The 72,089-nt window shown below is 37.5% G+C and overlaps 3 protein-coding genes and 2 long non-coding RNA genes across 5 annotated transcripts; all 5 read left to right on the forward strand.

Annotated features, from left to right (window-relative positions):
* The first annotated feature begins 31,405 nt into the window (after positions 1-31,405).
* On the forward strand, positions 31,406-32,130 carry LOC142625042 (serine/threonine-protein phosphatase 7 long form homolog). Its single transcript, XM_075798751.1, has 3 exons — positions 31,406-31,459; positions 31,577-31,972; positions 32,065-32,130. The coding sequence occupies exons 1-3, from the start codon at positions 31,406-31,408 to the stop codon at positions 32,128-32,130; spliced, it is 516 nt and encodes a 171-aa protein (XP_075654866.1).
* Positions 32,131-33,747: 1,617 nt separating this feature from the next.
* Positions 33,748-35,771, forward strand: LOC142625043 (transcription factor bHLH49-like). Its single transcript, XM_075798752.1, has 6 exons — positions 33,748-33,804; positions 34,097-34,165; positions 34,259-34,330; positions 34,543-34,749; positions 34,838-34,940; positions 35,572-35,771. Exons 1-6 carry the CDS (start codon positions 33,748-33,750, stop codon positions 35,607-35,609), a joined length of 546 nt encoding a protein of 181 aa, XP_075654867.1. The 3' UTR covers positions 35,610-35,771.
* Positions 35,772-45,425: 9,654 nt separating this feature from the next.
* On the forward strand, positions 45,426-46,653 carry LOC142623799 (uncharacterized). Its single transcript, XR_012842233.1, has 3 exons — positions 45,426-45,723; positions 46,348-46,417; positions 46,526-46,653. It is a non-coding gene; the product is annotated as an uncharacterized LOC142623799 (long non-coding RNA).
* Positions 46,654-48,411: 1,758 nt separating this feature from the next.
* On the forward strand, positions 48,412-49,028 carry LOC142623275 (uncharacterized). Its single transcript, XR_012842091.1, has 2 exons — positions 48,412-48,476; positions 48,596-49,028. It is a non-coding gene; the product is annotated as an uncharacterized LOC142623275 (long non-coding RNA).
* A 12,952-nt stretch (positions 49,029-61,980) lies between these two features.
* On the forward strand, positions 61,981-62,565 carry LOC142625044 (uncharacterized). Its single transcript, XM_075798753.1, has one exon. The coding sequence runs from the start codon at positions 61,981-61,983 to the stop codon at positions 62,563-62,565; it is 585 nt and encodes a 194-aa protein (XP_075654868.1).
* The last annotated feature ends 9,524 nt before the right edge of the window (positions 62,566-72,089 follow it).

The raw sequence follows: 72,089 nt of genomic DNA on the forward strand, positions 1-72,089 counted from the left end.
GTGAATGAAGTGGAGAAGTGCATCAAGAGTGTTAAGACTTGATAGCCGCTATGATATTGAATATTAGGTTGTTAAGAAGTAACATATTTGTAAAATGAGTGTATTTGAAATGGGAATGATAATTTGGATAAGTGAAAATACAATGAAAGATAAAATTTGAAGTGAGAAAATTCATTTAAATATAGGAGTAGCTCCTATTGATAAAAGATTAGGAGTTGCTTGAGATAGTTTGGTCATGTTTAGAAGAGAAAGATTAATGCAATCAATAAGAAGGAATGAGTGGATTCAAGTTGAAGGACCAAAAGAAGATAGATGAAGACCAAAAATAACATTAATAGTAGTAAAAAAAATCTCAATTGAGGAAGTAACAAATAGTATGAATTTGGATATAATAGAATGATGAGAACGAATACATCTGACCAACTTTGACTAATTTGTTGTGGATTTATAATTGATCCCAAAAATTTGGGTATAATATATAGATATGCTTACACTACTGGTACTATAAATATATTTTAAAAAAATTGAGCACCAAGTGCTATTTTCCTAAAGATTATTATATGTAGATATAATTTGATTAGTATACGGTGCAAAAAAATTTCAATAAGTACGTGGGCGTCTGCATGTGGCTTATTGGGCAATTTGGAGTCTAAAAGCCTTGATCTTGGGACGGGATAAGATCATATCTTTGGGATCGGAGGTTTCTAAGGACAATCTAGGATTAGAAATTTAATAAATGACCTTATATATTATCCTCTTAATTAATAATATGGTCATGTTAATAGATGTCCTTAAGTCAATTGTTAATAAACAATAACAATAATACCCCAAAAAAAAAAATAGAACTTCTTTGTTTACCCTAATTTTCACAGGTAGTAATTACCACCTTCAACTCAATTAAATTAACAATAAATTAATACACACTCTATCTATGATTATGTGTGAAATTGTTGTTGTCAAGACTTTTGAGTGTTAAGTTTCTAGTTTCCACCAAAGGAAGAGAGATCAATATGGATTTATGTAAGAATGAGAGGGCCTTTCTAGGTATCTTTGCGTGTTAGTATTAGTATAAGTTAACGTAAGTGAAAATCAGTGATGATGCATTCCCCACTAAAGCTTTCATAATTCATCCCCGTTGTTTATGTGGTCTTAATTCTCATTAAACAAAGGTAAGGCCATATTTTTCCTTCTTACCCCCATTAACTTTTTGGATTTATCTTAATCCATGTAGTTGAGTATTAGTTTCGGAAACAATTAGTGTCCCTTTAATGCATGTTGTGTAATCCATTATCTCTCAATCTCTGTCTCTATCTTTCTATGGCTGACAACAAAAACCCACGAGGGCATTGCAGGATTCGTTCTTGAACTTAGGGGTCAAGTGGGTTAGCTAGATTTTCAATTTTTTTTCGTTCTTAAGATGCAGAATTTAATACGTATCGTCGTCTCCAAAAGAGTCACCGAATTGCATACATGCATCTACATTCCACTTCACCGGACAATATGTTTTATATTATACTAATGAATTTGATAAAGGGCATTATCACTTGGGGACTCATAAAACTAATGTAAGACCCTTAATGGCAGACAACCAGCCATTGTGAAGATGTTTACTTTGAGCTTGCTTAAGCCTTTCTTCATACTACCGTACAAACCCATGCTATAGGCCAACTTTAATTTCTATAGGCCAACCTTGGCTCGATTGATTTGGATATGCACTATATTAAGAAAACGATCCCCTATATTGGTATTGAAATTGTTTGAAATTTACCTCAAATTTGTAATTTGATTTGGATTTAGTTTTTTTTTTTTTTTGGACATAAAATGAAATATTTTTCTTTGGTGTGGAAGACAAAGATTCCCTTTGATATGAAAGGAAAAATGTTTGCTTGTTGAAGAAGTAATTGAGTATTTACTGTCTATCAAAGAATGTAATTGAAATCTTATAAATATATATTGTTACAAATGGTTTGGTGGCTTTTGAAAAGTTGTTTAGTAGGTTTTTGAGATTGAAAAATATTTGTGGTTATCTGTTGAAAGTTTAATTGTTTGTTTTGTGAGGATTGGGTATATTAGCGCCATAGGATTATGAGTTTTTGTATGTAATGTTTGTGAGAGATTTTTTTTATACTTGTAAGGTTTTGCAAGTGTGAGAGAGTGTTTTTTGGTGAGTTGTGAGTGTTGGTTAAGTGTGATTGTAATCCATATTGTTGATAGTAAATTTTGGTTAGCATTGCCTATAAATTATCTTAGTGTAGAATTAGCCAAACCATATTCAATATTGTTGTCTCATGTGAATATTTTATTTATTATTATTATTATTATTGTTTGTTTGAAAGCGCATCAATTAACCTCAAATCACAACAATTTATACTAGTGCTTACGCTATTGCACAATAGAAAGATTTTGGCTATATACAAAAGCTGACACTATAAAGGGAGGCTTTTACTAAGGATTATGGCTCTGTTTGAAAATCATTCACCTTATAAAATTGAGGGGCTGCAAGTGCTCAAATTTCTCTCATAAACAAGTTAAGGCAATACTTGTGTTGATAGCCATCTAATTTAATCTATGTTTATCTAAATATGAATCTTTTCTAGAGAATTGACCTAAAAGATTCGACAAACTGCAAAATCATTCTTCATCTGTTTATTAGGTAACTATCCATTTTGCTCCACGTCCCCATCCTTTTGAGATTTAATTAGTCACTTCAATCGGTATATATATAATATAATACTACTAAACCATCATTGAATTGTGTCGTGTCTGGATCTCCTTGCACCAATTAAAATTTAGTAATTATGTGACAATTTAGTCATCTCTCTCTCTCTCTCTCTCTCTCTCTCTCTCTCTCTCTCTCTCTCTCTATATATATATATATATATATATATATATATATATATTGATGTTAGGGTGCATGTAGGATTCTGGAAACCAAGAGTATTTAAGACCAATGCATCCTTTTTTCCCTTTGTGTAGAAATGCCGGTAATTGTTACACGTGTGAGGTAACCATTGCATAGTTTGTTTATGCTTTTAGGATGTAATTCAATTATGAATGAACCATTAACAAGACTAAGTGAATAGGTGACCTTGCAATACAATTTTTTACTTTTTTCCGTTTCCGTAGTATAATAGTAATGTAAAGTTTCTCTTAAAGTAACTATAGGTAGGTTATGCTTTTCGCATGAAAATCAATTATGATGAAGCTTTATAAGTTATTAAATTAACCACCATCATTGTTTTATTTCCAATGTTATACAAAGATAAGTTTCTTTATATCGAGAAAGACAATGTGTTGCATAGTTACTAATGGAAAATCTTTGGCCATAAATTAAGGCTTTAAAGCTTAAACAAGAAGCCACTAGAACAAAAATATTATGTCATAGGAACAAAAATATTATGTCATATATATATATATAACAAACAAGAGTGTCCAGACTTCTTCGAGTGTATAACTATTCCTTCGAGTGCATATAATCCCCCGTCTCACACACACTAAGTTATTACAATAAAAAATCTCATGATAGTGACCCCAAGATATTGACTAAAGATTTTGAACCCAGAGTGTTCTAAAGAAAACATATTAAAAATTGGTTTGATTAACAGATGTCTTTGGAGAATTTGTTAATAGACTATTTTAAGAAATTTTTTTATACTACTTTCAGGAGAAATATATAAAGTTGTAAAACAAAATCAGTTTTTTCTTTTCTTTTCCTAAAAAAATTTCTAAAAATATTTTCAAAATTAAAACTTTTTGAGTATCCATTAACTTTTCCTTTAAAAAAGATGTAAGAAAGCTTTTATTAAAAATAAGAATAATTAAAAAGAGGTTAAACAAGGAGCATATAAAAGAAAGAAGAAAAACCTAGCTAGGAGAAATAAGGAGAAAATAGTAAAATAGCCATAAATGCTGAAGAATATAGTTAGTAGTTAAGGTTTTCAAACTATATTTTTTACTAGCATCTCGAGTCTTAGAGAGTCGATTTTGGGCTATAAATCGAGTCTTTAATGCTCGATTTTAATGGTCTGATTCTGTCCAATGTGGCATTTTTTCCACGTGGCGACTACTTGGAAATCGAGAAAAATTTTCCCTAAGTCCATCAATCCCAGAGAAAAACCCACCGCCAAAAAAAAAAAAAAAAACCCCACCTGGGTCGCGTTGCACCCAGGGCGCGCGACCTGGTCGCGCTGCCTGGGTGAAGCGCGACCTGGGTGAAGCGCGACCTGGGTGCAGCGCGACCCAGGTCGCGCGCCCTGGCAGCGCGACCCAGGTCGCGCGCCCAGGCAGCGTGACCTGGGTCTCGCTGCCAGGTCGCGACCTAGGTGGGTTTTTTTTTTTTTTTTTTTGTGGTTGGTTTTTCTCTGGGAATGGATGGAGGTAGAAGAAAAGTTTTTTTGGCTGGTAAATCGAGTCTCTAAGACTCGATTTTCAAGTAGTCGCCACGTGGAAAAAATGCCACATCGGACAGAATCAGACTATAAAAATCGAGCATTAAAAACTCGATTTATACCCCAAAATCGACTCTCTAAGAGTCGAGATGTTACTATTATATATACTTTCGAACCGATGCCTACTAACTATATTCTTTAGCATCTATGGCTAATTGCCCATTTTGGCCGAGAAATAATAAAGTAAAGGCTTTGTATTTAGGGCTGCAGTGTGCTTTAGATAATTTATTGTGGTATATATTGGAAGGACTAAAGAACATGGGAAACATGAAACTCATGGCGGATGCTTACTCATTTTCTGTGCGACCAATCCCTACGCGGACATGCACACACATGAATGTGGTTAGTGATTTTGGAAAGTGAACATATACTGTAGGTAAGAGAGAGAGAGAGAGAGAGAGTCATGATGCTCCTTAATGCATAAAATACATGTGTTAAACAACGTAACATCTCCGACCAGGAATAAACATATGCATCGATTCTAATTCTGACTTTTATCATGTCAGCGAGATATGGCGTTGATGCACTCCTTGAATTCATTCAAGCTATAGAAAAAGGAAACTATCAAAGTTCAGTGAGAAATCCAAATTAACAAAATTAATGAATTAACTGTTTTGAGTTTTGACTACTAAATCAGCTTTCTACCCAATTTTATTCAAATGAACAATTAGTTCCAATTCTTTAATTAGTCAATTACATATTGCATTGATAATCGCAATTGACAGCAATCCCACACACAAGAAGAAAACTCACTATAAATAAATAAATAAATAATTCTTTGAAACCTAGCCCAGCAAATGAATCCACTAAAAAAAGATAGTTGCTATATAATAAACTTACAAATCCTCCTAGTCTATAGATGTATTCTTCACCAAAAAAAAAAAAAGAAAGAAAAAAAAAAGAAGAAGTCTAAATGTAATTTTATCTAAGCTCTCCTACCAGCAATAAGCTTTACCAACCATTTCTCTTCCTAGTATGATCTCGCAAGTTGAGACACCAATTGCAAATCCAAGCTAATGGATGATCTAAGATTATAACTTGAAGGTTTTGGGATTGTTAAATATTAGTTAGGATATATTCCATGTTAAATATGCTTGTATAGATGCAGAAGAGGGAAACATAAAATAGGAACATAAGAACACAATAGTTACATGATTCAGTCTAACGGCTTACATCGACAGAAGAAACCCTAAATGACTACATCTTTAATATATTAGAGTGTAGTATAAATCATGTGTTATAGTGAACTATAACATGAGTATATATAGTAGACTAAACTCTAGACTATTAGACTTCTAGTACAAATAAGAGACTTGACTTACACACAAAGTAGTATTAGGCTTGGACCTATATTAATGGGCTAATATATTTCTAACATGAATAAACTCTATAATTTCTAGCACTAATTACTTAATCCATAGCACACAACGGTAATTAAGAGTGTTGAGGGAATGATTAGTTCTCTCTCTACTTTATTACAATTTGGGTGTGATTTCGTGGGTTTTATGAGATACAAAAAGGAATAATTGGATGGGAACAACAAAGAACAAAAGTAACAAATTCCTCTTAGGTGCAAACTCACTCGAGCTATTTTCAAAGAAGTCAATACCATACCGGAGGTTGTACCGGTTTGGCCACCGGTACAATATATTTCGGATACCGGTCAATACCGGTGTACCATTTTGGGTTTACACACATCAAAATCTCTAAAACCATGTTTATAAGCATATAATAATTCACTTATATTATAATAAATATAAAAGTTTATTATAAAACATTACCTCAATTCAAAACAAATTATTCATAGTTTTAGACTTTAGTATCAATCAAAAGGAAAAAAAAAAAAAAACACAATATAAAAAATAGAAAGCTTAGTTGTTCATTGCATACTAAAAAAACAAATAATACTAATAAGTTAATGTAAATAAGTTACCATTATGCCCTTACAAAAATTCAAAAATTACAAAACTAAAATAAATAAATAAATAAATAAAAAGCTTTTTTTTGTACCGGCCGGTACGCCCAGTACTGACTGGTATTGCCCGAAATTGGCCGGTACGTGGCCGGTACAGCTGGTATTTTTTCGGGTACAAAATAAAAATGTACCGGTACCGATGCACTAGTCGGTACCAGTACGGTGTCGACCACCCTAGCTGTTTTAAGATTCCAGACTCGCTTTGTGAGGAGATGACGAGCCTAATGCGGAATTTTTGGTGGGGTCAGAAAAAAGATGAGCGAAAGATGGCTTGAATTAGTTGGGATAAACTTTGTACCCCTAAATCTCAAGGGGGTATGGGTTTCAAGCAACTAAAACAATTCAATTTAGCTCTTTTGGCCAAACAAGGATAAAGACTTCAAGTGGGTAAGAACTCCTTGATGTTTAGGGTCTTCAAAGCTCGTTACTTTCTCAACTGTGATTTCATTCATGCCAGGGTGGGTTGCAATCTGTCTTTCTCTTGGCGAAGTATCATGGCAGCCCAAAGCATAGGGAGTGGTAGGACTCGTTGGCAGGTGGGTAATGGGAAGAGCATTCGAATTTGGCAAGATAGATCAGTTTGACGTATCCTAGGCTTAGGGAAACCCACACAACTAAGCATGAACATTGGCCGTGAGAAGGGTTTTTGCTTGGGTATACGAGGAAAACTAGTTCTTGCCCACACTGATAGATGTAGTTTTCTAGAGCAACAGGTTATGCAGTGCAAAATACTAAGGGCATGTTTGATGTACTAAATATAAATTAGGTTATGTATGACTATTTTTATTCATAAACCTGGTTGTTACATATAGAAAATTTATAAAAAGCTGGTGCTCTTGTGCAGTAAACTCAAATCAATTCCGTATGTAAAAGACAATGCATATAGTCAATTTGTATTTTTTTGGAAATATATTAATTTTTAAATTTGCTACATGTATTAAGGAACAACATTACATAGAGCCATTTTAGAGAGTAATAACTATTCCTCACTACTAAAATTTTACTTTGAACTCACCACTAAAATTACGTTTTGGCCTACCAATAACAAGGTATCATTTAGGATTTGTTATAAAAACATTGTGGACATAATATTTCTCATTTTATAACACCGATATTTATGAAGAGGAAGAACAAGGTAGTTTGTTGTGTTTATGATTTAAAATTCATACTGTAAAGACCCGATTTGCTACCCAAACCTAAAGAGAAAATGATCTAAGCCCAAAGAGCCCAATACAATAAATTTGTAGAGAGTGGCTGGAAAACTAGACTCTAATGAATCAGATAATAATTGTAATGAGCCCAAATGAAAAGAAAACAAGAATAAAATGATTTTGCTCAAAGTAAATTATGCTTGGCATAGTCTGAGAAGACTAGATCTTATATATGTTTCTTTTGAATTTGGGTACAAGTCCAGATCTTGGTGCTACAGTGCTTTTCCCCCTATTTTCAGATATCCCCCTTATAAGGGGATTTCCTCTCCCTTATATATCCCTCTTTTCTTCATCTCCGCCATCCACGTGTAGGTTAAGCTGTTGGCTTTGATCATTGTCCCATCAACACATTTCTAAAGTTTCTAGGAGTAGCTGTAAGGTTGTTTACCACTGTTTAGGTATCACCTCTACATTAATGCGACCAGAGGGTTAACTGCAAAACATTCAATGCAGTGATAGCAGCTTTCCCTTAGATATTTCTTAGCTTCCTTCTATCCTTTGTTTCCCTAATGTTTATCCTTACCTGTAGAACCTTTCAAAGAGTTGCCCTTAAGGGCAGACCAATCCTTCTTACCTCTGCCTTGCTTAGTCGAAGAGGCACTCCTCCTCGGACTACCTTCCCAAGTCTTTCCATCAAAAGATTGTCTGTGGCGCTTTGATTTGCACTTCTTCACTATTATCTTCTAGTCCTCAAACTAATAAATGTCCTCGAATAGGGCCCACGACCCAATATACACTTATGGACCCTTTATCCCTACACATACTTAAGTTTAATATTATCAATATTTATGTTTAAAATTTTGTCAACTTTTAAAAAAATATAAGGATATCAATTGGAAGAATATGAAAAATTTTCATTCTCAATTGTTCTATTTTACTAAATGAAGAAGAAGAATAAGCTTTTCAGACAATGTTTCGCTCCAAACTAGTTTGGAAAGAAACCTTTCAAACTCTTTATATATATTTTTAGTAGATGTAAAATTTAAAAATTTAACTATTGGATTGCATGTTCTTTATGTTCTTAAGATGCATGTAAAATTTTGTTCAAATCGGATGTTATTTACTATTCAATCAATATACGTATTTTTTATGCATAATTTTTAACTTCAAAAACTTAAAATTTAAACATGTCATTGTGACATAGCTATTGATTTATGATCTTCTTAAAATTTTGTAAACATAAAGGGTATAATAAAAATATGCAATTCAATGGTTAGATTTTCAAATTTACATCCAATAAAAAAATATGAGAGAAGTTTGAAGGGTTTCTTTCCAAACTAGTTTGGATAGAAACATTTTCCCTTTTTTTGAGCATGGTAAATATATATATATATATATATATATATATATATATATATTGAATAGTTTATACTTGAATTGATAATAGGTTTGGATAAGAAAACACATTTTACTTGTTTTTGAGTCTTAAATTCTAATGTGTTCAAGAAAATCATTCAATGTCCAACATGTGGTACTATTGAAGACATAAGATCGCTTGAAAAATTGCTTAAGAAAAGTTGAAACTGCAGGTCCCAATACCTTATTGATAGTTGTTGATCTATCAAGACTTAATGAAGATCGGCACCTCTCGATCTATCGAGTTACGTGATTTCAAATATATCCTGCAACATTTTATTTTAAGTTGCTATTGTTTATGGGTTTATGTAACCTAATAGTATAGCTTATTGAAAGGCCCGTTAAGCTCCTATTAAAATAAGGTGGTAGGGACAAACCATAAGGCTTCTCAAACTTCAATATTGAAACCCTAGTCTCCACCTATTGAACTTGTGAGTTCATAGAACAGAAGAATGAGATATTGCTCATTGGGTTCTATACCAAGCAAAGTCTTTGGTATTAACAGTTGAAGATCTTATTGATATTCTACATGAAGCTACTACAAATCAACTACAACAATCAAAAGGGTTTTTGTGGATTTAGTCATGTAGTGGTATTCGTGTAAAGGAGTTAGTCACATATTATGATCTATGCAAATGAGAAGTCTTATACAATATTAAGTCCAATTAGTTGTTGGAGCTGATATTGTTGGTATTTTGGGATAGGCCAGTGGGTTAAGATTTTTATTCTTGTAATCACTTGATTCTTGATTAGTGAATTCTTCAGAAGTGGTGACCTGAAAATCATCCAGTGAGGTTTTTGTCTATGAATCAACTACACAATCAAAAGGGTTTTTTTGGATTTAGTCATGTAGTGGGCTGGATTCGTGTAAAGGAGTTAGTCACAATCTAAGATTCATGCAAAAGAGCTAGTCACATACTAAGATCTGTGCAAATGAGAAGTCTTCTATAAGATCAAGTCAAATTGGGTATTGGAGTTTGGGATAGGCCAGTGGGATAAGATTTTTGATTAGTGGATTTTTTGAAAATGGTGGCCTGAAATTCATTCAGTGAGGTTTTTGTCTACGAAGATTTTCCTTTGTATGATTAAATCGTCATGTCAAATTTATTTTCCACAGCACTCTATTTAGTTTGGAGAGTTGATTGTGCCTCCACTTGATTTGGATGTAATTTGACTAATTAATCAACTTTTTTAATTGAATTAATAAACTTGGGTCAATTTATAACCTAACACTAAGCGATGATCTTGTTAGGTTCTAAAAGTTTAGAACAATTGGCAAACTGTAAATACAAACTTATCTAGATATAGATCCTAGAGTCCATAGGTATTATTAGACAATGCTCAAGGTGATACAAGTCACTATTCAAGAACATACAGGCTGCAAAAAGAAGAATTCGAAATCTGTATCTATCTAGTTCGGCCGATCGAAAAACAAGCTCAACTAATCAAAACGCGTATTTGCAAATTTATTAAATCGTCATGTCAAATTTATTTTCCACTGCACTCTATTTAGTTTGGAGAGTTGATTGTGCCTCCACTTGATTTGGATGTAATTTGACTAATTAATCAATTTTTTTAATTGAATTAATAAACTTGGGTCAATCTATAACCCAACACTAAGGGATGATCTTGTTAGGTTAGAACAATTGGCAAACCGTAAACACAAACTTGTCTAGATATAGATCTTAGAGTCTATAGGTATTATTAGAAAATACTCAAGGTGATATAAGTCAAGATTCAAGAACATACAAGTTGTAGAAAGAAGAATTCGAAATCTGTATCTGTCTGGTTCGACCGATCGAAAAATAAGCTCGATCGATCGAAACACGTATCTGCAAAATTTTAAGTTTGGCCCAATAGAAGTTCAAGCCCAAAAAGAATTAGGGCTTCAGATCTACTTCTTCTAGTATATAAAGGAAACCTTAAGCACGTTTTTAGAAGGCTTTTCAGATAGAGAAGAGTGTGCCTCTTTTGTAGATCTAGGGTTTTGTACCCAAAAGCTCTCTAAAATCTTTGATGAGTTGTGTGATGAATCTTTTGTGAGATTTGAGAGGTGTTTACTTTCATACACACACATAGAACTATCAAGATCAATATTCACATCAAGAACTTGATAGTTGTTTCAGTTGCTGCATAAAGAACTTTAAAGAAGATTTTAAACCTTTGAGTGGAGTCTCAAAGTCATAAGTACGTAAACTTGTGGTTGCTGCAGATCAAGGAAAGAAGTAATCCATGGACTTGGAGTTGTCACGTGGTCGTGGTAGTAAGTTTTCTACACGAAATAGCAATAGAATGTTAGTGGTCTAAGTCTTATTGTATAAACTTCAATTTTTTCATAATGAATTTGTTTTTACCTTGAGGATAGTTAGGTTAAATCTTCTGCATGTTTTTTACCAGTTAAGTTTTCCTAAATTATCAGATCTTTTTGTTTTTTATTTTGCACTGCTTTACTGTTTGTGTTTATTTGTGTTTAACCTAATCCTGAGTAACAATCTTATTAATCAACTTAGTATAATATTAGGTTAAACATATTTTGGTAAGAGGTCTAAACTTAACAGATCTTATGTACACACTCAGTTTACAGGTAGATGACTTCGGTCAACAATCTCAGTGCGGGATTCTCTAGGCTTTGTTTAATGTAGGTCACCTTAGATCAAGGGCATGATTGATCTACAATTTAGCTTAAACCTGCTCGGTCGCTCTGATAGAGGATCTAAATCTGGGGCCTCGACTGGTCAAGCGGCCATGAATTTGGCAAGATACTTGACGGTCAATTGAGGGTTGCAATTCTAGGCCTGACGTGCTTGGCCAGGCCAACATAGCTAGGCTTACTCAAGTTAAACTCTCTTAACTAGCTCTTGGACCTATCCTTCTTGCGATTGCACGATTTCTCTAGTCGAGACTATACCACAAGTTTAGACAAAGGGTTGATCTAATAGTTCTTTTTGAGAGACAATTTTCACTATTGGACAACAATTGGCATCGGGATCACTAGCGGATATCCTAGAAAAATTAATGTTTTCAAAAATGACACGAACTCAATACGATTATCAGATAATATTGTCTACAAACTTGGGAGGGAAGGGACTAATAGAAACTGCTGGTGGGTAGGGAAAAGAACTAAATGAAATTTAAGAAGAAAAAAAGAAAAAAAATGGCTGTTCCTTATCTGAAAGGTTGGTGGCCAAATGCATTGGGCAAGGGGTGTTGCTACTTTATTGGATAGTTTGACTATTAGTTTTATAACTATCAGTGCTATTAAAGGTAAACCAGAAACTTATCTTCCCTTTTTGCTGCATAAACATGTTGCCATTGAGGGCCATATCTTCTCTTTCAATTGATTATGACCTCTGATATTCCGCCACCTCAATCCGTATAAGCATCTGAAGAATGTATTCTTGAGGACCTCGTTTCATTCTTTGGTCAACTTGTCCAAGCGTCATGGAGACATGTAAAATCAAACAACAATGCATGACAAGGAAATGTGACGGAAAATTTTTCTTCCATTACTTTTGAAATTTTTCCCCTTGTCGGTAGTGCATTCATGACATACGAGTACAAGTTCGTCAAAATTTTGATTAAGACAGCCTGAAAGCTTGAGATTAACCGGTTTCCCTGAGTTTCAGTTTATTTTTTTCCCAATAAATCAGCTAAATTTCATTCATCAACAGCCTAAGTAAAAGGTTACAGCTTTAACTTGAGTGGTATGGGATGGGATAGGTTTTAAGACCAAAAGTTAAAATAATTCTCAAATAAGCAAAAGCTTAATTTATAGTTCATACATAATATATGCTCAAATTAACAAGCTTATGTAGGAAACTGCTAATATGATTGAGGGGCAAGTAAAAAAAAAAGGAATGGACAGGATGATGTGAAGTGGACACCACTTCATCTACTGATGATCTATTATCAAACATTGAGAAATTCTGGTGTTTACAAGCTGGAGCCAATATGGATGCAGAAAAAAGCAAGTGAACTAATAGAGGTCTCATCTTTAGTGGGAAACCTTGAATTGCATTAATTTGCTATGATTGATTATGGAAAAGAGCCCATACCACTGAAGTGTAATTTAGTGGAGAATACATAAAACATTAATTGATAAAGACAATACCACTCAATCAAGAAAGACGAAGATGAAAGAAAAGTAATGGGTGTGTAACAGAGTTCTTTGGCCCCATTAAGACCGAATCCCAACTTCACTAAGCAATCCTGCTCTGTTCAGGTTCTGAAAAAAAATGTAATAAAAGATGCAAAAGCTTTACATCAACTCAACATTTGGAAAGTTCAACCAATAATTTGGTGGGAAATCAAGCTGATGTCACTAGGAAATTATCTACTTCCAAATCATTCCCAAGTTACATTATGATTGCAATGCGTAATACACTGAAAACCCATTAAGGAGTAAAACAGTCTAAGCACCAATAAATATGATCATATAAAAATAAGATCATTATAAAATTAATCTCCAACAAAAAATATCACAATAGTGTCAAAAGGTCAATTAGATGACGTATTGGCAAAGATATGAAATGCTCAGTTTTTATGTAATACACACTGCATCCATTACATATGGTATCAAAAAATTGGGCTTCTTCTGGGATAATGAATTTTTCCTTTTTTTCCTTCTAGCGTAATAATAGGTTTGCCTGGTAATATGCTAAATATAAATAAGATAAGTGGCAAGCAATGTAGTTTCGTGTTTCTTAATGGACGCAACAATTATAAGATGATGACATGGTTAATACATGATTATGACGTAATTGTCAACATTAACACCTGATAAATTAAGATAACAAGGGTATATTTCAGAACAAACATGATTAAGTTCTATAATGCCTCTCTGAATTAGAAGCTCCAATTCCACAAAAAAAAAATCTTCATTACTTTGTTGGTAGAGTGCTGATAGAGTAATAGGTTTATGCAACTGTCATATCCTTGCATGTGAAATTAGGAATGAGCACTTGCGCATCCAGAACCAGCATTTCCATTGAGGGATATATATGGAAGTATTCAGGCAAGCAGCTGTCAGGGTCAGCCAAACAAATGTATTTATTTAGCTCTACAACCTGGTGTCATATATTGTGCAGGAAGATAACATTTTGGGAAGACTCTTAGACCTTTATATAACTTATAAGAAATTTATCTTGTAAAAATAAAAAATAAATAAAAACTTAAATCTATGGATTTGGTTTTCATTTTATATATATATATATATTGTAAGCGCACAATTGCACCTGGCCCCAAGAACAGTTACGGGCTCAGGCCCAATAAGCCTTAAACAATATGAATTTGTAGAGTGTGGGTTTGAAACCCAGGTTAGAAGTGACTAAGGATCAAATGACAAGTCAAAGATTGCTAACACTTGAAAACAACAAGGAATATTGTAAATCGACCTCCTCGGACGTAAGCCGAGAGTTGTTCTTTATATTATCTCCTTCCCTTTTTATTCTTTTATTACAAAAAAGTCCGTCCCTTTTTTGTTCTAGGTTGCTCCTTAAATACTCTTCTTTTTGATACTTTGTACACGTGTTGCCCTAACTCCCCCTTAGGCTAGATATTTCTTTTCTCAGTGCCTTTGAATAGTAACCAGAAGTTTCCCTTCCACTGTTCAGGTGTCACTTCCCCATTAATGCGGCCAGGGTGGTAGGTGCAGGGTCTTTAATGTGGAGGTAGCAGCCTTTATCTTTGACATTTCTCCAACATCGGTGCTTCTAGGGCATTCAAGGGTTCACCCCTTTTAACCATTGGCCTTAACCGTGTCATCCCCTAATCTCTACTATGAAATCCCGAGTTCTTCGGTGTCCATCCGAGGGTAAGTTCACCCTTGGCTGGATCCTCGGATCCTCGGCGTATGGACCGACCCATAGTACTAACAAATTCTAAACCCAGGAGCAGGTCGGCCTTCCTTAGCACGGCCCAAAAGGCCCACATTCCCATCAGGATCTTTTTACCCTCCACAATAGCCCCTCAAAACTCTAATTTTCAACGTCTGAGGAGAAAAATAGGGTTTTGATCCGGCGAGAACCTAGTTCACACATTTGTGAGTGATGGCACGTGTGGAAATCGTTTCGCGTCCCAGAAGACGCCACTTGGCGGTTTTGTTTTCAACAACGCGCGCATTTATTACTGCCAGGTACACTTTGTCCCCCACGTTCAACGGCGAGATGGGCATCCAACGGCCCTCATTGCTCCACGAAAATTTGGGCGGGATAAATATAATTTCGAGGCCGCTTTTCCGCACGCCGTGACGCTTCGGGAACCTGCGCCTTCATTTAATTCCCCAGGGGTTAATCCCATCAAAACATCAGCCATCATACTTTACCTGCAGAAAACCGTGGAAACTTGCACATCTTCAACTTTGTAAGTTTTTGTTCTTTCTATTCTTAACCTTTTTCTCCTCGGCTCTTGTCCTCGGCTGTCACTATAAGCATTCTCCTTCTTAGAGTTTAATCTTTCGTTTCTTTCCAATGGGTAGGTTTAAGTGTCTAGTTGATACCGCCGCCGGAATGGAAGGCTTCAGAGCCAAGTATCACATTCCCGGCGATGTGGGTTTAAAGTATTGCCCGGCAGAAGCCGTGGCCGGTTCTAGGAAAGAGGGAGAAGTGATCATCCCAATGATAGCCTTTATAGAGGGTGGGATGACCCTCCCAATGAGACCTGTCACTAGGGAGTACCTTCGCAACCACCGGTTGTGTCCCGATCAGTGCCTCCCAAACGTTTTTAGAGTTTTGGGTAGTATCGATGCTCTTAACGAGCAGATGGGTTTAAACCTCACCTGGCACGACGTCGTCTTTCTGTACGAGTCACATAAACTTTCCAATGTAGGTTATTACATTAAGTCTCGCTCCAGTGTCGTTAGGCTAATCTCCTGTCTGCCCAAATCCAACAAAAGCATGAAGGACGACTACCTGATCGTCTCTGGGAACTGGCACGACGGCCTCCACTGCCCAGTTGAGTGGGGAGATCCAGGTGCGACACCTTAGGATTAACCTCCCCACCTAACAACTTCCTTTAACACACACAAGAATGCGTATTCATATTTACTCAAGCTTATTACATATCTGTGTGAATCTGACCAGGCTTGTTTGTTTTGACGTCTCTTTTGCAGATAAACAACACGTGCGCCCTCGTTTGAGTCATTGTAACGTCACAGACCTAAACCGAGTACTGCGCTCCGAGGTGTTCATTAGTGAAGACCTACAACTTAGGGCCGCCCATCTGATCTTAGGGTACGAGCCTATCTCCTCGGACTTCCAGGAGATAGAAAACGCCATAATCGCAGGTGACCGAAGACGGAGGAGAATAAACGTAGCCCGGCCCAACTTTTTGGACGACCGCGATCTCCCCGACGCCCCTCACACCGTGTTGCACAACCAGCCCATAGCGGCAGTTCCTCTCGCCATACATTCTCAGGGCATTGCCATCCCGGAGGAGCGAGTGTCCTCTTCCAACACTTTGGACGAGGAGATAGAACAATTCCAGTTCGAGGGATCTCCACGTCCCCGCGGAAACCCATTTGTTATCCTCTCCGACGAGGAGGAAGAAGAAGAAGCCGAGGCCTCAGGGATTGAAGGTCTAGTGATAACGCGTCCAGACGATAGTTCAATCGAAGAAGAAATGGACACGCTTAAGGATCTCATGTCCGACAGAGGTGCCCGGGTGGCAAAGAAGAGCGCAAGGGGGTCCCAAGCTCCTCCTGCCTTGCCACCACCTCCTCCTCCTCCAGCCGACACTAAGCCTCCCACCGACGATCCTAAGAAGAAGAGAAAGGTGGACGCCGAGGTGGCTGGTGGGGAGAAGGCAAAGAAAATAAAGCAGCAACCATCGCTGGCCCAGCAGCAAAAGCCAAACAAAGGCAAAGGGCGCGCCCGCTCGGTTGAGAGTGGGGAGATTAGAGATGTGGCTGAGGTGCGACGAGCGCCAAACGTCTGGTCTCCTGACTTGAGACTGGACGGCGCGCCCATTCCCTGCCACTCCAGCATCAGAGCGGTGCAACAAGGCCATGCCCACCACGTAGCCGAGGTGCTGGAGCGGTCTCTTCTGCTGCCCAAGGACATGGAGTCTTTGGAGAAGATGGGCCATCCGCAGCTATTCCTCTCGTTAAAAAGGGGTTTAGCTCTGGTAAGCTCCAATTATACCCTTTTACTTTCTTCATTTATTTATAAGCATTTCATTGCATTTAACCTTCTTAACCCTTTTTCAGTCCATCCAAGAAGTTTTTGCGGCCGAGAAGTTCGTGGAGGACTCTTGAAAGCGTGCCGGGATGGAGCAGGAGTTGAGGCAAGAAGCAGAGAAGTCTCTGGGCCAGGCTCTGGCAGAGAAAGGAAGGCTCACTTCACAGCTGGCCGATCTGAAGAGAGAGAGAGACGGCGACAAGGCCAGCCTGAAGACAATGGAGAGTCAGGTGGAGGCGCAGCGTAAGCTCCTCCGTCAAAAGGAGGATGAGGTTGCCCAAATCCAACAAGCACGCTCCGACCTTGAAAAGGAGCTTGCGCTGGCTAAAGAGGAAGCTCAAGCCCACAAGCGCGCCATGGATGCCGCGAAGAAGGCCAGCTACCAGGAGGGGGTCATCAAAACCCAAGAAGAGCTGACAGAAGCTTTCGCGGCTTTGTGCCGTATACTGCCAGCAAGTCTGGGGGGAGGCCATGAATATGGCAGGGGTTCCTCAAGTTTCCGAACTGAGGAAGCCCGAAAATATTTGGCTTCCCTTAGACATTCAAGAAATTGAAGACCATCCTGTCCCTGCCTCCCCTGCTCTTGCTCCAGTGGTACAAGAGCTTGTTCCTACTCCTACAGAACCTGAAGGTTCCCATAAAGAGGAGGACAAGCGTGATGCTGCCGAGAAGGAGGAATCCCCAAGCATGGAGCCCCTCATGCCTTCAACGGACAAAGGAAAACAAGCCTCATCAACCTTTGAAATGGAGTTGAAGAGTACTGAGGCTGGCAGCAGCTCCCATCAAGCTCCCCTTCCCTAGCTTAGGGCCTAGTCTAGGAACTTTTGTATTCCCCTTCTTTGTATACGTTTAATGAAAAACATTTTATTCAGCCTCCATTATTGTTGCCTTTACTTTACTTTATTTTCTTTATGTTTGCCATGAAAGTTTGTAACTACACGCAATTACAGGGAATGTCACTCTATCATGCAAACCATCATGACTTCAAAAATTATCATATAACTTTAGATATTAAAAAGTGTCACCGTGCAAATAGCTCACATAAAGGTCAAACTTTTATAATCTGAGCAGATTTGACACCCAAAAATAAAGAACCAAAGATCCGATTTTAACAAATGTAGAAATAATAATTTCCTTAACATGTGCGATAAGGGCAAGGATACCAACAAGATTTGTGATCCGAAGACTATACTTGGACAAGTTCTTGTTTGGTTATTGATAGTCATAACTTCAAACGTTAAATTTCCCAAAGTAGGAGGTCCGAGGACCCGGCATAACTTAGGTTCTGTTTAACAAATGATAAGATATCAATTTCCACAAGGTTTGTGGTCCGAGGACTGCACTTAACCAAGTTTCTGTTTGATTCTTAAAGATAGTAACTTCAAATGTTAATTTTCCCAAAGTAGGAGGTCCGAGGACCCGGCATAACTGAGGTTCTGTTTAACAAATGATAAGATATCAATTCCACAAGGTTTGTGGTCCGAGGACTGCACTTAACCAAGTTTCTGTTTGATTCTTAAAGATAGTAACTTCAAATGTTAATTTTCCCAAAGTAGGAGGTCCGAGGACCCGGCATAACTGAGGTTCTGTTTAACAAATGATAAGATATCAATTTCCACAAGGTTTGTGGTCCGAAGACTGCACTTAACCAAGTTTCTGTTTGATTCTTAAAGATAGTAACTTCAAATGTTAATTTTCCCAAAGTAGGAGGTCCGAGGACCCGGCATAACTGAGGTTGTTTAACAAATGATAAGATATCAATTTCCACAAGTTTTGTGGTCTGAGGACTGCACTTAACCAAGATTCGTTTTGATAATTAAAGATAGTAACTTCAAATGTTAATTTTCCCAAAGTAGGAGGTCCGAGGACCCGGCATAACTGAGGTTCTGTTTAACAAATGATAAGATATCAATTTCCACAAGGTTTGTGGTCCGAGAACTGCACTTAACCAAGTTTCTGTTTGATTCTTAAAGATAGTAACTTCAAATGTTAATTTTCCCAAAGTAGGAGGTCCGAGGACCCGGCATAACTGAGGTTCTGTTTAACAAATGATAAGATATCAATTTCCACAAGGTTTGTGGTCCGAGGACTGCACTTAACCAAGTTTCTGTTTGATTCTTAAAGATAGTAACTTCAAATGTTAATTTTCCCAAAGTAGGAGGTCCGAGGACTCGGCATAACTGAGGTTCTGTTTAACAAATGATAAGATATCAATTTCCACAAGGTTTGTGGTCCGAGGACTGCACTTAACCAAGTTTCTGTTTGATTCTTAAAGATAGTAACTTCAAAGAACAGAGCTATTCATAACTTTGAAATATTAACTGACCAAAGCACATTTCATTAATAATAATACCTTCTAAGATTATTTACATTCCATGGACGTGGTACAATTCTTTCGTCTAGGTCAGCTAGCCTATACGACCCTATGCCTGCTATTGAAACAATGCGATAGGGGCCTTCCCAGTTGGGTCCCAACTTACCCCAAGCTGGATTCTTAGAAGTGCCTACAACTTTCCTTAGTACAAGATCACCTGGCGCGAGCGATCTCAGCTTCACGTGGGCATCATACCCCTGTTTTAGCTTCTGTTGATAATAAGCCATTTGGACCATAGCTTCCTCACGCCGTTCCTCAAGTAAATCAAGATCTTTTTCTAGGAGTCCCTTATTATTCTCTGGGCTAAAAGAACTCGTCTTTAGAGTAGGAAAACCAGATTCCAGTGGTATCACCGCCTCAGCTCCATAAGTCATTGAGAATGGCGTTTCTCCAGTGGACCTGCGCGGTGTGGTCCGATACGTCCACAGAACATGAGGGAGCTCTTCTACCCATCTACCTTTCGCATCGTCCAACCTCTTCTTGAGCCCGTTGACTATGACCTTGTTAACGGCCTCAGCTTGTCCATTTCCTTGAGGATAAACTGGGGTGGAATATCTATTTATGATACCCATGTCACCACAATACTTCCTAAAAGCCTTACTATCGAACTAGACACCATTGTCTGAGATGAGTGTGTGTGGTATTCCGAATCTAGTGACGATGTTTTTCTAGACGAACTTCTTGGAGTCAATATCTCTAATATTTGCCAAGGGCTCGGCCTCAACCCACTTGGTGAAATAGTCTGTTCCCACGAGAAGCCATCTTTTGTTACCTATTGCCCTTGGGAATGGCCCAACTATGTCTAGTCCCCACTGTGCGAAGGGCCAAGGACTGGAAAGGGGGTTAAGAACTCCTCCAGGTTGGTGAATATTAGGGGCGAACCTCTGACACTGATCGCATTTCCTGGCATAGTCTTGAGCCTCCCTTTGCATATTGGGCCACCAATAACCCTGAGTTAGAGCTCTGTGGGCTAAGGATCTTCCCCCGGTGTGGCTGCCACAAATCCCTTCATGCAGTTCTTCCAAAAGCCCTTCCGTTGAGTCAGGGTGTACACACAACAAGTACGGTCCTGAAAAGGATCGTTTGTACAGTTTATGGTCCTCGGACAACCAGAAACGCGGCGCCTTTCGGCGTATCCTATCTGCCTCAGATTTGTCTTCAGGAAGGACATCATTCCTAAGAAAAGATATGACCGGGTCAATCCAACTAGGTCCAGGCCTTATTAGATGGATGCGAGGTGCGCCGGCAATGACAACAGAGGGTTTTAGTAAATCTTCAACGAGGATAACCCTAGGTAAACCTTGAGCCGAGGTAGTTGCCAGCGTGGCTAAGGAATCTGCATGGGTGTTTCCGCTCCGAGAGGTATGGGTTAAGGCGAAGGAATCAAACTCAGTTTGCTGGCATTTGATCTGGGCCACATATTCCTGCATTCTGGGGTCTCTAGCCTCCATGGTCCCCATGACCTGGCCGACCACCAGTTGAGAGTCCGAGAAGACATGGACTTCCTTACCACCCATCTTACATACCATCTGCATGCCTGCCAAGACTGCTTCATACTCGGCCTCATTGTTAGTAGCCGAGAAGGCCAATCTTAAAGATTTTTCAAAGACAATTCCTTCAGGGGACATTAGAACGAGTCCAATACCAGACCCTCTCTGATTAGCAGCCCCATCCACATACACTTCCCAAATCGGAGACACCGCAGCTGTGATTGCCCCAACTGATTTTTCACCCATGTGGGCCTCTTTCAGAGTTTCTTCCAGCAATGGCTCGGCAAATTCCGCCACCAGGTCAGCGAGGACCTGGCCTTTCACCGAGGTGCGAGGCTTATATTTAACATCAAAAGCCCCCAGGATGGTCCCCCACTTTGCTATCCTTCCTGAGTAGTCGGCGCTACGCAGCACTGCCTTGAGGGGCAATTGAGTCAGAACAACCACCGTGTGAGACTGAAAATAATGGGGAAGCTTTCGCGTGGCATGAACCACGGCCAGGAGCGCTTTCTCTAAAGGTTGATAACGCACTTCGACATCACCTAAAGACTTACTAACATAATATACCGGTCTTTGCACCCCGTCATCATCTCTTATCAGGACCAGGCTGACCGCATGGATGGCCACTGCCAGATAAGCAAACAAAATCTCATGTGCCTCCGGACGAGACAGAATGGGTGACCGAGAAAGATATTGCTTGAGCCGTTGAAAAGCTAACTCACAGTCCTCGGTCCATTGAAACCCTTTCCACTTATTCAACAGTTGGAAGAAAGGGCGACACCGGTCAGCGGACCGAGATATGAATCTATTCAAGGCAGCAATCATTCCCGTTAACTTCTGGATTTCTTTTGGGTTCCGAGGAGACTGCAAATCCTGAATAGCCTTGACCTGCACCGGATTTACCTCTATGCCTCTATGAGTAATCATATATCCCAAGAACTTTCCAGACCCCACGCCGAAAGAGCACTTTGAGGCGTTGAGGCGCAACTTGTACTTTCTCAGTATTTGAAAAGTGTCGGCCAAATCTTTCACGTGCGAGGGTATTGTTTTGCTTTTCACCACCATATCGTCAACATATACCTCAATGGTTTTCCCCATCTGCTGTTCGAACATTCTGGTCATCATTCTTTGATAGGTAGCCCCAGCATTCTTTAAGCCAAATGGCATGACCTTATAATGATAATTCCCCGTCGGTGTAATGAAGGCAGTTTTCTCCTGGTCCTCTAATGCTAAGGGAATCTGATGGTAACCCTGGAAGGCGTCCAAAAAACTCATTCGAGGATGTCCGACAGTGGCATCCACCAGTTGATCAATACGTGGCATTGGGAACGAATCTTTAGGACAGGCCTTGTTCAGATCAGTGAAGTCCACGCATACCCTCCACGTTCCATTCTTCTTTTTGACGACAACCGTATGGGCCAACCACTCGGGGTAGAAAACCTCTTTGATAGCACCGGCCCTTTTAAGTTTGAGAACCTCTTCCTTCACAGCCTCGGAATGTTCCCTAGAAGATCGCCGAGGCGGCTGCCTTCTAGGAATGATAGCTGGATTGACATTTAAGTGATGAAAAATGAAGCTCGGATCAACGCCTGGAGCTTCATAAGGATCCCACGCAAAAACATCAACATTGTCCTTCAAGAATCCTAACAATTCCATCTTCTCATGGTGTGGCAAAAGTACACCGACTTGGAAGAACCTCTCTGGGTCATCGGCTACTGGAAACTTCTCCAACTCCTCACAATATGTCTCCTCCCCTGTCGCCATCCCAGATGAACCGGGAGCAGTTAATTGCTATAAACCTTTAGTGATCAGGGCCGAAGATTCGGCCTCCGTCTGATGCAGAACAGCAGCCGATATGCACTGCCTGGCCACCGATTGGCTGCCGAGGACCTCTTCAACACATTCTCCTGAGAGAAATTTAACTTTAACATGCAAGGTAGAGGAGACAGCTCCAAGAGCGTGCAGCCATGGCCTGGCAAGGATGGCTGTATACGGAGAGTACGCGTCAACCACAATAAAGTCCACCTCAACCATTTCTGAGCCGGATTGAACGGGCAAAAGAATCTGTCCCTTCGGCACAACGGCTCTCCCTTCAAAACTTATGAGCGGCGAATCATAAGGAGTAAGATCTTCCAACCTTAACCTTAACCCCTTGAATAGATTAGGGTACATGATATCTGCACCGCTGCCCTGGTCTATCATCACCCTTCTCACATCATAGTTCCCTATCCTGAGGGTGACCACAAGAGCATCATCATGGGGCTGAATAGTCCCTACCTTATCCTCCTCGGAGAAACCTAGGATGGGCAAGGTGCCCTTCAACCTCTTCGGCCTGCTACCCACATCCTCGGCTTGAGGATGGGAAACCGCCATCACTCTAGTGGGACCTGAGCCGGTTCTACCAGGTGCGGCGAAGATAACATTAATTGTTCCTAATGCAGGCCGAGATGAATTGTTCCTCTGGTTGTTTGAAACAGGTTGACTACCCTGCCCGCTAGGGTGGCACAGGTGCTGCTTCAGCTTTCCCTCACTGACAAGCTGCTCCAAGTGGTTCCAGAGGGTCCGGCAATTCTCAGTAGTGTGGCCCACATCCTGATGGTACTGACAAAAGGAATTTTGATTTCTTTTCGCAGGGTCCCCTGCCATCTTGCTGGGCCATCTGAAGAAGGGCTCTTTACGAACTTTCTCTAGTAACTGATGCACCGATTCTCGGAACACAGTATTTACAGCCTGAGGTGCTGCCGAGCCGGATTTCCCGAAATAATCCCTCCTCGGCTTGTTGTTGTGATATCTATCCGACCTGAAATCCCTTCTCTCTTGCGGGATAACCTTCTCCTTTCCCTTGCCCTGCTGCTGGTCTTCCTCTACCCTTTTGTAATCATCAATACGATCCATAAGGCGACGTACGCTGCGGACGGGCCTTTTCGTCAAAGACTTTCTTAGGTCGTGGTCAGTAGGAAGACCTACCTTAAAGATATTAAGCGCCACCTCATCAAAATCACCATCTATTTCGTTAAACATTTCCCAGTATCGGTCGGAGTATGCTTTCAGCGTCTCCCCTTCCTTCATGGCCATGGATAGCAGCGAGTCCAATGGCCGAGGGACTCTGCTACACGTAATAAACCGCGAAGCGAATGCCCTAGTTAACTCCCCGAATAAGCCTACAGACCCCGATTTGAGACCGTTAAACCATCTCATAGCCACAGGTCCCAAGCTGAAGGGGAAAACGTTGCACATCAGAGTCTCGTTATGAGAGTGCATTGCCATCCTTTGGTTGAAGTGACTCACGTGCTCCACCGGATCAGTCCGGCCATTGTAGATGGTAAAGGTGGGCTGGGTGAACCTCCTGGGGAGCCTCCCCCTCTCAATCCTCCGTGAGAACGGAGATTTAGAGAGTTGGTGCAACGCCCTACTCATAGTATCGTTGCCTAAGCCCCTAGAACGAAGCTTCTTACGTCTATGGGTTGGCTGGTCGTCCACCTCACCGGAGGACGTTGCACTGGTAGGGGAGTGCGACCTCGAGCTGTAGCCACCTCCCCTATCCTTCTCCAAGGAAGAATTAGACGAGGATGGTGAAAACTTACGTTTAGCACGGCGCAACTTTCTCTTCAAACGATTGATTTCCTCCTGCATGGATTTAGAACCCTCCTCGTGGGTGGTGATACCCCCGCCATGAGTATGGCTAGCACCGGGGTATTCTGTATGGACACTCCCTTCACGATCCCTTCGACGTTCAAGACGTTCGAAATGATCTTCCGGTTGTGATCCCTGTGACTCTGCATGGTGAGAGCCTAAGCCTGCCATAATGTTCCTACCTCTTCTAGACTAGATTTCCCACAGACGGCACCAATTGTAAGCGCACAATTGCACCTGGCCCCAAGAACAGTTACGGGCTCAGGCCCAATGAGCCTTAAACAATATGAATTTGTAGAGTGTGGGCTTGAAACCCAGGTTAGAAGTGACTAAGGATCAAATGACAAGTCAAAGATTGCTAACACTTGAAAACAACAAGGAATATTGTAAATCGACCTCCTCGGACGTAAGCCGAGAGTTGTTCTTATATTATCTCCTTCCCTTTTTATTCTTTTATTACAAAAAAGTCCGTCCCTTTTTTGTTCTAGGTTGCTCCTTAAATACTCTTCTTTTTGATACTTTGTACACGTGTTGCCCTAACTCCCCCTTAGGCTAGATATTTCTTTTCTCAGTGCCTTTGAATAGTAACCAGAAGTTTCCCTTCCACTGTTCAGGTGTCACTTCCCCATTAATGCGGCCAGGGTGGTAGGTGCAGGGTCTTTAATGTGGAGGTAGCAGCCTTTATCTTTGACATTTCTCCAACATCGGTACTTCTAGGGCATTCAAGGGTTCACCCCTTTTAACCATTGGCCTTAACCGTGTCATCCCCTAATCTCTACTATGAAATCCCGAGTTCTTCGGTGTCCATCCGAGGGTAAGTTCGCCCTCGGCTGGATCCTCGGATCCTCGGCGTATGGACCGACCCATAGTACTAACAAATTCTAAACCCAGGAGCAGGTCGGCCTTCCTTAACACGGCCCAAAAGGCCCACATTCTCATCAGGATCTTTTTGCCCCCCATAATATATATATATATATATATATATTTATATATATATATATATATATATATATATATATATATATATTTTTTTTTTTTCTTTCTTTCTCAACTTCCTTACTTTTCCTTCTTATGGGATTTTCACTCACACTTATAGGTGGGGGCAGGAGGAGTGAAGAGGGGGGCCAATTGCTCTCTTGGCCCACCAAAAATATAAATTTTATACTTAGAGTTTCAAATTTGCCCCCCACCCTCCTAACTCAACCAAAATGCAATTTGATTTTTTTAGTTCTTTTTTTTAATGAATTTTTTAGTTATATTAAGTGATATACTTCTTTTATATTATAGTTATAAGCAATACATATTATCCTTTGTATATGTCAAAATTCATTTGAAAAATTGAAAGATGTCTTTTCCAATTTTATCAATTTCTTTTAAGATTCCAAATCTATAAAAGAAAATGAAGGTAGAGTTAAAAGATAAAAATGGGAAGAAGTTGGGGAGAAGAAACAAAATATTATTGTTACCTTTCAAGAGTGAAATTAAAATATATATGTATGTATATATATACACACACATATATATAAGACTACAAATTCTTTATGTAATAATTAATCTCATTCATTAAAATTGTGTATAAGCAATAAAATTTGGGGATATACTACCTAATAATAAAAATTTACTTTAATTTGTATTGAGGGACAATTTTTTCCACATGCCACATGCCAACCTTATTAGACTTCGCTTGCCCAATCAGCAAAAAATACATTAATGGGTCGCTACAAATTAATTCCTACACCATAAAAGATTTTGGACCTACTTCACTAAAAATTGGGCCGAAAACCCACTATTTCCTCACTAAGCCGAAAGCCCAAAATCCCTTCACTTCACTTCACAAATGGCGAAGTCCAAAATTGGGCAAGCCCATTTTCTCTACTTCACTTCACAAATGGGCAATAAAATTCCCACACTTTTCTTTACTACACTGGACGGCCAAATCGGCCCAATACCACCATTTCTAAAAAAATTTAGGCAGAAACCACTGTTTCGGAACTAATTGGGGATGTACCACTTTTTCCAGTACTCGAGTTTGGCGAACTCGAGTACTGGATTTTACAATTCCCCCGTGGCATGCCAGCGTGGAATATCAATGTTAAAAAAATGTCCCCAAGTACTCGAGTTTTTTAAACTCGAGTACTGGCAAATATAGTACCCGAGATTTTCAAACGCGAGTACTAATCTGGATTCCCACCCTTCTTCCCGGACAATCCAGACTGGTACAAAATTGAATATCCAGATTCGTACTCGAGTTGTAGGAACTCGAGTACCACGATTGGTACCCGAGCTTTTCAAACGCGAGTACTAATCTGGATTCCCACCCTTCTTCCCGGACAATCCAGACTGGTACAAAATTGAATATCCAGATTGGTACTCGAGTTTTAGGAACTCGAGTACCACGATTGGTACCCGAGTTTTTCAAACGCGAGTACTAATCTGGATTCCCATCCATTCTTGCCGGACAATCCAGACTGGTACAAAATTGAATATCCAATTCGTACTCGAGTTGTAGGAACTCGGGTACTAATCGTGGTACTCGAGGCTCTCAGACTCGAGTATAAATCTGGATTGCAATTTTGTGTATTTGACCATTATACTCGAGTTTTGTGGGCTCGGGTATTCTTTAAAGTACTCGATTATTTCATACTCGAGTATGGCGAACTAAAACCAGTTGCACACTCAGTTGCACTCTCACTTCTCACTCAGTTGCACACACTCTCACTCTCCAAACCGAAAACCCATTTCATCGCCGGTGAAACTCGGACTCCCAAACCCGTTTCATCACCGGCGCCGCCGTAGAAACCCCAAACCCAAACCCCTTTCATCACCGGCGCCGCCGTAGAAACCCCAAACCCAAACCGCTTTCATCGCCGGCTACGTTGGTATGTAGGAATTTTTTGATTCATTCTGTTGTTGATATGTAGGAATTTTTTTTATTGCAATGAGCTGTGTTGTGTTTTGGATACTGGTACTGTTTTGTTGCATTTTGATTATTTGGTGGTCATCTGTCAGTATAATGTGTTGTTCTAATAGGAGCAATTTCCGAATCAAAAGTTAGTCATGTATCTCCAATTTGTTTTACTGGTAGATGCTAACATATTGGGGAAATAGTTTTGTTAAGACTATGTTAGCACACACAATAATATTATTCCTGCTGTTTCTGAATTATAGATGTTATACATTTAATTGGCCTAAATTACAATTTCAAATGTGAGTTGGTTTTCTTCCTTTTTGCAAATTATGTCATTTTGCAGTGTATAATTGGTGTCCTGCCCATGCATTAATATGAACTCTTGCCATCTTTCATGATACTTGATTTCCAATGTATGATGCTTATCATATAATTATTGCCAAGTTGAGCAAAATTCTCCTCCAGTGTGCTTGTTGATTTCTAGAAATTTATGCTATTAAATCGAGGGCGGATTTAGTAGTGATTGATTAGCAACCAATAGCAGCCTTCTTAGTCTGCATGGAACATGCTTTTTAGCAAGTAGATATTAAATCTTTAGGATAGGTCGAAATGAATTCCCCAACAAGCATTCCAGCTCCATTTTAGTGGTGCCTCTTTGGTCATATTCTATAATAGAATTCATACCACCAGCATTAGATTAATATGGATAAATTAGGGAATAGCATCACATTTACTCTAAATTGTTATATTCTTGTTTGAGCTTGTAGAAGGTATAATGCCCCCCTGGCTAGTTATGATTAGGCACATCCTGGGGTTATTTGATCATTTGTTTTAATGCTCTGCATTTGTGTTTACGCTTCCCTTTCTATACATATTAGTTGTTAATTTAAATATTAGCCATTATATTTCCTTCTATTATATCTAGGTGTTTGGACTTGGCTGTCCATGCGCACATTTTCACCTTGTTTTAAATATATATATAATAGCCTATTTTAATTCCTTCCGTTATATCTAGCCAATTTCCAACCAACTGTACTATACTCCCCCATCATCCAAACTAGCCATTAAGGAGACGAGGGGGGGGGGGGGGAGGAAGGGGTTTCGTACGGGTTGTGCATAAACACACATGAGAGAGCTGTGATTGGTTGCAGTTTCAAATAGAAAATTCACATTTACCATACTACCTTTACATGGAACAAGTGAAATGCAAGGTCTCTGCTGGACGGAATAGTGATTGTAGAGGTCTATGCCTTCAATTTCAAGGTGAGATGGTTAGCAATATTTTAGCTGGTTGTATAAAGATATACCTTCCTAGTGGTAGGTTGACTTTTAATTGATTTTTTTGGAGAAAAATTCTGTTGACTTCTAGGCATCCCAGCTTAAGAGTTAAGTCTCCCTAGGTTTTAATAGATGTGGGTAAAGTGATATGATGGATATGATAATGCTGTTTATAGGAAGCTTGAGAAAGAAGAAATGGTAGTGTGAATTAATTATCAAAAAAGAAATGGAAATTGTAGTGGGAATTTCCAGGAGAAATGAGTCGTGACACAATGTTCTAGGGGTGGCAAAATCTGTCCTAATAACCTTTTTTTTTTTTCCTTTCTTTCCTTTGTTGATAAAGAAGTAAAAATATTTACCTCTATACAATTATGGAGTTCTAATTTGCAATATAAGATTTTTAGATTGTTAACATTAATGAAAAAGGAGAGCATAATTAATGGTGAGCATATGATTATGCCAGTAGTTTTATGGGTTTTTCCATGGATTTGAAGTAGACACCAGCAATGTAATTTTTAGAACCACATTATTTGAGGGAGAGAGGTAACAGTGGACCATATGACCTGAACTTGGAACTAACATTATGTCTGTTTGGACTTTGGGATAACTTATTATTTTCAGATTTTTGAAATTGGGTTGTTTGAAAGAGGTGTACTTAGAAAAAAGTGAGGTTTAAAAAGAAAAGGCTATACTATGAAAAAATGTTGTTTCAAACCTTTTTGATAAGTCAACATGGGATACCACAAAGGATGGGCGTTACCACTGAACTATTACTTAAACCCCCAAATGGGCACTATTTATTGTGGAATTTTTACATCATCAATCTTATGAAGTTGACTGACTGCCTTTTTTAGACTGAATGCAATTTTGGGAGGAAGTGTTAGAACATTCACATATAGAAATGCCAAAAAAATTGCATCTTATATCATCCAAAACTACTTTATTTATTTTACATTACCACTTAACAATACACCCTAGACTTCATGCTTTATTCTCTTACCACTATATTTAAATGTTATTTTAACAATCTTGTATTTGTTGGGTCATGAACGGATTTGACATTCTTTTCCTCTTTTTGATTTGGTAGTTGTGGAAATATTCCCTATAGAATTATATTAGTTTGTGATTGTGCTATGTTGAATCTTGGATATTGTGAATTTGAAAAACATGAATTGAAAGAACTCACTTATTAGAAAGAACTTATTAGTTTTAAAAATAGAAAGAACACATGAATTGAAAGGCTTAGATTAGAGCCCTTTAAAGAAAATCAATCAAGTGCTTAGGAGAGTTTTTGAGGGAAAAAAAAAAAAGGGAACTTCCCCTTTTAAAGTTCTATAGTTTTTTGTTATCATTTTGATTTAGCTTATGGGTATTTGACTTGTGAGGATGCTAATGGGCCATTAATCACCTTTAATTTATGCCAGGTATGGACCCACATCGAGTAGGACCCTCTATAGGGACTGTCTTGACGAGGCAACCTATGCATCGTTCAAGTTTGCTTTGGGATGCTCCTTTGGCAGGCGAGGTATGCACTTGTGTCATTGTAATCAATATATGTAGTAGAAAGATTTTGGGCATTATGTTTGAAGTGTAATTATTACGTGGTTAGTGAATGTTATTATTAATACTAAGCTGCTTTGTTTGCAGGAAGTGCCAGGTGTTCTGACTTGTCGTCACCGAGATAAAGGTCTGTTTGATGGTGGGTTAGATCCACGGATTGCCACTTACATCACAGATGCGGGGTTAGATGGGCTACTTCGAGTCCCACATATGGACCTTGACCATGCACTGATCACGGCCTTAGTGGAGAGATGGCGGCCAGAGACGCACTCATTCCACTTGCCACACGGTGAGATGACCATCACGCTACAAGACATAGAGGTCATCCTGGGGGTACCTGTACATGGCTTGCCGGTGGTAGGATTTACCCATATGGACAACTGGTGTGACTTTTGCATAGATTTGCTAGGCTTCCTTCCACCGGACAGGCCAGTTGGTACAAAAAAGAACACTGCAGTGTTGGAAGGGCCGAGGATAAGAGCCAAATGGCTGGAGGAGCAGTTTCGCAACCCTCTTCCTGCTGATGCCACTGAGGTATGTGTGCAACAGTATGCTCAGTATTACATACTCCAAATGTTGGGTAGTATACTGTTTATGGACAAATCTGGCGAACGGCTCTCAATCATGTATCTACAATTTTTCAATCCAATCAGCAATGGAAAGAATTATAGTTAGGGTAGTGCAACACTAAGTTGGTTATATAGACACCTCTGTAAGGCATCAGAGAAGACAGCCAAGCAAATTGGTGGTGCACTGCTATTAGTGCAGTTGTGGGCGTGGGCGAGGTTTCCACAAATATGTCCTGTGATGAGGCATCCACACCATGCACTGCCCCCAGGTCCACTTGCTGTCAGGTATGTAGGATCTTCAACTTAGTTATCGTTTTACATTTCCGCATTAATTTCTTTCGCATGGGAATTATGTAAGTAATTAATATGAAGGTTATGTCTGTGTTGTTTGATAGATGGAAAGGGGCTAAGATAACAACTGACCATCCAATGCATGTCCTACGCGCCTATCGTGTGTCGCTTGCTTCGCTCCAGCCAAATCAGGTATCGTGCCTTACAAGTGGGAACCAACCACTTTATGGTTGTTTGTATGGTTGTTTGTAAGATATCGTTACACATATATTGTTAATATGGTTGTTTGCATTTGTTGGATCATTGTAGATTGTCTGGGAGCCATATAGAGATTATTTGGGTTCGCTGCCCGCATATTGTATGGCAGGCCAACACATATGGAGGTCCATCGTGCCACTCATACATTTTTGGGTGATTGAAGGCCATTACCCCGAACGTGTTCTGAGACAGTTTGGGATGAAGCAAGGCGTACCGGACAATGTCGATACTTCAACTGAACTTCACAAGATAACGCTCCAAGGCAAGCAGGAAAAAAATTGGGTTCAAGAACATGCCACTCATATTGCTAGATGGGCAGCGCATGCCACAATTGCTGAATCACCGCCCTTTCATGGGGTAATGAGCTACAATGACGAGTATATGGTGTGGTATCGTTCCATTACTGTTCGGCATATTACAAAAGAGACCTCATACTGGGACACTTTGGTAAGTTTACAAAGATTGTTCTATTATAAATGTACCTTGCTGTGCATAGTTTAGTTCCAAATCCTAACACTACTCTTGTATACTTGTGACAGGTTGAATCACAGTTGAGGATTATGGCGAAGTTCGAACCAGGGTCTGAGTCTACACGGACTGTATGAATGCCTTGCAATCTGTTGAAGAAATCAGTCGATTGACCTTGGACGATGTACGCACTGCGGGCAACGCAAGTGAACCGGCTGTAAGGCGTGGTCGGCAAGCAGGTGGACGTCGAGGGCATGGAGGCCGTCAATCTAGTCAGTGCCATGCATCTAGTCGACATCCCACAACTGCGAGCCGTCACACATCGGGTGGCCGTCACACACCCGTGCATGACCACACGATGGAGGAGGCAAGTCAGACATCAGATGAGATGATGCAGGACACTCGTTATGACATGGGCTCCATGGCACATGATGATGCGGGTCCATCCCATACGTTTGCCCAGACATGTCGGTCCCCATCCATGGTTCGCGATGATACCTGCCCACCCACATCCTCTCCCCCATCGACTACCGGCACTATCCCCGGAGATGTATGTGGTAGAGATGAGATGAGATTCATGCCCACCCCTGGGCTACCCACCCCTGGTGCCATCCAGACAGAAATACCCACCCCCCCACCTGAGGCTTCACACAGTGAGGATCGGCCGCGAAGGCCGCAACGGACACGGACACATCCTCTTGACTGTGGGACTGGACATGGTACTCTCCCCTCTTATACTGATTACATATGCATTTCTTTATGGTTAAATGATTTGAATATGAGTATTTGCTTGTGTTCTTTTCAGGCAAGGTGAGACCAGTTAAGGAACCAGTGAGGAGAAGAAAACGGGGATGATTTTCGATGGTCAATTGCATTGGTGGAACCAAAGGGTGAGACCAGTCAAAGGTCTTAGTGAGCGCTAAATGGCACAGGCAAGAACTTATGTGAGCGCTACATGGTTTCCAAACTTTTATGTCATTTATGATTAGATATGTTCCTTTTATGGATTTGACACGCTAATTTTGTATTTTTAATCATAGAGAAAATCTTGTAAATTTCACTTTCAAATATTAAAAAAAAAAATTAGGGATTTTTTTCACTTTAGAAGTAATGGAAGCTGGAAAATATAATAGTTTTATCAGAAGATAATTTTATATGTATAATCAATGAATTATAAGCAAAATTCGAATTTATTGTTGTCCTTTTGCATTGTGTCACACTTGTGTTCCAAGTTCATATGCTTGCAATAAAGCATGAAAGAGGCATAGAATGTTAGCTTTACAACATAGCTAATTTTAGATATTGTCTTGGGCTCCTAGCTCTTGTATTTTTCATTTGGGCTCCTTATCTCTCTCAAAATTTTGCGATCAACCCATGATGTTGTTCTAGCGTCAATGGGCTGAAGGGACTGTTTGTGTTTGTGTTTGTGTTTGTGTTTGTGTAATTATCTTTAGTATTTTTTTTTTAATAGTACGTATGAATTGTATCTAGTTATTTTTAGCTTTGTATTGATAGGACTTTTTCTAGATTTATCAGCTTTATAAATTAAGCATTTTCACATTTGCATTGGATTTGACTTATATTGGGGTTTGTAACTAGAAATTAGGACCTTGAATTGAAGATCCAAAACCTTAAAATGCATCTATGTCTATCATGAATTGGGATTTTTCCCTTCATTTTATTTATATCATATTGATTTTTTAGGACATGTTCAGTGAAAGTAAAGTTCTAATATTATATGGGTCTGAACATATATGGTGTTTTTCGAGTTGGGTTTTGATAATTTCTGTCTCATCTCATCCTATATCATTGTATGCTTAATTTTTGAAGTAAAAAGGGTCCTACCAAGTGCACAAAGATCCCATTTTGCGGGGTCTGGGACGGGTGATTGGTAGGTACCCTTACTAGTTTACCCCAAATTTTCTAAAATTAATTATTATTATTATTATTATTATTTGGTTGTCTTTGTTAAATCTTTTGATAAGCATTAATTGGTTTTGGTAATACCTCAATTGCCAAGGTTCAACCTGAGGTCCGAAGTTGGACTGTTGGATAGGCTAGACAATAGCTTTTGTACAGTGAACAGTTTTTTAACTGATATAGTATTGTTTGAAGCGGTATCATTGTCGTGTGGTGAGTGGTGATGCAGAGGTTCCATCTGTACAAGTAGAGGTGGCTTACCTGCTAATTTTCTATGTAATTCTTCATCTATTTTGAAATTTCATTGTATTCTGAAATGGGTCTTCTTGTCATTACAATATGCAGTTCCTGTCTATGAAACTAGCTGCTGTGAATCCAAGGCTCGACTTCAACATTGAAGATTTCTTTGGAAAAGAGGTAAGAAAAATATAAATATGTGAAGTATATAAAGCATGTGTGTATTAGCCATCCATTTGGCAATGAAAATTGATTTGCCTGAAGACTCTTGATTACTAGCTCTACAGGTCAATTTTTTTTAGAAATATTCATGTCCTTCAATTTCATCGGGAACCCTTAGGTGTCCAGCATTTCCTTATGTTGCTCATTCTGTTTTACTTCAATATCAACAGATGTTTCCTGCTTGCTCAACAAGTTTTCCAACAATTGGAATGTCATCCGAAATGACTAATCCTGCCTACCTTCAGTTTAATCCAGCACAAGTGGTTGCGTGTTGTGGTTTGGAAATGGGGATAAATTCATCTGATATGGCTCTTCGACGAACCATCAGTGCACCTGTGTCGATCCCTGAAACATATATTGACACGCCCTGCTTCACTGTAATTGCTTCTAAACTTTGTGTTCCAATGCTGTTCTGTGTCAATTTAAATTCATCAATTTCTAAAATATATCAAACTTGCCCTGCAGCAGCTACCGCCTTCTTCAACTTGGGATGCTGATTTACAAAACCTGCTCAATCTAGAGTTCCATCAAGGAAGATCAACATCCTTTCCTTCCCAACCATTTACAGGTAGATGTAGCTAGCATGTCACACTTTTTGGTTCCATGTTTCCATCAGTTTAAGGTGAAAATGAAGTAAAGTGGATTTTTTGAAATTTGACCAATGATAGAGACCATATAGTACCCCCCACAAACTTTAATGATTTTTTCTAAGAAAGAATAGTATATGCTTTTTCATTGAAATCAAGAAAGTTGATAATAAGGATCTCTCTATCTTTTTCTTCCAAAATGATTAAATCCACAGCTTGTTTTCAGTGACCATAAGACACCCACATCCTGTTTTGATAGAAAAAGGAAGCCACCATAGGTGTGGTGCCTTTGACACTATACCACATAATCGCTATCATCATCAAATAATGGCGAATATGCATGAAAACAAACACTTGCTAAAGAGAGTTGCATAAATTGAAATGGGTCTACTCTCTACTTACTATGAGCTAAGTCCATGAAACACATGAACTTGTGCTTTTTGGTTGTTTTAATCACAGCATCAATTGGTGCTTGATATCATCTTCCACTTTCCATGTCTACGAACTCCATCATATAGCCCATTTTCAAGACCCCCCCCCCTCCTCCCATCCGCAAATTAAATGAAACATTTGCCAAATGCTGACACTAAAAGCACTTCATTGTTTTTACAGGTTCCATTGAAGCTAGCAATCTAAAGATGGAGATGTGAATCGATGTGTCCATCATACAATTTCTTGGATGAGTTTACTCCACATGCCTCTGATCCAGATTCTTTCTTTTTCTTTTTTCTAGTTAAAGTACATAACGTATATAGTTGTATGTATACTTGCCTCATAGTATGAATAAGATAAATATCTATTAACCTCGACAATCTTTGTTTGTTTCTTTTCTGTCATAATCGCACCATTATGAGATTAAATTGCGTGAGGTACTAAGAAAAGTTGATGGTGATAGATGACAGGACCAAGGGTGGTACAAAGACGAATAAAGTAATAAGACCAAGCTAATCTAGTTTTTTTTTTTTTTTTTTTTAATATTTATCAGAAGCTAATCTAGTTTACATCCTTTTAATTTCAAACTGTTTTGCTATTACAGTAAACACTAAAGATAACTCCCTTGTTTGAGCTAAATAAACCTCTCAATCCAATTTCAATACAAAACACTACAAAATTAATCAGACCTGCAAGCTGTGATTGGGATGGAAGAACTGCCACAACATATTTGTTAATGTGAAAGGAATGTGTCTCAGTAATCCAGTGGCACAATTGTCCCTCCATTGGATGAACCTGAGAGACAACTTCAGGCACTCTTGTGAAGGACACACAAGACATGAACCAACTGGTGGACCGACTGCCTTCAATTTTTAGACAGAACAATATGTTGATTGAGACGCTTATAATTATGCAGCAGAATAATGAATAGACTAATAATTATATCCAGATAGAGAGAGAACAAAGATATCCAATCCTTGCACAACTCATTAGAAAGGTCTCAAGTCCCTAGGGAACTAGCAGTCTAGCACATTATAATTGAATCACATCATTAACATATCTACTTTTATTTCCAAACTTCTGAGTTTAATGTATGACAGAACATAAAGGGATCAAACATCAATAATGCCCTGGCAACAAAGATACATCCCCCAATAAAAACAATGAAGTAAAAAGGGAGAAATGACCCTCATTCATGCAGCAGCTTCTCATTCCCTTTCAGTTACACCATAAATATGATGATAAATTCAGCAATGTTAAAGTTATTAACAGCCTATGCCTAAAATTAAAAATACAAAATAAAAAAAATACATGATCTACAAAAAAGTTCGTTGAAAAGTTTGACAGTAAATGATACTCGAGTACCCCAATCTCGAGTACTGATTAGTTGTACTCGAGCTCCTTGAACTCGAGTACTACTCTGTATGGTTACTATATATCATACCCGAGGAATACTCGAATTTGACGTACTCGGGTACTTCCTAGCACAGTACTCGAGTCCTGAAGACTTGAGTAATACGTTCCATACTTATTGCAAGCACCGACTTCCCTGACGGCAACCACCACATAAATGCATAATCAATGGTACTCGAGTTCTCCGAACTCGAGTACCTCTTCAGAATACATTCCCATCACCTTTCGTCTATTTTTGGTTAAACAACGTCTGAACTCTAAGTTTGACCATCTTCCCAGCTCCACGTGACGAGTCAGAGCACTTCGTGTGCACAGCAGCTACTGGTAGTTGGGAAGGCATCTGCAGGTCCTCTTCTATTGCAAGACCAACGTGCTGTCTAGTTATCCGTTGGGTCAACCTTGCTGTGACCAGAACGTAGAGGTAATAGCTAAGTGTTTTGTTTGCTGGTTGTTACGTATGTGGTGTTTTTGTACTCCATGAGTAGTTTTTTGTAGTCCCTAATTTTTCAATAATAACTATGTACAACTGCTGATATTCACACCTTTGTAGTGAAGTTTCAAAAATTTGGAAATTTAAAAACTATGCATGCAATTTCAAAGAAGTGATATGTGCAGTCAGTGTATACGAGTATTTGCAAAAATATACAAACTCAACACATGTGAATGTAATAGATGTTTTTCGGGGACTCTCTGTGGAAAAAATGTGTGGCCAACCCATAAAATTATTGATGATTGGAATCATTTTTCATTGTTGGATTGGATTTGAGTTGGGTCAAATTCAAAGTAATAGTTTTTTTCAACCACGTAGGCAAAAAACTCCACCCACCATATATACAAATTTATTTTATAATATTATTTTCATTTTCAGTTTGATTAAGTTTGGTATCTTAATCATTAATTTTCACAAATTAGAAATTTTGAAATATAATTTAGGCAAATTATATGAATGGTAAATATTTATTTAACTATTTAAAAGTACTTAAATAGTTTATAAAAACTTGGCCGTTTGGTATAGAATTTTAAGCAACAATTTTCAATTTTGAAACAACATTACACCTATTTCTATACATTTTTTCATCCACATGTATTTCCGGAAAATACAAATAACGTTAGTAGAACAGCATTACCAAACGAACCCTAAAATATATATGCACAACCCTTCGACAATCCAACCTAGGCTTATACACATGTAATAAGTCGAGCTGAACATTACTTATTTATAATAAAAGCACGAATGCGCGCACAGTGTCTTGTCACTGTACATCCAAAATTTTTGCATTGTGCAGCACTGTAGCTACGATAGTGTTTTGGTTTAGTTAGTCAGTTTTTTATTCCCGTTTATTCAATCCTTTTGTTTATTCAACTGGCACTGTAACTACAATGCGTAAAGTATTTTAAAAAAAATTATTCTCTGTAATTGGTTTGTGTAAAAACTTAACACAATAGTGAAAATCTTGTAACTTAAATCATCGTCCTAGTTATATGGTAATAATAACGCATAACACTATGTTGTTTGAACTTGACTTTATTATTTATTTATTTTTCTCATTTATAATGTAAATATGATTGTATTTAAATTGTCAGTCTGATTATGGTTCTTAATTATGTGAAAACACTAATAATTTTTTTTACACGTGATTTGATTTTAAAAACCATGTGAGTTTGACAATAACAGATTTTATAATTTCTTTTTTATGAGAGAAATGTTATAAATTGAGTTAACTAGAACGCAGAACTCGATGTACTATTAATTGTTTTTATATTTGTCAAATATTCAATTATTTAGATGTCTATGATTGAGTTTTATTAGTGAATGTTTTTATCATACGCAAGATCAGTTGCAAGTGGTTATACATTATGGCAACTTTTATATTGATGCCAACAGGTTAGTGATGGATTTTCACTTTTTCTATGTATACTACGATGGAGAGATGTATTATCATGACTTGCATGGGTTGTCATACCAAGGCTCGAACCAAAAGCAAAATTGTGTTAGGGTAAAGCGTGGGATAGGGCTTATGAAATTGCAACGAAGAATATTGAAGGTGATGAGGTTAGACCACTCTAGGCATAAAATTTCCATCGTGTATCGAGCACCTCAACGGGTTCTAGACACCCATGTTTTCTACAATTCACTACAGTTATCGAGTGGCGCCCAAGTGAAGATGATGTGGAAAATTGTTAAGCAAATGGTGGTGAAAGGATTTTTTGCTTCGGATCTCTATGTCACTGTTGAGCCCACCATAGTAGAGGCCGGGGAGGGTTCACAACACACTGTTTTGGATGGAAATGTAGATGAGCACATTGACTCAATACCATTACAATCTTATCAAGGGTATGCAGAAAACACAGGAGATGAGTATGGTACTGAACCGTGGCAAACATTTCCCCATGCTTCACACATTGAGGAGGAGCAAGGGCCCCAAGAAGTGCATGCAGGAGAGCATTTATCTCATGATGAGCTACATGGGGGCACATCTGAACCCGAATATGATCACGGACTTGGTGACGATGCAACCGATATTGATGTTACTAGGGATGAGTTTGAGGAGCGTCTAGAAACCATGGGTGAACATGATGATGTTGATCATATCGAGGATGTGGTTGTAGAAGAGAATAGAGACACATGCCCTGGTCCCGATCCTACGCCGGAATGGTTCACCAACAACACTTGGGATAATATGTTTGATCCATCACCGGTTATGCAAGCAGAAGTATCAAGTTGGACGCCTGGGCAACAACCAATGAAAGGAATGGTATTCGCGACTAAATTCGCGGTGCGACATGCATTGACTTGGTACGCACTGCGAGAGAATTTTAGGTTTAAAACTGAGCATTCAGACTCAGAGAGGCTGATGGTGAGTTGTGAGGATGATTCCTGCCCATGGTCAGTCCGTGCGATCTGTTGCAAGGGAGACAATGTCTGGAAGATCGCAAAATGCAAGGGCCCCCACACGTGCGACAAAATTCAGAATGCTCATGATGGACGGATGATTGATTCGGTGTTCCTAGCATACGTACTTGAGCGCTATATACGAGAAGACCCCGCGTATAAGATAAAGAACTTACGTCACGTTGCTTTGGCAGACTTAAAACATGAAGTATCTCACTACAAGGTATTCTTTAACTTGCATTCTTTTTTCAATACATGGAAGTATAAGCATGATTGTAATTCCCAAAACCCATGAATACCTGCTGTTATGAAAAATGAAATTGAATTGAAAAAAAGAAAAAAAAACGAATAAAGAGAAAGAAATATTATCTTCATCTTATAGCCTTACAAGTCTTGATTTGTTTTCTTCAACTATGATTATTTGACTTGTACTTAATTTCTAACATAATCATTATGGTTCACATACAAGGTTTGGGATGCCAAACAAAAGGCCGTTGCAGCTATATACGGGGATTTTAAGGAGTCTTATGCAGAGTTGCCACTTTTTTTGGCAGCACTTAAGGATGCAAGTCCGGGTACAAAGTATAAGTTAAACGTGGACGATAATGAAGAACCAGGAACCTGTACATTCAAGTCCGTATTTTGGGCGTTTCGTCCATGTATTATTGGGTTCAAGAAGCTGTAGGCTGTGATTAGTATTGATGCAACCCACCTCTATGGAAAATATAAAGGGAAATTGATGATTGCAATGGCGACGGATGCTAATAATAAGATTTATCCACTAGCCTTCGCCGTTGTGGAGAGCGAGAGCACGAGAGACTTGGGGTTGGTTCTTGGCTTGTATAAGAAGGTATGTTACCGACCGGAGACACCTGTGTGTCATATACGACAGACACCCTGGGATACAAGCTATCTTCGGAGACACTAATCGAGACTATTTGCAGCCTCCCATGACGGAACATCGTTACCGCCTTCGTCATCTATGCGGTAACGTGAACACTAGATGGAACAATGAAACTTTAAAGAACCTAGTATGGAGGGCGGCAAGTGCAACCCGGGAGCGAAAGTTCAATGCCACCTTCGATTTAATTGAGAATGTGAACCGGGATGCGCACCAATATCTGAAGGATGTGCCCAAAGAGAAATGGGCTCTAACTTTTGACGAGGGTTACCGTTATGGGACGATGACTACAAACGTCTCCGAGTGCTTCAATGGTGTTCTAAAGGGTGCTCGTAGCCTGCCCATTACAGCAATGGTGAAATACACATGGTTCAAACTGAATGCTTATTTCGATGATCGTCGCAATAAGAGCATAGAGCAGTTGAATTCAGGGAAAAAATGGTGTAAATATGCCTTAGATATCTTCATGAGAAATAAGGAGAAGGCGGAGCATCACAGGGTGACAAGATTGAGTTCGCAACAACAGTCATATCAAGTAGATACACCGCATAATCCAGGGACTGCTGGACATGGGGATCACACACATGGAGTTAATTTGTTGCAAAGAACTTGCACATGTCAGAAATGGAAATTGTATAAGATACCATGTTCACATGTCATTGCAGTTTGTATTAGGTATTGACATGATGCAGAGCAGTACATTGACCAATGCTATAGCGTGGACGCACTATTTCGGAGCTATGCTCCCGTTTTCCCTGTCTTGAAAGATAGATTATCATGGCCAGATCCTGAAGAAACTTGAAGGGTCCTCCCTAACCCCCAATTGATTCGAGAGAAAGGTCGCCCTGTCTCAACACGAATCAGGAATGAGATGGACGAGGGTGGGAAACGGCCTAGAACCACACCATGGAAGGAGGGCGGGAGAAAGGTGCAATGCGGGTTGTGTGACCAAGAGGGGCATAACCGAAGAACATGCCCTAAGCGGAATGAGGCCTCGGCGAGTGGTGGTCTCGCGGACTAGGTACGCTAAGTTTGAACCGTGGCATCCTTCTAATTATTGAACGTGCAGAGTACAAACATTTTTTGACTACTCGATATGTACATGCATCAGTCCATCTTATGTGTTCTGCATTTACAGATACCATGCTATTCATAAGGAAGTCTATGACTAGTTCAGTATAAGTTTTGATAAATTTGGGCGTACCTCAACCCCACAACAGATGGAAATTTGCCAAGCGATTTTTAATAAAATTTTGGAGAACAATTGGCTTTCTTTTCATTCAATGCAGCAAGTATGATTTATTTTCTTGTTAATACTTGGTGTGATTCTGTACTCGATACTCTCATTTCTCGACCACTCTATTCTTTTATGCAAGAAAAAGAAAAAGAAGACTTCTCTATTCTTGTTTAGGTGTGCAATTATTGGATATTTTCCTGGTGTCTCCTGTTTGTTCTACAGCTTTTTTATTGTGGTCAATTATAGACTTTAATGGTGATAAATTTATTTAACCTCTTGTTACTAACACTTTATTCATACCATATTCAGCTTTACTGCGATACATGTAAAAGGTTCTTACATGGGGGGCATGGGTATTGTACCAATAAAAAATTTCTGTTTGGAGTTGAATTTTGGTGTTTTATGATATTCAAAACATTTACTCTATGTATTTGGTAGATCCTACTGTTATCTTACCATACTATCTAATATTATCTCCAAGCAACATTTGGTGTTTTAAAAAGAACTACAGCAAAAAAAAAAAAAAATGTTTGACTCATTAGTGGAAAGTTTTCTGGTTGCTGAGCATATTGAAGCCTACTTGGCTCTAATTGAAATTCTTGAGCAGAACTTATGAATATAAATGCAATGTGATTTTTTTTTTCTTTCGTCTCTTTGACACAGGATGATTCGTATCTGGACAGTTATATTAGCACAATTGGAGTTGACTTTGTAAGTATTTACCTTTGGGTTTTAATAGATGTTATATCAATTGAAGCAATATGATCCTAATTGTTGCATTCCACCTATTATCAGAAAATACGCACTGTGGAGCAAGATGGAAAGACCATAAAACTTCAGCCTTCTTCCCCCCACTTTTTAAGTTTGGTAAAGTTGTATGGTTGTACTAGTTCCTGGAAATTTGTTAAACTGCCCAATTAGCAGTCCAAAGAAGTATCATTCGCATGCTGTATAATCCTTTCATTTCTTATTTTGCCTGCTTTTCTTTTTGGTGGTGGTTTTTTTTTGGGGGGGGGGGTGGTGTTTCTTGTTCTTTAAATCTGGTGTAACGCATGATGTAAAAGTAAGCCACTGGCCATGGACTAAATGGCATCACCTCCCTCTAAAATAAGTGGTGGAGGGTGATGTTGTAGTTATAAATCAACATGGGTGTATGGGTTGTTTTTAGTTATCACAGGGAACAAGTAATAAAGAATGATTATGATAGTTGTGGTGGTGGTAAAAAAATCTACTATAATCCTTTGGTGGAATCTCTTTGTGGGTTGGGGTCATTTTTAACATGTTTACTTTTGGTTAATAGCCATCTTCATGCAGAAACTACTAACAAGATGGTTAAATATCCTAAATATTGTTAATGGATTGAAATTTGATCATTGGTTCATAATATGATGTTTATGTAGTGCAACATCCTATGATTGTTGCTATTGTTTCTATCTGGCTGTTGAACTTTTTTTGGGATATTTAGTGGGATACTGCAGGACAAGAGCGTTTCAGGACAATCACTAGTAGCTATTACCGTGGAGCACATGGCATTATTGTAAGCTCTCTCTCTCTCTCTCTCTCTCTCTCTCAAATTTTCAGCATTTTGCTCATGGTTCTGCCCTGACGATTTGGTGTGAATGTTGAACTTGTTTCACAATGTTCTTGGTGTATGTGCCAGATAGTTTATGATGTGACAAACCAAGAGAGCTTTAACAATGTTAAGCAATGGTTGAGTGAAATTGACCGATATGCTAGTGAGAATGTAAACAAGCTTTTGGTTGGAAACAAGTCTGACCTCACTGCTAACAAAGTTGTGTCTTATGAAACGGCGAAGGTAGAACCATGGTCCTTCAATTGCTCTTCCTTGTTTTTTTCCTTTTACGGTATTATTGAGAACTCAAATAACACTGTTGCCTGTGATTTGATTGGGCTCTGAAGGCGTTTGCCAATGAAATTGGCATTCCATTCACATGAAGTTTTTACATTGTCCCCCATGTTAGCTTATTGAATCTTATTTGGTGATTAGCCTCATATATCCCCTTCACTCTATTTTGATGAAAAGTGTTAGTAATTTGTGGAAGGTCTGCGTACCAGTTGGATCAGGTTTTCAGGAGTGGAAATACTCTTTTTTGATTCAGCCATTTATGTTTGCTTAAATGGATTTCACTCAGTTGGATATGGCTTACTGATTAGTGCGCACACAACACACGTTTATGAATAGGTAAGCAATTTTACTAAAATGCACTGAAGCAGATGCGACCAATGTACGCGGGGAGTGTACAAATGGCACAAACACCTAAGTAGCTAGCACTTACAGAAAATAAAATAGGAAAAATTTGATTAAGTAATGGAAGTGGAATAGGGAATGACAAATCCCAAAAGCATGTATCTTCTCAAACCCCCCGCACCTTAGCTCCCTGCAAGAGCTCAAAATAAATTAACATGGTGTGCACCTCTCAATCTTGTAGAGGTATTTCAAAAATTAGGACACCTATGCAAAACCCCTGCAGACAAGCTATCTTGTTTACCACTGTAGTGTCCTTGTCTGCCAAGGAGAAGGATTTGTAAACTAAACTCTTCAGTATGTCTCTGTGCACCACATCTCATGGCAGAAATGAACCCTACTGCCATCCCTCCCACTGTACAAAAAAAGGTGCAACTAAAAAACCCCTCCCACCCTGTTCACTGATTAGCATCAAGACTCTTACTGGGAACTATATTACTATGGGGCAATCTTTTTCATGTTTTCTGCTGGTACAGGATGGTTAAGATGCTGTATACTCTTGCTTTTTATTTCTTAATGTATGTCATGTAGATATAAGTGAACTTCTTGTGTTTGAGTGGTACTTATATGGTATTTGAATGGTAATTTTACACTTTTTACTAGCTCTGAAGCGACGTTTACTATATTTATTTGCCCAATAGTTTGCAGTTAAATTTATCTCTAGCTTGTCACAACGTTTGAAATTATATTTTATTTGTTAATTATGTTGTTTCACTGGGGTTATGTAATTGGTGTTTTAATTAGCTCAACAGAAAAGTCTGTGTTCCAAAACTTGGAGGAGAAGAAGAAGACTGTATCAGAAGATTCACTATAATGCCACGTCTTCAAAACTTGGAAATCCTTGTTTGCACAAAGTTAAAGTTGGTGCCGAACTTCCTTCATACAACTCCATTACAGAAACTAGAGATCTCAACATGTCCAATTCTGGAGAAATGCTTCAAAAGAGGGACAGGAGAGGACTGGCCCAAGATTTCCCACATCCCTAACATCATCATTGATTACAAGTATGTGCGAGGCAGTCAAGAATTTATGCCAGAGCCAAGGTAACTTCTTCGGACACTTCTTCTTTTCGTTGGGCTTCTTCTTTTATTTTGCAATATATCAATATTAAATTAATAACTCCAATTGCTCTCGCTAATTTCCTGCTGTTATTGACTAAACTGAAATAACTCATATGGTTTTCTTTTGGGCATGTAGGATTTTCAGAGCTATGATGAGGAAGAAGAGGTTGAGGAAGAAGAGGATCTAAAATTGTTTAGACTAATAAAAAATGATCATGGTAGCAAATCTTACTCATTTGCATATAGAGAAAACAACTCCAATTGCTCTTGTTAATTTCCTTCAGTTTGGGCATGTAGACTAATTTGAAATTACTCATAAGGTTTTCTTTTGGGCATGTAGATTCTTTCAAGCTCGTCAGATGATGAAGACAGTGAAGAGGATGACGAACACAGTGAAGAGCATGATGAAGAAGAGCACACCGAAGAAGAGGACCTATGATTTCTGTGTTTCTAGGTTCAAACAAAGATTTTTGGATGGCAATGGTGTGAGATGATTTGTTTGCATGGGCAAAGTTCATTCTTGGCTTGATTCAGTGATGCAAGTCTAAAATCCATTCATGGGTAGCTTCTTTAAACTTTTCTTCTGCTTCGTCTTTTTTTTTTTATTAGAACTAAATATTGATTAATTATCCTACTCATCTGTCAAAAATTCCCTAAAAAAAAAAAACCATTGGAAGCTAAATTTATAAGATTTTGGCCAAAATCTCAAAGACACCGACACCAATGGCTCAATCCTATGTTCTCTTTTGTGTGTGCTTTTGATATACGTATTAAATAACAACTCCTGATCACACTTCATTTATAATATTTTAAAATGTCCTGTCAATTGTAAGATCAATGACCTTTTATATGGAAATAACTACAAATAGGTCCTTTCGAGTACATTTTTAAAGTTGTTAATGCTTTAATAGGATATCTTAATCTCTATAAATTTGTTGAGTGACTCTATAAACAAATTGAGGTTCTGTCCACATTGATCTGACTTCAGCAAAGATAAACCTAATGATTTAAAACATGTACTTCAGTAATTGTTAATTCTCAGTTCATGTAAAGTTTGAAGCAGTACTTCTGTCCACATTGATCATTTTCATGATGTTAGTTAATTTCCCCTTCTGGTGAAATGAAGTGCTGATGTGGTACCATTTGTTTAACATTATGTTCTGATCTTATGCAATGCATTTTTAGGTTCCAGTTTTTTAGTTTCCCAATGTGTCACTGGTTGAAAAGTTCTGGTCTCTTCACAATCATTGTTATTGTGAGTTTATTCAATTTACAATTAATCAATTTCAAGCAAAACATTATGATATTGATTTATAGAATTTTTGTTTGGGTATAAAAAAGACGAGAAATTCCCCTTTTTCAGAGTTCATAAATTTAGCTACAAGTTCAGATTTTTGGATGATGATGGTGAAAAATTATTGGCGTTTGTGTGTGTGTCAGCAAGTTCAGCATTGGCTTGATTAGGCTTTGCAATTCTGATCCAGTCATGGGTAACACCTTCTTCTTCATCAACTTCTTTTATTTCACCAAAGTTGCAATTAATTATCGTACTCATCCCTTAAAAATTCCTTCAAAAAGATAATAATCACAACTTTGGTAGATTAATTTAAGATTTTGGCCAAACTCATATAGACACTGACATGAATGGTTCAATCTGGTACGCTCACTATATGAAGCTTTAGCAGAATGTGTGGAAGATTCTCTATTCAAAAGAAAAGAAAAAAAAATCAGAATGAATGTTACTCAAATTTTAACTTTACATGTTGGCTTTCTTTTGTAGTCAATCCAAGTTGCTGACACATGAAATGAAATCTATGTAACTCTAGTCTTAAGAAGAAAGAGAGGAGCCCTCAAGGCTTTAAAATGTTTTTGTTAATTATCAAGTACAGAAGTTATAGGGTTAGGTAATTGCTATTTGTCAAGTCATAAAGAAATATCATATGCTTCTTTATTGTATTTGAGTATTAAGTATTTCAATACATCAGGTATATCATATGCTTATTTCGATAACGAGCGGGAAAGAAGAAGAAACTACATATACCTTGGCTTTGTTAGTTGGATCATTTTCTCCTCTACTCTGAGATATATCTTGATATTTTCTTCTTAATCATTTGTCTGTTTTTCCTTATCATTTTGTCCATCCTTGATAATCGCATGTTAAATATATAATTCTTTTTGGCTTCATTTGAACCAAACATCGATGCTAATATCTAGGGATGTACATTTTGTGATGAATCAAATTTTCACATATGGATGGGCATTTGAGAAAGGGCCACGAAGGTGTCCTCTATCATTTCATAATGGAAGCAAGGATGTGCATCATGGAACATATCATGTGCAATCCATATTATATGGTGGTAGATGAAAGGTGAGCTAGGCAATTAACCGAGTTTTCAACTCATATAATTTACGGCCTTATGTTTTAGGTTTGAAATTTGTTTGCTAATTTTCTTGGTTAGTGCTATACATTTAGGAGATTGATGAATGCAAAAGTGTGCGGATTTCTTGTCTCAGTGATTGAAGAGTTTCGTGTCATGGAAGAGGGGGAAGAGTGCGATGTTACTACCCGGAGTGGAGAGGATGAGAAGAAGAAGAAGAAGGCAATGAAGCCATATATAACTATTGTTTGCTCTAGGAAATTCAATTTTGATTCACCTGAAGGTAACTTTATGTTCTTTTTCTTCTTCTGATCCTATTGCATTTGCATTTGCTTTTTTCCAATTGGATAAAAAGAGCTGAACTGTGACTTCAGAACAATGCTGACATTTTTCTACCTCCGCATTTGCAAGAGGAAATTTTTGGCCCAGTTCTTATTTGCATGGAGGTGTGTTCATTACTCCATTGTTTTTATCAATCAGGTTATTGATTGCCTAGTATGGAGATATTAACATACAATTTTTCTGTCCCTCTCAACATCAAGCTGACAGTTTCGAAGAGGCCATAAATATTGTTAACATAAACAAGTACTTCCTTAAATTTTCTTCTCTTGTTGTATATATTACCATACTTTTTCTAATTCTCTTAAAGAAGTATTACATGTGATTTGTATGTGACTTGTACTTCTGGAACAAATATGGCAATGGGGCTTCTATATTTACTACATCTGGTGTAGCTGCAAGGAAATTTCAAACTGAAATTGAAGCTGGCCAGGTAAGAGTCACTTCATCAATTATTATGTCTTAGAGCTTCGTACAGATTAGTTTTCATGTGGATTCATATGGATTCATATGCATGGCTAAGAGAAGTAATGATATAAGTATCCTCTTTCATGTGGATTCATATGCATGGCTAAGAGAAGCCAAACTTGCAAATCAGTAATTTCCATTCCTTCTTTCATTGTCAGTCCAATATAACAATTTAATCTATCATTTATTTTTATTTTTTTTACTCTAGTGTTTCGCATCAACCAGCTGATGGTTTGTGGTATTCACAGGGCTCTTACACTCTCAAGATGACACTGGAGGATGGTAACAATCAACTGTTGACCTGCATTAGCTTCAAATTCAGTATCAGCTTTGGATCTTCTGCGTCTAATAGTTGAATACCTTGCTCATGTTTGCGGTGTTGCAACGTGGTGTTGATTAGAAAATGACTTGTGGCCATGAAGCTACAAGGTATCCAGTTTTCTCATCCTCATAAGCCTTGTCAGAGTCAGAATCATACTGTTCCTCCCTGCTCCCACAATGGATGTCAAAATATATTGGTCCAAGATACAGTGAACTCTCTTATTTGTATGCTTAATAGGGACATTTCCCAGACAGAGAGGTCAGATAGTGAAGATGTCAGTGGATTGGTCGAAGAATGGCCTTCTAAGAAAGACATAGGCCATATGTTTGAGTTTATAGCATGTTATGTTGCATGTGAAAGAGCTAATGTCTCAAAAAGTGTCCTGAGTCAGATTTTAGAATACTTGACATCACAAAATAATTTTCCAACTACTGTTTCCTCTCATCACATAACTTCAACAAGAAGGGAGAAGCAGGGGCTTGCCCTTCTAGATTTTATATGGTTTGTGGTTTGATATTTTGTTCAATTGTTGATCTCACTTTTTTTTTAGTTTGCTTAAAACAAGTGAGGGAAAGGGGGATTCAAATCTAGGTTCTCCTCGTAAAAGAGACCGAGCATATTCATTGAGCCACAAAGCTCTTGGTTGATAATCTCACATTTGGTTAAATTTCCATGATGACATCAATGAGTTATCTGCGGGGTGTTTGGGTTATAGAGACTAGTTACAAAGATTTTATTTTTTACTTTTATAATTTGTAAACTCCTTATATAGTATAAATTGCCTTAACTGGCCTGCAATGGTTTTTCTTTTGGAGATGTTTTTTCTACTTTATCATTTGGTGCATTGCCAATTGGTGGTTAATAATCGCAATCTTGCGGAAGACAAAATTGAGATAAATTGATAATTAATCAATAATTTCGGTGAATTTTCAACTAAAGGATCTAAAAAGATTTCAACCATGAATTTAAAATATGGGATAAATATTGCCACCAGTCATTTCAAATCAATTGTTGTCAAATAGGGAAGTTTATTGATATGCTAAGGTTAAAATTTGTATCTTATTTAAAATTTACAAGAAAAAGAAAAAGAAACAAAAGCAGAGAGTTAAGGCGTGACGTGTAGGAAATTATTTGATTTGAGAAAAAAAGCTCGGTGGTTTAGTTGTTTCAAATGTTAGATCTGTTCAGTGGGGCTCATGGAACCTTTGGAAGTGGAATGCCAAAGGATGATCAGAGTCTTTGATGACAATGGAGATGGACGAATTGATTTCAAAGAATTTGTCAAAGAATTTAAATAATGACATTCAGTATTACGTTAGAAAAGCGAGTTTTACTCACGGAATATTGAGTTTAGACCATAATTTTCACCAAGCACTTATAATTCTTGCAAACACTAATACAAGTACATCTTTTCGTAACATACCAACAACGAACAACAGGGAAAAAATGAGCAAGTGATTTCCTATAAACTTAGCCAAAAGTAATGAACAATTCATCTTTAGATTTGCAAAAGGTGCACGTACAATAGGATCATTTGCCCTCATGATCAACAACATTTTGTATTGCACAAAACGTGTAGACATCAACAACAACGTTGAATGTTCGTAGGTAGAAATTTTTGGAAGTCATCATTGCTTGAATTTGAGAAGTCTGAAATGTCACTTTCATCATCTAACGCAGTAATTTCATTAATAGACTTCATGGCTCGCTCTTGCGCCTTCCCCTTTAGATGCTTCCTAGCTTTTTGGACTGCATGAAAACGGTCTAACCGCCTTTGCATTTGATTGTTCTCTTGTTCAAGGCGAGCAAGTATGTTGGCAGGCTCATCTCTAGGTAACTCGGCTGAGCGTGCCTTAGGAACTCGTAACCCGTGCCATCGACAATACACCTCCAACTCACACCTCTTCTCGTATAGGGTTGACCATGGTGGTTCTGCTACGGTGAACTCCATTGCGGTGGTATACGTACTTAGTTTTGTAGGTTTGCCGACCATGATGTGGCCAACGCTTCCAAGACTCTCGTACGTGTATATTGGCATGTTAACGAAATCTCTCTTCTTTCCAACCCATTTCCCTCCATAGTGGTACGTGTATGTTTGTAGTTGTTGATCTGCTTGGAACTTGTGATCATTCATTTGTTGAAGTAGATTGAAACTTGTTTCTACGTGTACGAGATGATGTTGAGGCGTTGCGACTCATAGCTTACTCAACCTACAAAGTTAGTGGTGTAGGAATAAGAAAAGAATTGTGGTACATTTATAACCTCATTCCACTTGTGTATTCAATAATAAAATTTAACATATTCAGGGCTTGTCATGTCAATACGAGTGGAAAACCACGATATGAATTTTTTGTTCAAATGTTCCCAATGTCATAGTGAGATTCTCTTATTCGGGCGGTAGTTGCGGTGTGCGCCATGACTATTCAGTGAACGGTATTCATGTGAAGAGTATTTAGCATGCTTGTGTTTCATCTGACATGAACTTGACAAGACAATACCGAGTTGTGTTAAATGCATCATAAACTTTTCAGGGGTCTTCTGCATCCTTGAAAACACTGCATTGCAAAATGATGCAGATCTGTGTATTGACGTGAGTGTGAATGATATGACTAGATAGGGTTCAACAGTGCCGAGCTATTGAGCAGCACATGTAGCACTATGAATATCAGTGTAGCAATGGTGGACAGCTGACCCCTAAACTCGAGAATTTGTTTTAATAAATTTAGATTTTGAATAAGGGCTCTCAACCTAAACTTGTTGTCTCCAATTATATATGTAAGTACACAAAGATGGATCGAAACTGACCAAAATGGAACAAAGTGGACTGAATGGACCAAATTAGACCAAATCAGACCAATCCAGATTAGTACTCGCGCATCAAGAACTCGGGTACTGTTCACAGTACTCGAGTACATGAAGCTCGAGTCTTACTCGGCATAACCCACAACAGGTCCAGTGTCAATCCAGATTGGTAACCGAGTTTCCTAAACTCGGGTACCAGATCGTACAGTACTCGAGTTTAAAAAACTCGAGTACTTGGGGACATTTTTTTAACATTGATATTCCACGCTGGCATGCCACGGGGGAATTGTAAAATCCAGTACTCGAGTTCGCCAAACTCGAGTACTGGAAAAAGTGGTACATCCCCAATTAGTTCTGAAACAATGGTTTCTGCCTAAATTTTTTTAGAAATGGTGGTATTGGGCCGATTTGGCCACACTGGACTAAGAATCCAGCTCAAGGCAAATAAACAAGGGTTGCAAAGCCCAAAGAGACTACACCACATGTGCAACCCAAAGAAAAGGCCACAGGGACTGGGCCCATCTTCACGAGCTTCAGCCCATGTGTCAAAGCTAAGGAGAACAGCCCATTACTGAAGCCCACATGAGTAACTAACTATAGCTAGGCTGGTTCCTCCTTAGCTCAAGCTAAACCAAACAACAGCCTACAATTTTGCCTTGTCCTGCTTGATCTGCCATTTCTTGCTTTGCTCTACGTAGATTTTTCCCGCCCTGCAAAGGTGGTGAGGCGGAAATAGGGTGAAATTTTAGCCCTACACCACAGAGCGGGGTGAGGATGGATTTAAATTTTTTAGCTTCAATTCGTTCCGCCTCGACCCTCCCTACATTAATAAGGGTTAAATTGTAAATTTTTCATATCCTAAAACCCTATTATTTAAACAAACATATCATTAGTTTATTTTATTCTACCTAACAAGGTTTTCTGCCTTTTTTTGTTTTGTTTTGTTTGTTTTTTTTTTTTTTTTCTCTAGCAAGGTTGGAAATAAGGTACCAATTTTGATATTTTCTTTTTGTTTTTATTATAAACAAATTTATATACTATTGAATAAATGATTTTGTAATATGAGCTTTTTGGTTTTTTTTTTTTTGTGATATTGTCTTATGAAACACTTTAATAATATTATTCAATTTTCGCTAAAAATTAGTTTGATTTGATGGGATAAATTTATTTGTAATTCCAAGTATATTTTTATTAATGAAACAGGTTTTATTAAAAATAATTGTAATAGTTGTAGGCAAAATAACAAGAAGTAGATGTTTTACAAGGGTGGATTAGGGCTTCACTGAGCCTCAAGAGGCGGGGATGGGGTAAGAAAATTTTCCTTGTCATGCGAGGCGAGAGGGGGGGAGGGATGAAGTAAGATAAAGCCATGCAGGGCGGGAGCAAAGACCTCATCCTTCAAACCCGCCCCACTCTATTGTTTTGGTAACACATCGAGCATACAAAACTCACCCATGAAATAGCTTAAGATGATAAGACCTTCCTATTCTCAAAACCCAAAGTCTAACCAAGGCTTAAAAGCTAAACATTGCATGTTGTCCAGCAGCCTATACACCTTCACTAAAAAGGAAAGAAAACCAAATAAAGGGAATTGAACTTACTATCTTTAGCTAAGACTAGGAAAAAGAGTTACAGCCCTTTGTTGATTGGTCCAAATCTTTTCTGTCTCTACCAACCACCACCAAGATCACATTGTAAAATGGTGGCATTAGGGCAAGGGAAACGCAATAACAACAAACGAAGATCCAAAAAAAAAAAAACCTTAGGCTATGTTTGGTTTAATAGAAATTCATATCCATAAAATATTTTCTACCATTATTGGTTTTTGAGGCGACAAAAAATGTTGGTCAACCAAAATTTTTTTTCCAATTAATCCTAAAAAAAAAAAAAAACACTTATGGCAAAAATTGATTTACGCTTTCATTTTTCATAAACCATTCTCCGCCTCACCCAAATCTTATTGACCGAACCTCCACCCCAACCCTCATTTTCTGCCACCCAACCACCATCCCCCACTAATGTCCATAGTCCCCAATTAGAAATTAGTAGAAACTATATTTTTCATATTGCATTTTTAAGAACGTAATCAAACACTTGAAAATATATTTTGCAGTATTTTCAGGAACGCAACTAAATAATTGAAAATAATTTATTTTCCAAAAAATATTTTCAACTGAGTGTTTAAAAGTTAGTACTGGATGTAGCAAATCACATTTCCAAGTTTTTAGTTATGTCCTCTGTATTTGATTCAATTCATTTTGGCCTATGTTTCAAAATTTTCATTTTAATACTTTATGTTTGATTCCATTTTATATTAGCCTTTTATGTTTTAAAATTTTCATTTTTGTGAAGGACTAAAAAATATCAAAATGAAAATTTTGAGACGTGTAGAGTCAAACAAATAACTAAATCTAATATGAATTGCCAAAATGAAAATTTTGAAATGTAAATAGCTAAAATAAGAACAACATCAAGTTTTAAAGTAAAAAATGTATTTTAGTCTTTTTTAAACCTCACTTTTTTACTGTAAAACTTTTTAAAAAATTTGAAGAAAAAAAAAACGTTATACCAAATAAAGTCTTAGTTTTTTTTTTTTTACACAATTAAGAATTGTAATACTACATGTTTGAAAATAATTATGATATTTTTATTGGTATCTTCGCAGTATACTATTTTATTATCTTTTAAATCCTTTTGATGGATTTCTTGTTGATTTGTGAGATTTTAATTTTCTACTATATTTTTATCCTTAATTAATAATAACTTTATTTATAGATCCCATTTGAGAGTTAATGAATTTTTATATTTTCTATTTTTTCTTAGTGTTTCTTATCCAAATTTATTTTTTAGGAGAAAATTTTTTTATGTCAAATGATTCCAATGATAATATTATAGTAATTTTGTAATTCAAGTAAATTATTAAACTTTTTTTTCATGAGAAGAATTTAGGTTCAAATCCCCACTAGCTACTATTAAATATTGTAAGAAAAATAAAAACAGGTATATTGTAGTTTGCTGATATTAGCTTTTTTTCAAATGTAGAGTAATAGGATTTATTGTCAATGTAATCAAGATTAAACACTGTCCTTAAATATTTTTTAAAAAAATTATTTAATCCTTGCCCATGTATTGTCACCACAATATATCTCATGCCATATATACCTTGTATACTGCAAAAGAGGACAAATCGTCCTCCCCACGCCAGTTCTAAATTCATAATTACCCAGAAGAAAAAATAAAGAAGATTCCCCATTGTATAGGATCAGATTCACATTTTTCCTTTTTGGTGCTTTGACCTATCTAATCTTTATTCTTCTTTCAATTGTTACTAATGACCTTCGGATTACGCCATTACGGTACTTCGAGATGGCCTCTGCAGCATGCATGGCAGTACTTGAGAGCAAAATTCATGCTTTAGTCAATTTATCCAAGCATTATGGAGACACATTGAATCCAACCAATATCTTTGTCAAGCCAATCTGACACTTCAGAACTTTGCATTACTTTCCTCTAAAAAGCCTTCATGATCTTTCCAGATATCTGACTTGTGAAAGTTTGAGAACAGTGGCATTTGTTTTTCCCCGTAGTGAAAGCCTTTTGGATTTATCATATTCTTGCTAACAAATAGCCATGAATGATTAATCTCACCTGTATATATGCATGATGACGTGAAGTAGGTCCTTTCAATATTGTCATGATAGTTAGCGAGATAGGTCGTAATTGGTACCATCAGCATATAAGAAACTCACATTCATAAGCTGAAGCCAATAAGGGTTGTAAGAAGAGAAAAATTAAATGGGAAAAGAAATTTATAGATATCTCACCCTTTGAGTGGACAACATTGAAATGCATCCATGTGTTGGTACTAAGAAATACCGTACACTCAACTTATATTAGTGGAAAATTCTTTAATCTATAAAATATTGATAGAGACACTAACACCAAACCAAGGAAATTGTTGGATAACACTTGCTCAAACCAAAATTAAAAATGATAATCCTTGTGGCTACTAAGCAAATTGTTGGATCGCTTTAACTTTCACTACATGGTTAATCATGGTATTGATTTGATCTATTAGTGAAAGTTATGGAGTTGGTTAGCGGAAGAAATTGATGTTTGAGTTTCAAACATGTAATTATTTGCATCTCCTCATTCTATCTATCTCCTACTTATTTCCCATTTTTAACCATTTACTATGCAAATAGTTAATTAACTAGGTGAACGGATGGAGATGTGCTTAGAAGTGGCCAAGTCGAATTTCTTTCTTTCTACTCTTTGTTCTCTTATTCTCTTGTTACTATTTGTTAGGATGATATTTTGTAATTGTCGGCAAATTCAAGTCAAAAGACTCAAAACATATTTTGATGTATTTGAGTTGTCCAATTTTCTAATCTCTAAGACTAAGATGAAGTGAAGATTATTTGAAGACACAAGTGAATAACTCAAGAATCTACTCAAAATGAGGAAAATTTGCAAACTCAACTACAAACTGATCGATCAAAGTTTAATCAACCTTGACATCAGTCACGATACCACTCCAACTATTAAGATACGATTATTCAATTTTCTCTTTTGCAGCCTAAATTGATATGTAAGCCTTGGAATTTGAGTAATACAATTCCATAGTAAAATATAAACAAATTTTTAGAGCTATTATTAAGAGGATTAGAGGATGACACGGACTGATATAAAATCATATTTTTGCACATTTAAGAACAAATTTTAAATGAAGAAATATATTTGTCCCCTACTTTATCTTTTCCAAGTGTATAATGGTTTCTGCAATATGTTATGATAACTAGAGGGATGCACGTAGAAACAAATCCCATGGAGAGAGGGCAGAATGCCATAGGCTATTAGGCCATTGACTTTAAACGCATAATCTAATAAGTATATCTAAGCAAACCATGGTGTGAAAACCTTTCAACATCGACTGTTTATTTTGGAACGCATTGTCCCTATAAGATTGGGCTTATTGACATAAGACAACAAGTAGCTGCCTGTAATAAATGCCATGATGTTGTATCACACCAAAAACCCATTATAGTGTAAGCAACAAAACAACGAAAAATATAAAGATATATAGGCAAGTTGACATGGTGTCCATAAAAAAAATTTCTGGGATGATTCACATACACTGTTTAGCAAGAACTGAACAGTTGAACCATTACGAATCTGGGTCGACAGTGTAACTTTATGAGTTAGAGACGCGCAAGCTTTATATAACAATCAATAACATTAACAGGGTTTCTTTAATGGACAAGCTTGGATTATATTAAAGCTAAATAAGTGGCATACCTTAATAGATCCTTTTCCTTTTCTCTGTTCGATGCGTAATACTGTAATGATGCATTGACATAAACAATACGCAATGATGACATATTGACATGCTCTCGTCGCCAATTACAACCCTCACATATTGCTATTTTCAGGGCAAGCTATAGCTTAGAAAAGTGAGTGCAAAACACCATCCCAAACCATCTCAAGATAATGCTCTCACAAGCTTTTTGGATGCGTAAAATTATAGATTGCTACTCCATAATGATAGTGGCTAACTAATTTTTATTTTTATTTTTTTAGTGATCTCATTTGTAACGCTTCTTACCATTATCATATATTTACTAATTAATGATTTGCATAACAAAAACGATAAATGAGAGGTAGCATTGTTCATTAGATTTTCGAAAGTAATAGTGTATGAAAATTATATATATATATATTATAAATATGGTTAAATGAAATGTCAAAAAATAGATTTTTAAATTTTCTAACTTTATTTCTTATATAATTTCTACTACTATCAGAAAACATCTCTTTTTTAGTTATGATTAATATAGTTTCCATAGTTAAAGTTTGATTAATTTTAAATTTAGTACTATAATTGTATTTAATTGTTGACTGTTGATTTAATTTTTTTAAGTGAATTTAACAGCTTATGTTACTACACTGTAAAGTTTTTAATGTTCTCTATATGGTAATCTCTATTTTATTTTTTACTTCTCCGTACAACCTCTTTGTTTTCCAATCAACGATTACTAATTGATGTTTGGTTTTTTTTTTTTTTTTCTTTATCTACTTTTTATTACTTTGTATTGGTTTTTTTCTATACCATCTCTCTCTCTCTCTCTCTCTCTCTCTCTCCATTGGCAACCTATCGCTTTCCAAAATTTGATGATGATTCTATGACATTAAATATGCATTACTAGTTTTTTTTTTTTTTTTTTGTGTTTCTAACTTGATTTTTTTTGTATTTCATTCTTCCTTTGATGCATTGGGTGTGAGAATGAGTGTTTCCCTAGCATTACTTCACTCAATGTGGACAATTTTATTTATTTAAATTAGGCAAGATATTAAATTTTAAATTTTTAAAAATAAAAAAAGGAGTGGAAATATAAATAATTTAATGATATATATGGGGGATGTGGCTAAATTTAAATTTTAAATAGGCAGAAATCACTTTTTCATCCCTATATTTTCAGTCAATTTTCACTCTAGTCCCTACATTTTTATTTTTACCGAATTTAGTCCCTATCTTGAAAAACGCTTCTGGTTTGGTCCCTGCCGTTACTTATTTAACAAAATTATCTTTCGTGGCAAACGGTCCAACAGTAAATGCTGACGTGTCCATTAAAATAATATTAAAAAAATTACTTACATTTTTAAAAATGCCACATTAGCAATTTAATTTTTTTTTTTTTAAAACCACATCAAATAAAAATAATATAAAAATTTCTAACCTAATTATTTTAAAAAAAAAGAAAAGAAATTAGTTAAATTAATTTTTTTTTTTTCTGTTTTTTTTTTTTTTTGGAAAAACATGAAGAACTCAGCCCAGAAAATGTGTTCTTCCCCAACTAAGCTTGCCCGGAACTTTTTAACCAGTAGAAAAAACCCAACCGACCCATGAACCATGAACCCCACCACCACGAACTCCACCACCAAAACTGCCACACCGACCCATCCCAACCACCACAAGCTGACCCACCAAATCCACAACAACCCATGGCCTGATCAAGAGCCCACCACCACCACAACAACCCACAACCCAATCAAAACCCATCCCAACCGCCACAAACCGACCCACCACACCCACAACAACCCACCACCACTATGACCAAAACCCATCAAGGAAAGCCCAAGCGTGACCCACACAGCCTAACCCACTACGTGACCCACCATTTTGAAGACCCACGGCATGATCCACCTTGACGAGACCTATGGAGTGAGTTTCATCTGAGACGAGAGAGAGTCAGTCTGGTTTGATCTTGAGAGATCGAAGGGCGGAGGGCGAGGGTTGAGATCGGAGATGGAGAGTGAGGGCTTGAGAGTGACAGATAGATGGTGAGGGCTTGAGATCGAAGAGATGGAGGGTGAGGACAAGCTTAGTTGGGGAAGAACGCATTTTTCTGGGCAAGCTGAGTTCTTCATGTTTTTCCAAAAAACAGAAAAAAATTAATTTAACTAATTTCTTTTCTTTTTTTAAAAAATAACTAGGTTATAAATTTTTATATTATTTTTATCTGATGTGGCTTTTTAAAAAAAATTAAATTGCTGATGTGGCATTTTAAAAATGTAAATAATTTTTTTAATATTATTTTAATGGACACGTCAGCATTTACAGTTGGACTGTTTGCCACGTAGGATAATTCTGTTAAATGAGTAACAGTAGGGACCAAACTAGGAAGCGTTTTTCAGGATAGGGACTAAATCCGGTAAAAATAAAATGTAGGGACTAAAGTGAGAATTGACTGAAAATGTAGGGACGAAAAAGTGATTTCCGCCTTTTAAATAAAATGATATGAGAAAAAAATAAAAATAAAATACATAATAATAAACACTAACTTAACAAATAATTCTACGTAATATAATAATAGTACATTCGTATATACTGTTTTTAATTATTTATAATACAATATGATAATATTTAACAATAAAAGTCATAAAAAATTAAATAAATAAATAAATAAACTTAAAACACAAAACTAAATCCCATCAACAAAAATAGAGTTTTAAAAAACACAGAACTTTATCAAGCTAAAATAGAGATGCAAGAAAAATAAAAATAAAAATCCACCAAAAAATTGAGGGAGAAACAATGGGAAATAACCACTTTTTTGTGAGAGAAAATTATATAAAGAATGGAATAGTAAATGACAAATTTATACTAAGAGGATGATAATAAAAAGAAACAAAATAAAGGAAGATAAAAGGAAAGAGGAAGAGTGATATCAAGGTAGAATGTTTGGGGAGATGAACAGGTAAAGAGAAGGAGAAAAGTTGGAGAAAGTGTAAATGTTAAAAAAAATGAGTACAATTTGATGAGCACAATTTTCTTTTATTTGAATTTAAGTAAAATATTACATTTTTTAAAAAACAAAAAGAGAGAGAAAATATAAATAATTTAATGATAAGGAGGATGTGGCTGAATTTCAATATTGAGTAAAATAGAAGAGAAGAAAAAAAAACTAAAAGATATAACAATAAACACTAAATTATCCAAATTATGCCTTGTAATGGAATGCTATTTTATTTTTATCTACTATCTTTAATTTTTTATAATGTAATCGGGTAAAATTTAACAATCAAAGAGCAAAATAATAATAACAGTAACTTAAAACACAAAACTAAATCGTATAAACATAAACTAGAGTTCTTAAAAACACAAAAATTTATCAACCTATAGCGGAGATGAAATAAAAAATAAAAATCCACCAAAACATTGAGAGAGAGAGAGAGAGAGAGCCTTTTTGTGAGAGAAAACTATGCAAAGAATGGAAGAGACTAACAAATTTATAGTAAGAAGGAAGGGATAAGAAGAGACAAATAAAGGAAGATGAAGGAAAAGATGAATAGCAATATTAAAGTAGAGGGCAGTGGGGAGATGAAAAGGTAAGGGAAGAAGAAAAGTTAAAGAAAGTGTAAATATTTAAAAAAAATTATAGGAAAATTGGAAATAAAAAAGAAATGTATATAGATGTTAAAACTAATAAAGATGAATATGTAAAGTCAATAATCTATTTATATATATATATATATATATTTGCAAAAAAAAAATATAGAAAAAATAATAAATAATAATTATGTGGCAAATGACATGGTGATGAGATGGGGCAACAGGAGCTCAGCAGTAATAAATGCTATGCTTTAGATAACATCACTTATACATAAAACCATCACCAATAATTGGTTAAAAATTATTCAATCACCACTTTTTACATATATGGTAAAGTGTGTGTTAAATTGTCTCCCGGGACTTTTTGTATTTAAAAACAATTTTGGAGATTGAAAAACATAAATTGGCGAGTCCCACTAAATTTTTAACTTGTTTGGCAAATTGTTTTCATAAAGCAGTGCTTAGAAATCTGTATTTGTTCTTAAGATCACGGTATAAAACAGAAAAAATTTATTAAAAAAAACAAATCCCTTTTAAGTGTTTTCATTCTTCATTTTCTTGCAACAAAAGAAACTTGCATTTTTCTTGCTTTTTTATTCAATCTTTTCGGTCGATGAACCAAGCGAGCGTCGAGCTCAAGTTGAAGTCGTCAAAAAGCCCAGACATCCGTTGATTAAGGCAGCCCAAGTCCAAGATCATCTGGCCCAGGCTCACTTTATGATGGTAGGTCAATAAAGTAAATCACCGCTAATTTCGGGGCCGTTCTCAGCCCACTCACAACACCACCAAGTCAGAGAGAGAGAGAGAGAGAGAGGACAACGAATTGGGGCATTACCATTGACCATTGTAGGTTATAGGTTGGGATGGGTGACGGTGGGTTAAGGTTATATATATTGGAATTGTTATTTCTATTTGGATTTGATGTGGTTTAACCTGACGTTTCGGAGATCATTGTAGCATTATATTGATTTTTATTTTTATTTTTATTTTTTTTGGTGTCTTTGGGTTTAAAAATACTACTTTCATTTTTTATTGACTTTTTTTTTTTTTTTCTTTTTTAACTTTGCCTTATAAACTTATGAAACCTCTCATTTTAACAAGTCATCATTATTAACATATAATTATAAGTTTCTCTAAATATATATATATATATATATAAGTTTTTTTTTTCGAGTTGCAAATTGTGCCTAACAATCTTAGTTTAAAGGTAACTCTATGAGAGAATATATAATATCGAGGGTTTCTCTGACGGCTAGGGCTTAGGGTTTCCTCTACCTTAATATTTGTAGAATTTTGTCCCTAGCTTAGTCTAGGTTTTCTTTCCATTCAGACTCTGGTGAGGCTGGTAGGACGGTGTGTTTCTGTGGTGGGTACGTGGTTCGATTCAGTTTGGTTGTTTGGCTGTCTAGTGTGGCTATGGCCGGACTTGAGGAGATGTGGGCTAGGTTTTCTTTGTCTGAGGAGGAAGAAAGGGGTGCTGAAGTAACGGGACAAGAGGAACTATCATCCATCATTTGGCTGGTAAATTTTTCACGAAACAGGTTCTGAACGTCGATGCCGTGGCACGCACGTTCAAACCGCTATGGAGACCTAGGGGTGAACTTAAAATCCAAGACATGGGTGATAACATACTTCTATTTGAGTTTGAGGATTGTCTTGACCTTGAATGTGTACTGGAGTTTGAACCATGGTCCTATGATAAACATCTGGTGGTCTTTCAGAGAACTTTGGTTGCTGAGGCGGCTTCATCTCTTGATTATTCTCACTCTTCGTTCTGGATTCAGCTCCATAACGTCCCTGAAGATCTATTAACGTTGGAAACAGGTGAATTAGTGGGTAGGACATTAGGTACGGTGCTTCAGGTGGCTGAACTAGAGGATGATGGGGTAGGGGGAGAATTCTTGAGGGTCCGAATCAGCCTGGACATATCACGACCTTTACCTAGGTGTTGTAAGCTTTGGACGGAAGGGAAACTGGTGGGTTGGGTGGGTATAAAGTATGAGCGGCTGCCTAACTTTCGTTATTGGTGTGGTCGAGTCAGCCATGGAGAAAGAGATTGTGAGGTGGGGTTGCATAGAAAGGGCAGGTTGCGAAAGGAGGATCAACAATATGGAGATTGGCTTCGAGCGGATTCAGTGAGCGCTGTTCATAAAACGATGGCAATTATTCCGGGGACAGCTCGTAGTAAAGTCCCATGGTAGAAGCACACAAACCGCCAAACCCAAGCCCAACGTAGTGTGGTTGAAAGGTCCATGCAATCGGACAGTGTAGGCACACATGAGGAAGAAACGGAGAATGAGGGCAGAGGAATTGATTCAACAGCTCCTACTCTCGGTAATTCAAGGTTGGTGGAGGTAGTTCAGAACGGTTATTGTGGCATGGAGGTTGATCATAATGTGCAGCTAGTTAAGGAATCTATTGACCCTTCAACTTCTGACCCCACGAATTGCAGGTTTACAGTGGAGGAAAAGGAGTCCATGTCTTTGCTTCGGTCCAATCAGATCAGCCACTTACTTTGGCTGATAATTCAACTAAGACTCCAGGGCCAACTCTTTTGACTAGGGCATGGAAAAGAGTAGCTAGGGAGGTGGGTAGGATTCCTAAGGAGAATGATGGTGGTCGTATGTTCATGACAGTGGAGAACAAAGAAGATAGTGGGAAGCGTCGCATGAGCATTGATCTTGAGGAACAAGTGGAGAGCAAAAAAAGTTGCATGGATTTATGTGTTGGGATGGAGGACCAAAATATTGAGGTGATGGCTGCAAGGCAGCACCACTGAGCATTATGAGTTGCCTAAACTGGAACTGTCGTGGGCTTAGGAACTTAAAGACAAAAGATGAGCTTGTTGCCTTAGTGACAACAAACGATCCCAAACTAGTTTTCTTAATGGAAACTAGAGCTGAAAATTTTACATTAGATAGAATTGGTAGAAGGATTCATTCTACTAATCTTTTCTTTATTCCATGTGTCAATACAAGTGGTGGTCTTGCTTTGTTCTAGAAGTCTGATATGGACGTTACTGTTTAGACCACTTCTAATCGCCACATTGATGTTGTTATTAACCAAGGAGTGGATGATGCCTGGCGATTCACTAGTTTTTACAGAGATCCTGACACTGCTAGCTGGAAAACTCCTGGGATTTAATTCGATCATTGAGTCACCGTTTCAATCTACCTTGGGTGTGCATGGGCGACTTCAATGAAATTATATTTGCTAATGAGAAATTGGGATGGCTAGATAAGCCAGAGAGACAAATGCAGTGCTTTCGGGATGCATTGGATTATTGTGACCTGAAGGATCTTGGTTTTACTGGATTTCCCTACACTTGGTGTAATAGAAGACTTGGTGACCAAAATACTTGGACTCGTCTGGATAGGGGTGTGGCGACTATTGATTGGATTCTTCGATTCCCAGCATTCCGTTTTCATCATCTTGATCATAAACCCTTTCTGCTTTGCTCAGATTCTGAATTTAAGCGCTTTTACAGGAAAGGTCGTCCTTTTCGCTTAGAAGCCATGTGGCTAAAAGATAGCACTTGTGAAGATGTAATAAAACAATCTTGGGAGGGTGAATCTGCGCCTAATGTGGAGTGGGGCTTTCATAGGAAGATTACGGCTTGTAAAGATAATTTGAGAGTATGGAATAAAAATAGTTTTGGACATGTGCGTAATACTTTGGCAAAGAAGCTCAAGGAGTTAAAGTGGGCTGAAGAGCAGAGTTCCTATGTGTCAAATCCGGGGAAGATTTATACCCTTAGGGATGAAATTCAGAAACTCAAATGTCGAGAAGAAAGCATGTGGAAGCAACGGTCACGTAATGCTTGGGTTAAGGAAGGAGATAGTAACACTCGTTATTTCCATTGTCGAGCAAACTAACGAAATCAACATAATTTCATATCAAGTTTGGAGGACAATGCCGGTGTGTGGGTTGAAGATGAAAACTAATTGGGTGGGATTATTGAGGAGTATTTCAGGTCTATTTATTCTTCCTCAAACCCTTCGGACTTTGACAACATTTTGCAGAGCATCCATCCAGCTATTACTGAGGAAGCTGCTGAGCTGTTGGGAGGTGATTTTCATGCAGATGAAGTTGGGGTGGCGCTCAAACAAATGGCTTCCCTTACCGCTCCTGGACTTGATGGGATGTCACCTATATTTTATAAATCCTTCTGGCATATTGTTAGGGAGGATGTCACTACGGTGGTGCTAAAAGCTCTTAACATAAGTGTGGTTTCAGAATCCCTTAACTCAACTTTCATTGCTTTAATTTCGAAAATAAGCAACTTAAGAAAGCTTCTAATTTTCGGTCTATCAGTCTGTGCAATGTTTTCTATAAATTGATTTCAAAGGTTGTGGTTAATCATTTGAAAAAATTTCTAAATCTCAGAGTGCTTTTTTGTCTGGGCGTCTTATTATTGATAATGTGCTTCTTCGAAATGCTTCATTATCTTAAAAGAAAAACGCAAGGGAAGATGGGTTAAATGGCTCTTAAGCTTGATATGAGTAAAGCATACGATAGGATGGAATGAGAATTTTTAGAAAGAATCATGCGCCACTTGGGTCTTGGAGATAGAATAGTGAACCTTATTATGTCATGCATAACGTCTGTGTCTTATTCAGTGCTCCTTAATGGTCAGCCTATGGGATACATTAAATCGGAGCGAGGTTTATGCCAAGGTGATCCTTTATCACCTTACCTTTTTCTTATGTGTGCAATGTGCCTTCAAAGTTTGTTACATAGAGTTGAGATGGAAGGACATATACAGGATGTTGCTATTTGTCGGAATGGTCCTAGGGTATCCCATTTATTTTTTGCTGATGATAGTATTTTATTTTGTCGAGCAAAAGGAGAGGATTGTCAGAAGATTCTAGACATTTTGGCTGTCTATGAGAAAGGGTTAGGGTAGAAAATTAATAGAGACAAAACTAATCTCTTTTTAGTTCTAATACCACTCCAGATATGCAAGCTCAGATTCAAAATATTTTGGGTGTCCCCACAATCCGCCAGTATGAGAAATATTTGGGTTTGCCAACTCTTGCGGGAAGGGCGAAGAAACAAAGCTTTATTTATGTTAAGGAAAGGGTGTAGAAGAAACTTCAAGAGTGGAAGGAAAAACTTTTGTCTCAGGCGAGTAGGGAAGTGCTCATTAAATCAATCATACAAGCAATTCCCACGTACACAATGAGTTTGTTTTAAGCTCCCTAAAGGATTGATTAAGGAATTGGGAATCATGATTCAGAAATTTTGGTGGGGATATAGTGGTGGAAATAGGAAGATTCATTGGGTTAAATGGGAAAGACTTTGTGAGGCTAAGGAGGTTGGTGGTATGGGGTTCAAGGAAATTGAGAAATTTAATGATGCATTATTGGCCAAACAAGTTTGGTAGATGATTAATAATCCTGACTCGCTTTTTTATCATGTGTTCAAGGCAAGATTTTTTCCCCGATAGCTCTATTCTTGAAGCAAGGGACTCTAGTGTGGGATCCTATGCATGGAAAAGTATCCTAAGTGCTAGGGATGTTATACGCAGGGGGATGGTTTGGAGGGTAGGGACGGGTGAAAAAGTGAGGATTAAGGAGGATAGGTGGTTGCTGGATAAAGCTAATGGTTCTATTATTACTCCTCTGCCCCAGGTATCAGCGGATTCAAGAGTGAGTTCTCTTATTGATCAGGACAGATTCATGTGGAAAGAAGAGGTAGTGCGGGATTTATTCCTTCCCCATGAAGCTGAATTAATTATGGGCATTCCCTTGAGTTTTTGGTGTCCCCCTGATCGCAATGCTTGGACACACACTCCTTCGGGTTTGTTCACCACTAGCAGTGCTTATAAAATGCTTGTTTCTTGTGATTCTATGTCCAATGCAGGTAGTTCAAATATGGATAGTCAAAAGAAGTTTTGGAAGAGCCTTTGGCAGCTTCGGGTACCTAACAAAATTAAGCATTTTGTGTGGAAGGCATGTAATGATACTCTGCCAACGAAGAAGAACTTACAACGTCGTCATGTCACGAATTCTGCTACTTGTGATCTGTGCAGAGAATAGCCTGAGGACACCATTCATGCTCTTTGGCTGTGGAAGGATATTTCTTGTGTTTGGTCTTCTTTGGAGTGGTTCCATCAAGTTGTCCTTGTTCAACCGAAAAATTTCAGAGAGTTATTAGCCAGATTTATGCCATGCCAAGATGAATATAAAGCAGAAATTTTCATTATTGCAGCGTGGTGTGTTTGGAATAGGCGAAATGCTATTCATTTCAATCGAGTTGTTCGTCCCGTGACCAGCATTTGCAGGGAAGCAGATAATATTCTTCAAGATTTTTTTCAAGCTCGAGAGATTGAGATGGTGCCCCCTCATCCTCAAGCCATATAGTAGTGGCATCCTCCTGATCCTAATATATACAAGGTTAATTTTGATGTAGCAGTATTTTAAGCTTTAAATTTGGCAGGTGTGGGCGTGATTGTTCATGACAACAGGGGAGATCCTATTGGGGCGATGTCCATGCCTGTTCCTCTTGGTCAGTCTGTGGCGGAGATGGAAGCCTTGGCGTGCCAGTGGGCTGTTCAGTTTACTTTTGAGATTGGTCTAACTCGAGTGGTGGTCAAAGGGGATTCTGCTACTGTCATAGAGGCGTTTCTTAATGGTTCGGGTCAGCTTGCCAACTTTGGGAACATTCTTGGGGACATTCATTTCCAAGCAGCTTGTTTTCAGCATGTTGAGTTTAATTATATTAGTCGTGCTTGTAATTCTATTGTTGATGCGTTAGCAAAAAAGACTAGTTATGTTTTAGGGCTTCAGGTTTGGTTGGAAGATTTACGTGATGACATTGCTCCTCTTCTATTTAGAGATGTTCATTGATTTGTTTTTGAATAAATTTTCCAAGTGCTTGGTTTGGTTTCTCAAAAAAAAAAATTACCGACTTTTTTTATAAAGCAACCCAATACTAGACAAATTTTGATTCAATTACGACAAATTCTAATAACATAATACATGGTAATTTCTTTAAAATCTATAATGTGAATTTTTAATTATGGAAAAATTTAACTACAAAATTGGTTGTAGCTTAAGGCTACAACTTCTTTAATAATATTAACATTATTACATATTTTGAAAATCTAACATTTGAATTATATGTTCTTTATATTTCTAATATATACGTCAAATTTTGTGCCAGTCATATATTATTTACTATATAATCTATAAACTTATATTTTATACATAATTTTAAACTACAAAAAACATGCAATTTAAACAATTTATTGATGACATAGTTATTAATCTTTAATTTTCTAGAAATTTCGCAAGCATGGAGGATATAAATTGAAAATGTAATTCAATAGTAGATTTGTTAAAATTCACCTCCAATAAAAATATATTAAACTAAGTTGTAGCCATATGCTACAACTAATCCGATTTTGTAACTAATTTTGTTATTTTCATTATTGTTAAGACATAAGTGGAAATAGTTATGAACATATGTCATTTAAAATTGACTAATCCTTTGACAAAACACACTTACTTGTAATTGGGTAGATCTAGGATGGTTTAAGTCTTTAAGCAACATTGTGTTTATGTCAAGAGTTAAAGTTATACAAGTCTGTTCAAGAAACAAGTGAAGAAGTGTTGTATTTTAAAACTCAACGGATAGCTTGACAAATTGTATGTATTGAGGTTGAAAATGAGCTTTTAGCCCGAAACTCGCCAGTAGCTCGACAGATAACCTATCTATTGAGATTAATGAAAACCAACTTTCCAGATCTGTTTTTCACGCATATCCAAGCTATTTGTGTAGGGTTTCTTTTCTCATAACCCTAGACATATATAAAGATTATTTTAAGGGTCTTCTAAGGTGATGTAACTTGATGCAAAGTGATTATTCACTCAAATTGTAATTGGAGACAATTTGCCCTAGTTCATCTTTCTTTTGAAAAAGCTACTGCGTTTGTACGCCATAAGATTTTGTAACTAAAGAGCTTCTTGATCTTCATCGTGTGGATGAACTGAAGAACTTTGCAGCCAACATCTTCTCAAGTTGGTGTGTAAGCCGCATACTGAGACCTACGCATCGATTGGTTAGTCACGTACAGGGAGCCGTGCATTGAAAGGAGAAATTGTCACTATATTGCAAGTCCAATTGTGTATTAAGGTAAGGGTTCAACTGTAAGTTGGTATAACGTACTGGGATTTCTTTACTTGTAACTGCTTGTTTTGATAATAGTGGATTCTCGGGAGTGGTGACCTTAAATTCACCCAATGGGGTTTTGTATCGGTGGTTTTCCCTATTCATAAACAAATCACCTGTGTCAAATTTAATTTCTGCTCCATTTAGTTATTTGGTGATTTGTTTATGCTACCACGTGTATTGCATGCTAAATTGACTTAATTAATTTACTTGACTAATTAATTGGCTAATTTACCCAAGGGGTCAATACTTTCTTGGCCTATCAAGTGGTATCAGAGCAAGCACACTCTAATTAAGGTTAATCTTTGTTGTGTGATCCATTGACCCCTTGTTGTCATGGATAGAGGACAGTCTTTAATTATATCTCCTTTACTTGATGGCACTAACTATGCATACTGGAAATTATGCATGACAGTTTTCTTGCAGTCTTTAGATGAGAAAGTGTGGCAAGTTGTGGAGATAGACTGGACCAAGCCAAAGGAAGCTTCAGCTGATTGGGATGATGCTAAGATCAAAGTGGCAAACTTCAATAGCAGAGCATTGAATGCATTCATCCGTGCAGTCACTAAAGCGGAATTCTAGAAGATATCATCCACTAAAACTGCTAAGGAAGCATGGACCATCCTCCAGATAACCTATGAAGGAACTAAGGCTGTCAAGGATTCAAAACTTCAAAAGCTTGCCACGAGCTTTGAAGAGATTAATTGAAGGAAAAATTTTCGTTTTGCATCTCATGCAAAACCCACAGCGGAAGCGACGAACTAGAGTCTATTTCATTCATGATTGATAACGTGCACAATGTAAATTTCAGAATTTAAGAACAAGATAGCGTACCTTGGTATAGAGAAATTCAAAACAAAGATTAGAAGCACTTGGGAACACTTTTAATCTTCACTCCAATTCCACTTTACGCCCAAGATGTGTGGTCTCTCAATCAGTTTTTCAAAGGGAGAATGAAAATGTGTCTCACACTCTCTCACACACCATTTCTTTTTCTTTTCTAATCTCTTCTAATAAAAATTCTGTATGTTTCTCCCTTTATAACTAACTGATTATCTAATTGGGTTGGCCTATTGGGCCTTTCCAATTGGGCTTTAGTGTGTGGCTTGGAGTGGGACCAAAAGGGACCAATAAGACACTAGCTCCAATGGGCCTTGGGCTTTTCCGTCAACTCTTGACAAGTCCAAAGTTACCATTAATTATATTTAATACCACTATATAAATATAATTGCACTCTAGGCCTTATTAATAAATTATATCCCAAGACTTTATTAAACACGTAACCCCTTCATAAAATATTCGTAGTAACACAAAGTCATAAACGTAGACTGCCACTTTGTAAATTACTACATCTTATCCTTGAGTACCCGGTTTAATTCTTTAAAGTTATTCATTATATATTTATGAAATCCAATTTCATAAATATATACTTTAGTAATTTCTTACTAAAGTGGTTAGGCCTAACTCTCTGAATAACTGAAACCATTAAACTTATCTCAAGGGAATATTTTATATCTCTATCAAGAGACTATGAATTCCATCTTGAGAATATATGTTCCATCAACACTAAATGTGGCTGCCCAACATACTAAGGTTTTGACCGTTATTTCAGATCTCACTCCTGATATATCAAAGCAACCTACACTTTATGATCAGGTCCATTATTCTCTCAGGATTAAGAGTTCATGCAAATAGAAGTCGTGAGATTTATTATTCATTTGACAGTTGTTAGAAGAATAATAAATCTCACAATGGTCTGTTCAATATGTTTTAACTCTTAAAACATATCAACATATCAACTAGAAGTTTCCACTTCCATGATCAAGACAAATCATCTTAGTTGACACGTTATAGTCTTCGCAGATGAAATGCCCAATTTCATCACCGACTACGAACTATAAATTCTGAGTTTACAAAGAACTTGTGATTTACATCTTCTGTGACTTTTCACATAAATCACATACAATGCATCTCATGGACTATATGATAATGTCCCATATTCATGTTACCATTATTTTAGATAATAATAAAATAACTTTATCAACCACAATATTAAGTCATACATCATGTCATACATAATATCATACATAGTATCATACAATAGGATTTAAGGGCACTAATCCTAACAATCTCCCACTTGCCCTAAAGACTATTGTGCATTAATCTAACTCCCATTCCCTCCAAATGTGACTCGAAAGTCCTTTGAGGTAAGGCTTTGGTAAAAGGATCTGCTAGATTATTTGCACTTTCAATCTTTGCTACCACAACATCTCCACGAGCAACAATGTCTCGAATGATGTGGTACTTCCTCTCAATGTGCTTTCCTTTCTTGTGATTTCTTGGATCTTTGGATTGTGCAATCGCTCCACTATTGTCGCAAAACAATGTGATGGGAACTTGCTCCATTCTCACTACACCAAGATCAGAAAGGAATTTCTTGAGCCAAACAGCCTCCTTTGCTGCTTCACAAGCAGCAACGTACTCGGCTTCCATGGTGGAGTCCGCAATACAAGATTGCTTGACACTCCTCCAACTTATGGCTCCACCTCCCAAGGTGAAAACACATCCTGAAGTGGATTTTCTGAAATCTAGATCCGATTAAAAATCTGAATCTGTATAGCCAATGGGAATCAAATCCTCACTATGGTAAACAAGCATATAATCTCTCGTTCTCCTAAGGTACTTGAGAATATGCTTTACAGCTTGCCAATGTTTTGGTCCTGGATTTGACTGATATCGGCTGACCATGCCAACTGAATAACAAATATCTGGTCTAGTACAAAGCATGGCATACATGAGACTTCCCACTGCAGAAGCATAAGGAACTTGTCTCATCATATTTTCTTCCTCTTGAGTCTTAGGCCTTTGGTCATCAGACAGAGGAACTCCATGTCTAAAAGGAAGCAATCCTTTCTTGGAGTTTTGCATGCTAAACCGTTCTAGAACCTTATCTATATATCCAGCTTGTGATAAGCCTAACATCTTATTCTTGCGATCTCGCCAAAGCTTGATCCCTAGAATAAATTTAGCCTCACCCAAGTCCTTCATATCAAATTGGCTTGACAACCAAACTTTAACCGATGACATTACCCCTACATCATTCCCAATGAGTAGAATATCATCAACATAAAGCACTAGGAACATTACTACTTTGTCTCGATGTCTTTTGTACACACATGGTTCATCAAGATTTTGTTCAAAACCAAATGACTTGATTGCTTGATCAAATCTGATGTTCCATGACCTAGATGCTTGTTTAAGTCCATAAATGGACTTATTCAACTTGCATACCATATGCTCTTGGTTCTTTGCTATGAAACCTTCTGGTTGCAACATGTATATTTCTTCTTCAAGATTGCCATTAAGAAATGCAGTCTTGACATCCATTTGCCAAATCTCATAATCATAATGAGCAGCAATGGATAAGAGAATTCTGATAGATTTAAGCATGGCTACTGGCAAAAAAGTTTCATCATAATCAATACCTTCTTTTTGTGTATACCCTTTCGCCACTAGTCTTGCTTTAAAGGTTTCAACCTTTCCATCTATC

The sequence above is a fragment of the Castanea sativa genome, chromosome 2 (genome assembly GCF_040712315.1).
Source record: "Castanea sativa cultivar Marrone di Chiusa Pesio chromosome 2, ASM4071231v1".
NCBI classification, from domain to species: Eukaryota; Viridiplantae; Streptophyta; class Magnoliopsida; order Fagales; family Fagaceae; genus Castanea; species Castanea sativa.

Coding starts and splice junctions, on each gene's coding strand:
- LOC142625043 (XM_075798752.1), top strand. CDS start 33,748: ATGGTGTTTTTCGAGTTGGGTTTTGATAATTTCTGTCTCATCTCATCC. Junction 34,166..34,258: donor TTCCATCTGTACAAGTAGAG/GTGGCTTACCTG, acceptor TACAATATGCAG/TTCCTGTCTATGAAACTAGC. Junction 34,941..35,571: donor TCCTTCCCAACCATTTACAG/GTAGATGTAGCT, acceptor TTGTTTTTACAG/GTTCCATTGAAGCTAGCAAT.
- LOC142625044 (XM_075798753.1), top strand. CDS start 61,981: ATGGGTGATAACATACTTCTATTTGAGTTTGAGGATTGTCTTGACCTT.
- LOC142625042 (XM_075798751.1), top strand. CDS start 31,406: ATGCATGTCCTACGCGCCTATCGTGTGTCGCTTGCTTCGCTCCAGCCA. Junction 31,460..31,576: donor CTTCGCTCCAGCCAAATCAG/GTATCGTGCCTT, acceptor GGATCATTGTAG/ATTGTCTGGGAGCCATATAG. Junction 31,973..32,064: donor CCTCATACTGGGACACTTTG/GTAAGTTTACAA, acceptor TACTTGTGACAG/GTTGAATCACAGTTGAGGAT.